We start from the raw sequence: 72,089 nt of genomic DNA on the forward strand, positions 1-72,089 counted from the left end.
TGGTGTTGAAGAATGGAATTGTTGCCATGTTGGTTCCTTTTACCCGGAAAAAGTCTCCAAACTACCGTGCTCTAAAACCACTGCCAAACTCTTAAGCTTCCACCTCCATGTTTAATTGTGGGGGTGAGGGACTCTGCTAACATCATCTCTCCTGTTCATTATCTTACATAATTCCTACTTTTTAAGGCAAAAATTTTTAAATTTCGACTCCACAGAACTTTCTTCTATTTATCCATTACTTGTAAATTGTGTGTTTTTGCTTTTTACCTTGTTTGTTGTTTCTCAAAAACGATGATTGTATGATATAATGATTGTGCTTTTTTTATTATTAGCAAAACAAACTTTTACTTTTTTAGGGTAAAGGCTTTGCGATTGGTGAATTGTTGCACCAGTCTCAGTCTTTGTGCTCTAGAGCAGTGGTCCCCAACCCCCAGGGTCAATTGGTACTGGGCCGCACAGAAAGAATACATAACTTACATTATTTCCGTTTTATTTATTATCTGATTTTGAACGATGTTTTATTGTGGAAAATTACCGGATTCTCTCCGCCACATCTGTATATGACTTACTCTTGATGCATGTCAAGATGCCTCGGTCACCTTCTTAAAGGGGCTCCGGCCGCTAACACAATACATTACCACTAAATTGAAACCCCCTAAGCGAGCAAAATGATCAAAAAACAGCACAGTGGATTCACGTTTATTATTATATTTAGAAAATACCAGTTTTTATGCAGGTCGTATAATTTTTTTTAAAGGCCAGTCCATGAAAATATTGTCCATGGCACAAAAAAGGTTGGGGACCACTGCACTAGAGCACGTTCTTTTCATCCATGTTCCTGTATATATATATATACCATATTGCCAGAAGTATTGGGTCACCTGACCTTTCCTGCTATATGTGGTTCTTTTCCAAACTGTTACCACAAAACTGGAGGTGCTCAATTGTACAGGACATCTTTAGATGGCGCTATGATAAAATTTTGCATTCACTTGAACTTGGAAACCCAAAACCACATACCGTACTAATGACTAGGTGACCCAATACTTTTGGAAATATAGTATACATGTAACTCCAAAAGGTCCTATTGAGTCTTTTAGCCTGATTTACGCAAATATTTGGCCCTTTACACCTACTTTTTAATTTTTTTGTACCAAATGCCAAATTTCTCTGGATGGCAATTTTTTTTAATCTACAAAGTTCATCCATTTCAAAATGATGGAAAAACAATGTGTTTATTGAACACTCAAAGGCTTTTTTTCAAAGGATTGTTTTACGTGAAACCACTTCACCCTGAGCTTTGCCTTGTCCCAATTTGATCGCCGAGGTCTGCAATTTCTGGGACTTTCAAGGTTTATTAAAATTTCTCTTTTTTTCAGCCTGACAATACACTGTTAATTGTGGGCCCTTATAGACCGCGCTGTGTGCCTTCCAACACGACGCTCAATCAATTCAATTCAATGCAACAGATGGGCTCCAACTGAGTTTTAGACCTGTTTCACGGACGATGAAAGCAAACAGAATACGTCTGAGCGCGATTTGAAACTCCACAGCAAAAGGGCCGGATACGTTGATGAATTTGCGTTTTTATTTTTTCATTTTTTTCATGGTTTAATGTAAGTTTTAAACATTTTACTTTGGCGTTATAGCCAATTAGATGTAGATTGACTAGTTAAAAAAAAAAAAAAAAAAAAATGCAAATCTATACATTATCAATCAAATCTGCAACATAATGAAGTGTGCAATAAATATAGAGTACAAGGGTCTGAAAATCCATATCAAAGTCTATATAAAAAATTTTACACGATTTCTAGGTCCCTGTTCAAATGTAATTATTTAATGTATTGACAAAACGACTGGTTCCTCTGTCTTTTCCATCTATATGTGGTTCTTCCCCAAACTGTTACCCCAATTTTGGAGACACACACTTGTAGAGGATGTATTGTCTTTGAAAGTGCTCTCATCAACACTGTATTTTAATTTTAACAACGAAACATAAAATATACAAATGTACACTTAAGAGGTACTTAATACACTGTGTGTTGCTTCTAAGTATAAAATAAATCTAGAATAAAGTTTTAAAGTATACATTTGAAATACGTTTCGTGAAAACGACCAATAAAGGCTTTATAAATAGCTGGTAATGACTTATCATGTACATCTATAACTTATCATATCTTATCATGTAAAGCCAGATCCATGAAAATATGTTTTACATGCATTAAAGCCACAAGAAGCTGCATATAACATACTACCACCACCACCACCATGTTTCACCGTAGACATGGTATTAACCAGATGTACAAGGTGTACATATAAAACATAACATAGCATAACATAACAACATAACCTAACCTAGCTTAACATAACAACATAGCATAACATAACGTAGCATAGTATGACATCAGATAAAATAGCATTGCATAACAAAGCAAAACATAACATAGCAGAACAGATTAGCATAACAACAACATAGAGCATCGCAAAACAGGACATAACATAGCATTGCATAACAACTTAGCATAACATAAATAGCATTGCGTAACAAAGCATAGCATAACATCGGATAAAATAGCATTGCATAACATAGCGTTGCAAAACAAAGCATAACAATATAGCATAAAATAGCATCGCATAACAAAGCATGCACAACGTAGCATAACAGATTAGCATAACAACATAACATAAAGCATCGCATAGCATTACAGTGTTGCATAACATAACTTAGCATAAAATAGCATCACATAAGCCATTAGATTATATAATTACCACCACCATGTTTCACATAAACATGGTAATAAGCAGGTGATGTTCTGAACTACTTGCTTTTTTATCAGACATCATGATGGCGATTCTGCTCAAAAAGTTTACTTTCTAGAGCACAGATTCTTTACCACACGTCACTATGGCATGATGCTACCACCAGCATGTTTTCCCACAGCCATAGTATAAGTCAGATGATGTGCAATGTTAGATTTCTCTTTTCGATTTTTTTCCTCAAGTTCATTTTTCATCTCATCAGAAGACCAGAATTCCCAAATTTTATCTACATATAAATTCAAAGGTGTCAAACTGTTTATTAAAACACATCGGTGCAAAAACTTTGGCACTTTTTACTTCACAGAAGGTCTTTAGGTAAAAAAAAAAAAAAGAATGACAAGGATTTAGATGGATGAGTTTATAGCACGCGCTCCTCCGTGTTTTAGGAAGCCATCGCTCAATTTCTTCCTGGTTTGCGTGCGTGCATTTTCACGGCCCTCTCCAATAAAGCGAGCTGATCCAGCAGGGAAATCAAATGTGAAATGGTACAACTTTTGGTGTGGAGACGAACGAAGCTTATTGTTGTACCTAATTGATTCACACCTCTAAGGATGAGGATGATGGAGATAGGAAAAGAAAAAGGAGACACGGAGACAATAGTACATTATTTCGATTTGATCCGACTGGACCAGGAGGATGGAATTGCCTGCTTTTATTATGTTCATAAGAATCAGTGACCAAAGCTAGTGCTACTTCTTAAGTAAGACTCATTCCGGGTGAAAGGATCCAACCTGGCAACCGTTCCATACTTCATCACCATGCAATTCCATACGGACTGCGGCTTTTTGGAACCGGCTTCACCGTACAACGAGACGATGAGCCGAAGCAGATGTCTGAGATCGGTAAGCGTTCATTTAAAGTGTTTTCTATCACGGAACAGCCTGCCGAGTTCAAACTATTTTATATATACACAAATTAAAAACTATTTATTACTTTATTATTATCGCATGTATATTGTTTATGGGCATCCAGAATTGATAATGCTCAAAAATATTTAAGTTATAGATGGTGAAGTTTATTGAATCAAAAATGTTATGCAATTAAGTTTTAATTTTTTTTTATTTTATTTATTTTTTTATTTTCTACTTTTTTTGCATATATAAATACAAAATACAAAAATACAATTGAGATTTACCATCAAACAAAAAAAGCGTATAAAACAAATTTTTTGCATATTAAACCAATTTTTTTTTTAAATAATAATAATAAAAAAAAACATTTTCAGAAAGAAAGAAAAAAAAAATCCAGGTAATTTTTTTGGAGGCGAAAAACTACAATAATAAGAATAGTAAAAATAATAATAATAAAAATAATAATTTAGTAAATGTGTCTATACTCATGAGTTTGGTAAGATTTGTTTGTATATTTGTTTATATTAAGCCCTAAACAAGTACACATATATTAGATTTTATTTATTATTATTATTATTATTATTATTATTATTATTATTATTATTATTATTATTATTCTTTTTATAAAATCTATAAACCAGAGCAAAATTCTAAATTGAATGCTACACTATCAAATATGCTAATTTAATTATATTTAATATCTTAATATTAAATAAGCCTCGTTGTTAGAAAGGGGTTCACGATCATGTTTGGTTGGAGTAATAGTAATAATCATAATTTAGTATCTTTAGAACATTTAGTAAATGTGTCTATACTCATGAGTTTGGTAAGATTTGTTTGTTTATTTGTTTAAATTAAGCCCTAAACAAGTACACATATTAGATTTTAATTATTATTATTATTTTTTTTTTATAAAATCTTTAAACCAAAGCAAAATTTAAAATTGAATGCTATACTATTAAATATGTTGATTTTGCGATATTTAATAGCTAAATTTTAAATAAGCCTCGCCATATGAAAGGAGGCGGGGCTTCACAATTATGTTTGGTTAGAGGCGGGACTATGTAAAAAAAAAAGAATAATTATAATAATCCTAATAAGTAAAATCGAGTGAAATCGACTACATATTTTTGTAAATGTTAAGATTTATTAAATTTTTTTTGTTTTATATACTCCAAAATCAAAAGCTCATTATTGTCTGCTATGGTTTCATGTTCCACTGTTTTTTTTTCTTGCCTGCTGCCCTTTCAGTGCACGCTGTTTATTTATAAATGCTCTCAGAGGGCAGAAATTGCTCAGGCTATTATTTTATTCATTTCTTTGCCCGGCTCCTGGAGGGGTAATCGCCGTCGCTCCGAGCTCTTTGTGCTTCTCTTCAGCAGGACAGAAGTGAAGTGTTGCTGGTATCAGAGCGGCTGAGAAGCCGAGCACGTGTTGGGGTCTAATGATGCGGCGTGTTGCGGCGAGACCTGATTCCCCCTTGCTGAGTCCTCCACCAAGGTCCTGCTGATGCAAAAAAAACAAAAAAAAAACAGCTGAGCAGCTTTGGACATTACATTTGTGCAATTAAAGGTTCTTCGTTGCATAAAGAGGTTTTAATTGGTGCCCCCCTTTTAATAAGCTTTAAGGCTTCAGGGTTCAATTTTATGTCGGACCACAACAAAGTGCTCGAAATGGTCTTGCACATTCTTCATAGGTTCCCTGCACTTCCTGAGATTTTATTTGTTTGTACCTGATACATTAAAGTGCTAATACATGCTGTTAATTAGCGTTTATGGCATAATTTTAAATGCACAAATTCCAGCTCAATGAAGATGTGCTTAACGTAGCATAACATAACATAAGCCATATAAGGCAATACTACCACCACCATGTTTCACCATAGGCATGGTATTAAGCAGGTGATGTTCTGTACAGTACCTGCTTTTTTTCAGATGCAATGATGGCGATTCTGCCCAAAAAAGTTCACCTTCAGTACTTCTAGAGCACGGAATCCTTTCCACGTCACTACAGCATGGTGCTACCACCACCATGTTTAAATCTTGCATGTTCTTCTAAGGTTCCCTGCACTTCCTTAGACATTTTATTAGTATGCACCTGACACATTAAAGCTCTAACACGTGCTATCAGGTTAGCTTATATGGCATAAATTCATGTGCACAAAATCTAGCTCCATGAAGATATGCTTTCCATCGGCTGATGAATGTATACGCTCAGAATGAATTGGATGAGAGATAAGCAAGAGAAGAAAAAGGATGCACGTGGTGATGAAAGAGGAAGAAGTCTGTAAGAAGGAAAAAAACAAAACAAGAAGGAGAAGAGATGATTGTAGCGATGAGGAGGACCTTCTAGCTAAAAAATCTCTACAAGCGCACTCTAAAAATCTATTTTTTTATTCGTGTAATTTACTTATTCTCTTGAAGAGCCTCCAGAACGGTAGCTGGACATCTGACATCCAGGCTCTTGCGCCGTATTCCTATGCAGTGGTTTGGCTCATGTCCGTGGTCAGAAATCTGTCCTGCTGCACCGTATTTCAATCACCATCCTGCCACGGATCTGTAGAACTTTCTATTCGTAATGTTGCAGCTCCTTCAAGCTGCCAAACTTTTTTTTTTCTGTATACCAGGTTGTGTTTATCCATCACTCAGCACTGATTTCGATCTGTAATTGCTTTTCTGTTATCCCCAGGTCGTGTTCCTCAGTGTTTTAGTGTTTATTTCTTGTTTTCATGTTTTACTTGTTGGCTTTAAACTCTTAGAGGTGTATCACTCCTCTGCTTTCTGGCCTGGAACAGAACCGTAAACCAAATGATAGCTCCTAAGATTTATATATATATATATATATATATATATATATATATATATATATATATATATATATAAAAATCTTGTGTACACTTTTACATATAGAGTAAGACAATTGCATATATAAATATATATTATTATTTATGAAATCAATGTGAAACGAGAGATACAAGTGATTTATTTGAACCTTTATTTATTAATAATAATGAATAAAATATTTCTTTAACACAGATTTTTTTCACATCAAAATCTCAACTATAAATCGAAAGTATGAGTTTTATTTTTTTATTTTTTCCTTTTTTTTTCCTTTCGATTTTATGACCCACCACTTCACCTTCCAAATAAATAAATAAAGAAAGAAAGAAAGAAAGAAAGAAAGAAAGAAAGAAAGAAAGAAAGAAAGAAAGAAAGAAAGATGATATAAAGAACTAATAATAATAAAGAAAAATGTGAACAATTACTGTATTTATATAAACTTTTTTTTAATTACCAACAATGCATGTCTGCTATTATATTTATTTTTCAGTTATTTAATCATTAAATTTCCTATTTTTATATGAAATGAATATGTAAATGTATTAGGTTTAATGTTAAAAAAAAAAAATTAAAACACAGCTTTATAAAGTAAAACTGTATAGTGTTCTTTTTATTTGAAATAAAGAGAATAACATTAATGTAATTAATTATTGATCAAGTTTTTATGATTAAAATCGCACTATTTATTTATTTTGTGATTTATAGATTTTTTTTTTTTTTTGCTTTTAGAAAAGCTAATGTTATCTGATGAATTAAAAAATTAGTTTTTAAGAGTATTAAAACTACCCATAGACAGCAAAAGGTATAGCTAGCTAAGGCATGTCTACGATCTCATGGTTAAGAAATGTTTTGATTGTAACTTCAGCCTTTTTGTCGGAAAAAAAAGTTTGGGATTTTATGTTTGGGATTATCCGTTCTAAAAATGGTCTCATCTTTTTCTGGGAAAAAAGCCAATACAAAAATAATTTCCACTCAGCCATGTATAAATAAGTCACCGCTCATGACTCAACAATAATCAGGGCAAGACTTCAGGCTAAAAAGTTAAACCTTGCCTTTAAAAAAAAGGTTCATGCAGGGTGAAGACGAAAAGCCGCGACTTCAAAGCGATTTGATTTCTGCTGAAGCTATAGAGCGGCGAGGAGAAAAGCGTTAAGAGGATGGATGTGGAGGTAATCTCAGCACGGGAAAAGTCCATGAAAATCCACACACTGTCAGCATCCTCCTGCCGGATCAGGAGAGATGGAATTTGTCCCTGTTTGAGCCAGTCAGGGTGTGTGTGGATGGATGGATGGATGGATGGATGGATGGATGGATGGATGGATGGATGGATGGATGGGATAAATGTTCTTCAGTAGACTGACAGATCTGCATAGATAAATGTATGGATAGAGGGAAATCACAGGATGGATAATTAGATGGATAAAGGGAAATCACAGGATGGATAAATGGATGAATTGATGGATAAACAAAGAAATGGATGGATGGATGAATATATTTATCTTCAGTATACTGAAAGATCTGCATAGATATATAGCTAAAATATTGGACTATCACATGTGGAATGGATGGACGGATGGATGGATTGATGGATGGATGGATGGATAGATAACCAAAAAACTGGTTAGATGGAGGATGGAGGAATGAATATTTATTCATTAGACTGATAGATCTGCATTGATAAATATATGGATAATGGATGATCACAGGATGGATGGATGGATGGATGGATGGATGGATGGATGGACAAAGAAATAGTTGGATGGTTGGATTGATGGATGGATGGATGGATGGATGGATGGATGGATGGATGGAGGGATGGATGGATGGATGGATGGATAACCAAAGAACTGGTAAGATGGAGGAATGAATGAATGAATATTTATTCAGTAGACTGATAGATCTGCATTGATAATGACTATAGATGAATGAAAAATAAATTGATGGATGGATGGATTCATCTTTACAGTCATCTTTCTATTTTTATGAACTCATCACATCAGTCTATCACATATGTCCATCTTTCTATCTATACATCTACCAATTCATCCATTCATCCAGCCAGCCAGCCATATATTTACCCACCAATCTGCCCACCTATCAATCAATCCAAACTCACCCATTCATCTATTCATCAGGATTCATCATGAATCATCCATCTGTCCATTCATCTATATTTAATTCCCCAATCTCTACATCCATCCATCCACTCATTTTTCTTTAAGATAATAGAAACAGTTCTCTCCTCTTCTCCCTAACATCCTGTTGCTTTTCTTTTTTCTTTTTATTGGGGTGTGTATTTTGTTTTTCATGTTTTGTGTCATTTTGTTACGCGTCCGTGTTTAATGACTGCTTTTTCCCTCCTGAAACATTTTTTAATAGTTGGACAGCTCCGTGATGGAGTGCTTCATTAAGCTGAGAGACGATGAGTGAACGCCTTCATTGTATTTGTCCTCGGTGGACAAAGAGAAAAAAAATTGATTGCTCTTTTAAAACAACGCTTTTGTCCCCTCGGGGGAAATGTCACGTCGTCGTCCCGGCGTCTCGTCCTGGCACCGTAACCTGGAGGTTCTCCGTGGTGCCTTCCTGCATCGTTTTGCATCATACTGGCGAGACATTACACCTTTATTTGCATACTTGGATGCGAGGAAAGTCGCGCTTGCCGAATCCCTCGCAGCTTGACCGAGTGTGATTTCAGAGCGCGACAATAATGGCATCGGATTTGGCCCTGAGCTTTCGCTGTGTTTTGTGAACAAATAAACGTCAAATAAATAACAAAACGCTTCTCTTGCTTGGGCCGTGTGTTTGTTTACTCGTTCCTGCCTCCAGGTTCCTCGTCATGCTGCTCCAACTAATTTTGGCCACGCCCCCAAATTGGGGTTTCCTCCTGTTTAGTCTGGATTTGTTTTTCAGGACTCTGGGTTCCCTTCTTTTTTTTATCTGATTATCTATCTGAGCATTTTCAATTGTTCTATCTCTCTCTACATGGTTCCTCAGGGGCTCTATAGATGTTTAACAGCGCCACCTTTATCAAATCGATGCTACTTAAGGAACAAAACAGAGAACCACGATGCCAGATACCTTTACCAAGACGTAGCATTTACATAAGCCATTTATTTGGCAGACGCCTTTATCTAGAGCGACCTGTAGTTATTTCATTCATAAAACTGTTTTGAGTGCTTGTTGGCTGCTTTTCCTTCACTCACCAGTCCCAAACCACCTTAACTGGATTTAGATCGGGTGATTGTGGAGGCCAGGTCATCTGATTGAGCACTCCATCACTCTCCTTTTTGAACATCTAGCTTTTACATAACCCAGAAGTGTGTTTCGGGTGATATTGTGATTTGTGGCTAGAGTACAAGGTGGTGGAGTTCAGGTACCTGGGGTCAACAGTGCAATGTAATGGAGAATGTGTTGGAGAAGTAAAGAAAAAAATGCAGGCAGGGTGGAGTGGGTGGAGAAGAGTGATAGCAGGAGTGATTTGTGATAGAAGGGTATCTGCAAGAGTGAAAGGGAAAGTTTATAGGACTGTGGTGAGACCTGAGATGAGACAGTGGCATGAAGTAAAAGACAGGAGGTGGAGCTGGAGGTAGCAGAGCTGAAGATGTTGAGATTTTTATTGGGAGTGACGACAATGAACAGGATTAGAAATATGTTTATTAAAGGGATGTTTTGGGGACAAAGTGAGGAAGGCGCTAATGAGATTGTTTGGACATGTGCAGAGGAGGGACATGGGGTATATCAGGGAATGGCTGAGGTCCTTTACTATCTTCCTGGCCCTGGACCGGCACCGCTTGCTGTAGATGTCCTGCAGGTTAGGGAACGCACCAGCCTCTAAAGGGCTCTTCTGTCCTGCATGGTGCTGTTCCTGAAGTGTCCGACAGGACGCTCTCAATGGTGCAAGTGTAAAAGGTCCTTAGCACCTGAGTGGGTAGTTTTAAACCCCCAGGCAGTACAGACACTGCCGGGCCTTTTTCACCAGGGTGTTGATGTGACAGGACCAAGACAGGTCCTGTGTGATGTGAACACCTAGGTACCGGAAACTGTCCACTCTCTCCATTGGGGTCGCGTTAATGTTTAGCAGTTGGTACAGTATGACTGCTTCTGCTTTTTGCTGAAGTCCACAATCAACTTCTTAGCCTTGCTGATGTTCAGGAGAAAATTGTTTTCCTAGCAAAATGTCTCCAGGTTTTTAATCTTCTGTAGGTAGTTGGAGATCAGGCCCACAACAACAGTGTGGTCAGCAAACAGGAAGTGGCCACACAGCTTTGTGTGTAGAGTAAGTACAGCAGGGGGTTCAGAACACAACCCTGAGAGAGAGGGTGGATGAGGTGTGTTTGCCCACCTGTACAGTTTGTGGTCTGTCAGAAAGTTGAAGATCCATTGACACAGCGGCAGGCTGAGTACCAGGACCTCCAAATTGGAGGTGAGCGTGGAGTAAATTATGGTGTTGAACACTGAACTGTAGTCCACAAACAGCATTTTTACATAATTCCCTTTGTTTAGTTTTTTTCTTCTTTTTCTGCTACATCTTTGTGTCCTATGTATTTTTGTTTTCATATTTTCTTCTTTTTTCTCATCTTTCTCTTCTTCTTTTTCTTTTTATTATATATGGTGTGCTTTTTCACATTCTTTATCTTTTTCTTTGTCGTCTTCTTCAAATTTTTCGCTTTTTCGTTTTCTTTTTCTTCTTTTCACTGTGTTTAGCTTCTCTTGTATGATTCTTTTTCTTTGTCTTATTTTCCCTCTTCTTCCCTTTTGCGTTCTTGCTTTTTCCTTGTACTTCTCGTTGTTATTGTTGCTGTTTTCTTCTTCTCCTCCTTCTTATAGTATCATCATCATTACCCTCTTTTCCTTTCTTTGTCTTTTTCCCTTCTTTTATTCTTCTTGTGTTTCTTCTTCTTCTTATCATTCTTTTCTTATTTTTGGTTTTCCTCCTTGTGGTCTTGCTTTTATTTTGTTGTGCCTCTCACTCTTGTCCTATATCTTGTTCTTTTTTGTCTTCCACCATCCCCATCTCTTCCTGCTGTTCTTTTTTTTTTTAAATAAACATTTATGAGTATAAGAACATTCATCTTACTCTTCATCACCCATGTTCACATCCCCATGCTCACATTACAACTTCTCACATCACAGCTGTTCACATCACAAATGCTCTCCTTCTTCTTGTTCTTTTTTTAGTTTCTTTTCTCATTTGTCATGTTCTTCTAGCACTCATTTCTCTTGTGGGTTTTTTCTTTATCCGGATATTTAAATTTAATTCCACTTGTTTATTTGAATCGGAGCACCTGCCAGACAAATCAATCTGCTTGCAAAAGAATGAACTGTCCATCCAGAAGCTTTAACATCATTCAGTTTAATTCAGTTCTTTCTGAATACATCAAAAAGCTGCTGAGGGACACAGCGTGCACCTGAGTTAGACCTGGACTACTGGCATGCTTCTGAAGGTCAGAACACACGTCAGAAAAACTTGCAATGTTCATCATTAAAGGCCGTGACATTCTCGCTGCGCCTGTCCGATGAAGCTGGTGCGAAAATAGGAATAAACCTCCGAACGTTGCTGTTGAAACACTACATATTTAGTGGATCTGAGCAAAAAAAAAAGAGAGAAAGAAACAGAGAGAATGAGAGAGAGTGAAGTCAGTGAGCAATTGCAATATATTAACAATATTTTAAACAAGAAAATTGATAATTAATTCGATCTATCTATCTATCTATCTATCTATCTATCTATCTATCTATCTATCTATCTATCTATCTATCTATCTATCTATCTATCATCTATCTATCTATCTATCTAACTAAGTTTGGACACACCTTCTCCAGTGTCTTTTTTTTTTTTATTATTGTTTTTAACATAATACATTAATACTAACATTTAAACTATAAAAGAACATGTGGAATTATGTACTAAACAAAAACGTGTTAAATAACCCAGAATATGTTTTATATCTCAGATTATTTCAAAATAACCCCTTTTTGCACACTTTTAGCATTCTCTCAGTCAGCTTTAGTCACTTGAATTGGTTTTCCAACAATCTTAAGAAATTCTCTGTGGTTTCGAGTGCTTGTTGGCTGCTTTTCCTTCACTCTATGGTCGATCTCATCCCAAATATGACATGCTGGTAAATTGTGCCCCCGATTTTGACTAAATCTCCAACAACATCACTAAAGAAGCATCTCCACACCATCCCAGCTTCTCCTCTATGCTGCACAGTGGGAACCACATTCAGGAACCATTTGTTTACCAGCTTTACATCTAACAAAGACACGGCAGTTAGAAGCAAAAATCTCAAAATTGGACTTATTGTACTAAAAGACAGTTTTTCCGCTGATCTAATGTGTATTCCTTGTGTTTCTTCTCTGCTGCTTGTCGTACTTCTGAAATTTCTTTGGCACAATTCAACCATGTAGAAGAGTGGATACTGAAATCTGTCAGCCACTTGAATTCTGAGAAGCATTTATGTAAATCAAAAGATTCTAAGGCTGGTCATTTTAATAAACGTATCCTCTGCAGCAGAGGTAGCTCTTGGTCTTTCTTTCCTGGGATGGCCTTCATGAGAGCTTGTTTTATCTTAGCGTCGATGGTTTTGGAGCGTTAAGATTTTAATATGACATAAAATATGGATTTGTACAGTAGTTGTAGTAGCACTAATAGAGCTATTGACACTGTACTTTCTCTTTTCTTTGCACAAGATGATCTAAAGTGCATTAAGAAATCAAGAAATATCACAAATAAACTTTTAGCAGCCACACCAGGGAACTGAAAACCAGGGAACTGAAAGCCAAATTGGAAAGTTTTCCAATTTGGCATCAAAGCTAAATATCGCTAGTTTGGAAAATATGAAACATGTTTTGGGTTCTGGGTTACTACATAATTCCATATGTGTTCTTTCATAGTTTGGGTTTCTTTACTATTTGTGTAGAACGTTTTATTAAAATGAAGAAATCTATCAGTCAATACATACATTATTTATTTATTTATTCGACAATAAGAAAAAAATATTCAAAATAGTGAAATGCTAACAGTTTCTCACTGTGGGTCCTCATTGAATGAATTTTTATTTTATTGTTTCTTTCTTTCTTTCTTTCTTTTTTTGTTAATGTGTCACTGCAATTCTTGTGTTTGTTTGTTCTTTTTTTTATTATTATATTTTTTATTTAATTGTATCTGACATTTTATTTCGAGTATATATTGAATTAATATTGAATTAATATTATTATTACTTAAATATATATATATATATATATATATATATATATATATATATATATATATATATATATATATATATAGGGTGAATAATATTAATTTTATTTCTTCTTCTTGTTAATTTTTTAAGCGTAATTCTTTTTTTTTTTCTAAATAATGAACAAGCTACTTTATCTGTTTATTTAGTTTTCGTCACAATCACAATAAAAAAGTGTCATGCAAATTAAAATAATAGTCTCTAAGTGATTCGAGGATCGAGTTTGGGGATCGAGAGTCTTACACCAGTACACTGTGAAGATGCACTATGCAGGTCAGCTACACTTATTTGTGGTTGAGGCCAATTCGTCCTGCATTACATCCTTGTCAAAGATTTATATGCCGCTCGCGCAAATCTTGTCGAGGTTTGCTTCTGATATGATAAGCTCCTGCATCGCGCAAACGCTCCGCCATCTGACGAGATTTGTTTGGTTTCAAACTGAGACTCGCAGACGTCATGGCGTGTGCAAGGAAGCCTACATATTCACCCTGTGTCACATTTCCTGCTGAGAAAGTCTGATGGAGCTCCAAGCTCTGTAAGACAACTTTTTTTTTTGGAAGACTTTGGAAGCAAAAGATCAGGCACACAAGGCAGAAATTTAGACGACAAAACTGCATCTAATAGATAGGCTTTGATTAGTCCTAATACGACTCAAGATTGGAAAGCAATCAACAGGTTTTCTTTTTTTTGCTTTGTTTGTGTGTTTTTTTTTTTAACACAAGCCTCGCTGATTGCCATCAGGACTCAAGAGCGATTGCTTGATTTGACAGACATTCGACGGCATGGGTACATCGCTTTGCAACAAAGCTGATCAAGATGTTGAGAAGTAAAACTTGTACATTCCAAAACAACAAAAAAAAAACGCTGGGTTCTTTTTTTTCCTAATATATCAAAAATGTTTCATCTGACGAATACCAGGTCAATGGGGTTTGATTTGAGCTTTGGATGCACCGCACGCCTTTTACAAGTCAAAACTCATGAGAAACTGGGCTCATGCCTCCTACATGTTCTCTCATGTAGGTTTCTCATGTTTCTACACAGATGCCATGTTTTTTTACTTTATCTACACCATGCTCTCCGTTTTCTGATGAAAAATCCCTCTGACTTGCTGAGGAGTTTTTTGGTTTTGTACTAGACCCATGTGAAATAGAAAATCGCTTCTTCCCCAATTTTATCTCATGTCTTTGGATGCCTTTTAATTTCCCCTTCACTTGAACTAATAGACCCAAAACCGTTAACAGATTCCAAGCTCCATGAAGATATGCTTTATATGGGCTGAAATGGAAAGGCTTGAGTGGCTAAAGAGCTATAATCCCTACTGAACACCTTTGGGATGATTTTTTATCATTTATTTTTTTTCCGCTGACTGCACCCCCAGAATTTCTCACCTTTTCACTGAATCAGCACAAATCTCCACAAAATCTGAACATCTTCGAAGAAGAGTGGAGGTCATTATAACAGCAAACAGGGACTGTTTAAGAAGAAACACATAGGAATCTTATGGTTGGGTGTCTTTTGTGTATATGGGATCATAAAGGATAAATAAATAAATAAATAAATAAATAAATAAATAAATAAATAAATAAATAAATAAAATCTTTTAATTTTGGTTGATAGTTGCAATTGATTTAGATGTGTCTATATTATATATATATATATATATATATATATATATATATATATATATATATATATATATATATATATATACTCAACCAAGCCATTAGGGAGGCACAAGCCAGTGCACTCTTAGTGCCGGTCCCAAGTCCGGGTAAATGGGGAGGGTTGCGTTAGGAAGGGCATCCAGCGTAAAACATGTGCCAAATCAAATATGCAGATCACAAATGAGAATTTCATACCGGATCGGTCGAGCCTGGGTTAACAACGACCGCCACAGGTATCGTTAGCCGACAGGGTACCGGTGGAAATTGGGCTACTGTTGGCCGAAGGAGGAGAAGGAGAGGAGGAAGACGTCTACAGAGACGGCAGGGAAAGGAGAAGTGGAGGAGAGTGGAGGTTCAGGTTGGTACTTTAAATGTTGGTACTATGACGGGTAAAGGGAGAGAGATAGCTGATATGATGGAGAGGAGAAAGGTAGAGATGTTGTGTGTTCAGGAGACCAAGTGGAAAGGGAGTAAGTCCAGGAACATTGGAGGTGGGTTCAAACTGTTCTATCATGGTGTGGATGGAAAGAGAAATGGTGTAGGGGTGATTCTGAAGGAAGAGTACATTAAGAGTGTAGTGGAGGTGAAGAGAGTTTCTGATAGGGTGATGATCGTGAAGGTGGAAGTTGAAGGAATGATGATAAATGTCATCAGTGCCTATGCTCCACAAGAGGAGGAGAAGGAAAGATTCTGGAGTGAATTAGATGAAGTGGTGGATGGGGTACCTAGGAAAGAACGATTGGTGATTGGGGCAGACTTTAATGGGCATGTAGGTGAAGGGAACAGAGGTGATGAGGAGGTGATGGGTAGGTATGGTTTTAAGGAGAGGAATGTGGAAGGGCAGATGGTGGTAGATTTTGCTAAAAGGATGGAAATGGCAGTGGTGAACACTTATTTTAAGAAGAAGGAGGATCATAGGGTGACGATAAGAGTGGAGGAAGGTGCACACAGGTGGACTATGTGCTATGCAGGAGATGCAACCTGAAGAAGATTGGAGACTGTAAGGTGTTGGCAGGGGACAGTGTAGCTAGACAGCATTGGATGGTGGTCTGTAGGATGGTTTTGGAGGCAAAGAAGAAGAGAAGGAGAGTGAGGACTAAAAGAAGAATAAGATGGTGGAAACTGAAGGAGGAGGAGTGTAGTGTGAGGTTCAGGGAAGAGGTCAGACAGAGGCTCAGTGGTGTTGAAGAGGTGTTGGATGATTGGGAAACTACTGCAGGAGTGATGAGGGAGGCAGCTAGAAAAGTACTTGGTGTGACATCTGGGAATAGAAAGGAAGACAATGAGACGTGGTGGTGGAATGAGGAAGTGCAGGAGAGCATAAGGAGAAAGATTTTGGCAAAACAGAAGTGGAATAGACAGAGTGATGAGAAAAGTAGGCAGGAGTACAAGGAGATGCGGCAGCAGGTAAAGAGGGATGTGGCGAAAGCCAAGGAAAAGGCATATGAGGAGCTGTATGAGAGGTTGGACACTAAGGAAGGAGAAAAGGATTTATACCGATTGGCCAGGCAGAGGGACCGAGCTGGGAAGGATGTATTGCAAGTATGTAGAGCAATAAAGGATGGAAAGGGAAATGTGTTGACTAGTGAGGAGAGTGTGTTGAGAAGGTGGAGGGAGTATTTTGAGCAGCTGATGAATGAGGAAAATCAGAGAGAGAGAAGGTTGGATGATGTGGAGTCGGTAAAGCAGGATGTAGATAGGATTAGTAAGGAGGAAGTGAGAGCAGCGATTAAGAGGATGAAGAGTGGAAAGTCGGTTGGACCAGATGACATACCTGTAGAAGCGTGGAGATGTTTAGGTGAGATGGCAGTGGAGTTTTTAACCAGATTGTTTAACAGGATTTTGGAAGGTGAGAGAATGCCTGAGGAATGGAGAAGGAGTGTGCTGGTATCGATCTTTAAGCATAAGGGAGATGTGCAGACCTGCAGTAACTACAGGGGTTTAAAGTTGATCAGTCACACCATGAAGTTAGTAGTGGAAGCCAGGCTGAGAGAAGAGGTGACCATCTGTTAGCAACAGTATGGTTTCATGCCGAGGAAGAGCACCACAGATGCCTTATTTGCTTTGAGGATGTTGATGGAGAAGTATAGAGAAGGACAGAAGGAATTGCATTGTGTATTTGTGGATTTAGAAAAAGCGTACGACAGGGTGCCAAGAGAGGTGTTGTGGTATTGTATGAGGAAGTCAGGTGTGTCAGAGACGTATGTGAGGGTGGTGCAGGACATGTATGAAGACAATGTGACAGCAGTTAAGTGTGCAGTAGGAATGACAGACTGGTTCAGGATGAGGGTTGGTCTACAACAAGGATCGGCCCTGAGCCCGCTCCTGTTTGCAGTGGTGATGGACAGGTTGACGGACGAGGTCAGACAGGAGTCTCCCTGGACTATGATGTTTGCTGATGATATTGTGATTTGTGGTGAGAGTAGTGAGCAGGTTGAGAAGAGCCTGGAGAGGTGGAGATATGCACGGGAGAGAAGGGGAATGAAAGTCAGTAGGAGTAAGACGGAGTACATGTGTGTGAATGAGAGGGAGGGCAGTGGAGTGGTGCGGTTGCAGGGAGAAGAGGTGGAGAAGGTGGAGGAGTTCAGATACCTGGGGGCGGATGATCCGCTGTGGCGACTCCTAATGGGAGCAGCCGAAAGAAGAAGAAGAAGAAGATATATATATATATATATATATATATATATATATATATATATATATATATATATATATATATATATATATAATCAATAAAGAAAAATGTGACTAATAAATGTGAAAAAAAAATACTGATTTATTACATATTTACAACATCACTTTTATTACTAGAATTTTTATTCATAAATATATTTGTCCTCTGAACTGTAATTCGTTGTTTTTTTGTTTTTAATTTGGTAACCTGTAGATTTGTTTTTAATTCAGTTTTTGTAACCTTTTTTTTTTTTATCAAATTTTTTATTATATAATTTTAATTATTATGATTTTTTTTTTTAAATATCCTTTAGTCATCTTCTAATTGCATACTTCATATTACATTATTATCGATACAATGAGTACGTTAACACGTTTTTCAAAAATGTGCATATCTATATGTGTATGCATGATTGAGAACAGAGGCCACGCCTTTTTTTCCGATGAAAAGGGAACATGAAGTATAGAGAAGGAAAGGAAAGGAGAGGGGAAAGCCTAATGTACCCCTAACATACAATGGTTTTATTTTTAAAACCATTCACCTACATTAATAACTTTTACTCACACTCCTGTCTGAATTCTCTACAAAATCTAGTGGAACATCATCCCACAAATCCGGAGTTCATTCTAACAGCAAATGGGAACTAAATGTGGAATGGGATGTTCAAAAAGAAGCACATCCCAATCTTATGGTCAGGTGTCCACAAACTTTTGTCCAACCAAATCCATGTTCAAAGACTACGCTCTTTAAATGGTACTGCAAAAGCTATACATATATTTTCATTTAATCAGGCATGCTTCATATTTAAATTACTGTGCTTATATAATTTATTTTTAAACGATGCTATCATTCTATTCAACAATTTTTGTTCTATTTTTCCCCCTTTTTTTATTCCATAATATAGCACTTATTTAAGCATCAAGCCCGGTGTATGGCTGCTTGTTACTGAGATTTTTTTATTATTATTATTATTATTTATTTATCTATTTATGCATTTATTTGTTGCTCTGTTTCTCATTAGGCTGGTGCAAGAGGAATGATGTTAAAAGATGAGCCGGGGGAAAAAAAAGAAACAAATAAAAAGTCAGCGATGGGCATATGTAATGAAGGGTGATCAAAGGTAAACTCAAGCGGAAACTCGAGTGGATGAAATATTTATTTCTTTCCTCTGACGCATGGTAAATTTTTTTTATGTTTTTTTTTTCCCTAGCTGAGACCTCTCTTGCTGAGAAACCTTATGAGTAAAAAAAATAAAAAATAAGGGAAAAATAATGATAAAAAAAAGAAAAATCTGTTGTCGTACAAAAAGAATTTCCAGGTTATTTATGCACCATTATTTATTTGCTGTTTAATAGTTTTTTGTTTTTTGTTTTAGTTTGTTTACAATAACCTAAAAGGACACTTTTTTTTTTTCCATTTATAAATTCATTTCAATGGACACCTCAGGACAATGTCAGGTAAGGACAGGCTTTATCTGATCCTTTTGTTCACCATTTAGTGCAACTCATGACTGTTTAATGCTCCACAAATGCTTTATCTCTCTAAACTTGGTCAAGGACAAATTTCTATCATAAAAAATTGTATGTATGGACACACATAAATAAAACAGCAGATGTACACTTTAAAATTGTCTCAAAAAGACCATTAGAATGGAAATTGGCTGGGCAAACATAGACTGTCACTTCACTGGTGGAGAAATAGCAAAGAATTGCTATGGGGCAAGACACATATGTGACCTTGCAGCCCCAGACAATTAAGGCGTCAGTACCCCATGTCCTGATTGGGGTTTATCTCTCATCTATACACACAATTTCCACACCAAATTGGCCACGGGTGAAAGTGGGGACACTCGTTAGGTCCAGGCTAAGGGTTTCAAATTTTTTCAAGTAGACAAAAGGACCTCCCATATGATTCTGAATCTCCAAAAGGAACAATTGAATAGTTGTTGCACCAACTAACAGCTCAGTTTTCTTGGACAAGGATTTGAAGAATGTGATTTGAAGGAATCTTCTGAACCTGAAAAAGAATCTGAAGTGAAGGAATGTTATCCTACTTGGGCTGCTTTTAAAAAGGTTGGTTGATATATTTGGTACCAGAGAACCTTGGGTCAAAGGACAATGATGACTAGCTTTGTGATGGTGTCATCAACAGGCAATATATTTCGGACCCTTAGATGAAGAAAGGTGCATCGCTGTTGACCGAGTACCATGTAGCCCACGTCATACATGTACCTACAGATCAGCCATGTTTACCAGGTAAATCCAGGAGAGTCATTCAGTTGCCTAAGAAAGTCTATTTATACATACATTTTGAAAGGACTTCTCCTATGTCCTGAGTCAGAAAGACTTCATCTTCCATGATCAACACCTCAGACATTAGGAAGACCCTGGAAAATGGCACAAAAATGGTCTGGTAAACCATTCAGTGAATCAAAAAAGGTAGAAAAGATTATACACAAGATCTGCTTAGCAAGACTAAGGTAGTGTTTTACTTTAAGGGGATATTGTTGAGTGACAAAGAAGCCACTTGAAGGATCTAGTGAACATGTCATTTTTTCAAGAGTCACTGTCATAAATCTGTAGTGCTTTGAAGTCAATCATTTTTGTGTAGGAGTGAGCAAGACGTATTCAAGGGAGTGGAGATGGTGTTTAGAAACCTTTATAGAAGCAAGACCGCAGGATTGGACAAAACATATTGTGGACATGTAAACCTTCATATTGAATAGTGGACATATTGAAGGGAGTAAACAATGTGGTTAGAAATGTTCATAGGAGCAAGGCTGTAGGAGTGGGCAAGACACATTGAAGGGAGTGGGCATGCCATCTTGCCAAGAATTGGTGCAGTAAATCTGTTGTGGTTTGGAGTCCATAATTCTTTGTGGTTTGAGTTTCTATGTTGGCTAGAAACCCTTAGGTCATAATAGCCTGGCTGTAGGATTGGGCAAGACATATTGAAGGGAGTTGACATGAGGGGGTTAGAATCTTTTCTAATAGCAAGTATGGAGAAGTGGGCAAGACATTAAAATGAGGGGGCATGCCCTCTAATCAAGAGTTGGTGCAGTAACCTGTGGTGGTTTGGAGTCCATAGAAACACAGAGTATATATATGCATTCAACAATTCTTTGTCAAGAAGTCTTTTAAGTATATCAATCCTGTCTTCAAGTGTCTTGCAGAATTAGAAAAAACAACAACATATGATCATGCCCATTAAAATATGATAAGAAAGGTACCTCTGTAGTACATGGATTGCTACTTTGTGTGATGTCTCTGTCTGAGCGACGTTGAAGTGTGTCTGCATTCAAAATTATTTAACGTGGGCATCCTGCCTCCACTCAAGAATCAGCCAATGTTTGAGAGATGTCCAATCTAGGCAGCTATGAGGAATATCCCCATTATTTATGCATGACGGTCTTCTGACAGCAGTCAAGCTGGATGTTTAACATCCATTGATGAGTTTCAGACGAATTGGTGCATCCAAATCTGTGGCCAGATAAGTGTAGGAAGCACCCATTTGGTGAGAGGTGAGACCTGGCCCCTGGCAGAGAAGTCTGAGTGTCTGTGGATCTTATTGATGAGCGGTGGAAAAGCGAGCACAAGTCTGACGACTATATCAGGAAACAATGTGGGAGTAATATCTCATTGTTGCCATTGGAACCGATAGGAGAAGGCGGTGGATTCTGTGGCTGGAAATAAAGAAGTCTGAACTGACTCTTTTCAGCCAGTTGCCACAGTGACCTCCATGAGAGAACCAAAAACAAGAATGTAAAAATAAAGAAGAGTAACAAAAAAGACCATGGGGGAAAATATTTTTATATTGAAATTAAACCAATAAATTGAATCATTAAATATTCTTGAATGCAAAATGAATAAAGTTGTCAATAAATACATTAAAAAAATTATATATTAAATATATATTATTACCTCAAAAAGATGAATAATGACCAACATCTATGTAGCACAATAAGATTGAGTGTGTCACAAATTTCTTTCCCTTCATGTAATGTGCTACTTATTAATTTTGTTCTATCCTGTCATTGTTACCTGACTGTGTTCGCCTGTTTTGTGTCCTTAATGAAGTTTTCTCATCTTATTAAGAAGTGCGTTCACTGCTTATAAATGGCTACAACCACAATCACGTCCATCCCAATCCTGTTTTATAGCATGCCGTAAAGTATATCTGCGACGGGATTAGCAAGGTAACGGAGATGGCACGCGTAAGTGTGTCATTTGTTTATTTCTCGGGACGTGCGGGTCCAAAGAGATTACGAGGGATTATGTTGTAATTAAACAATCTTCTATTATACATGAACGCAGTCAATGGCGAGTTCACAGAGGCCATTGTTCATTATTGAATTCCTGACAGCAGGAAGGCACAAATCTTTCAGTTTACCTGGACAAGCTCGATAAGATTCTGTCAGAATGCACACACGAATACACGGGTTACGCATTTACTCTCAGTCGGTGGGACATTTGCAAAACAAAAATATCAGTTCTGAGTGGTGTGTGGTTTTAAACAGAAAACATTCCTTAACTTTGCATACAACTGAATTGGGCCTATATATACACACACACACACACACACACACACACACACACACACATATATTTTTTATGTTTTCTTGGAGCAAGTCAAATGGAACAGGACCCAGTGTACACCAATGAGGGACACCGCTGACTCGAAGCAGCCTAAAGACCAGAGGCAAAGCTATAATGACTTTGTTACAGCTAGCAAGGAAACAGATGTTGCACTGGTATCCAGCATATATCCTGCATTTTACAAATAGTTTAGATTTTAACAAGAAAAATCTGAATTCAAAATAAGAACAATATGTACACAGCCAGGGGAAATGACGGAAAAATAATTAGCATAAAATAACATTAAGACCAACATCGTTTGAAATGTGAATGCATAATTACATTACATAGACAAAGAAGACGTGTGTTATGTAATCATTTTACAGACACGGCATCTTAGAGACATCAAACATAAATAATTATGTAAGTAATAAACAGATTAAAGAAATGAATGTTTTTTTCTGTCAAACTTTTACCACAAATTTTAACCACAAAGTTGTGCATCATGTCTTTGGATGCAGAGCATGAAATTTCCCTTCACTTCAACTAGGAGACCCAAACCTGTTTCAGCAACCTTTTCTGACAATGCCCCTGTATACCAAGTAATCTCAATGAAGATATGCTTTACATGGGTTGGAGTAGAAGATCTCCTGCTATAGAGCTCTGACCTCTACCCTATTGAATGCCTTAAGGATTAATTGGTATGCTCTTCACACTTTTGTGACTGAATGGATCTCCAAAAATCTCCACAAGCGAATTCAAAAATTTAGTGAAACATCTGCACAGATGAGTGTGAGGTTACTACAGTAGCAAATGGGGAATAATTGTGTTATGACATGTTTAAAAAGAAGCATCTACCAATCTTCCAGGAACATGTATATTTTGATAATTAGAAAGTAACAAATCTATCTATCTATCTATCTATCTATCTATCTATCTATCTATCTATCTATCTATCTATCTATCTGTCTATCTGTCTGTCTGTCTGTCTGTCTGTCTGTCTGTAAATCTGTCACTTCCTATTTTCCTTTATTTTCTTTCTTCCTGTTTTTCTTTCTTTGTCTTTTTTTCTGCCCATCCTTCATTCATTCCTTCCCCCCATCCTGTCTTGCCATTTTATTTTAAATATATTTATTCCTCTTTTCTCTATCCATCTTTTCACTTGATCTCTCTCTCTCTCTCTCTCTCTCTCTCTCTCTCTCTATCTATCTGTTTCTATTTCCTTCATTTTCTTTCTGCCTCTTTTTATTTCTATCATTTTTTTTCCTGTCCAAATATATTCCATTTCCATAATTTTTATAATTTCTTCCCCCTTTTTTTTCTATTCTTTAATAATCTCTATTCATTGCTCTTCTACACATCGTTCCAAACCCTGACTGTTATATAATTGATTTCTTTTATTATACTGTGCATAATAAAAAAGAAAAAAAAAAGAAAATTATATACTGTTATTAGGAAGGAATTATAAAGCCAGAAATAAAGGAAAAAAAAACATATGGCGAACATGAAGAACATGTAGATCTATAAAGCTAGAGATCGCTTTATAGATCACTGTCCAGTAAGATCGTAAAAAATATATAAAGGATTTGATGTATATTATTGATTGTAAATGAAACGATCAAACAAAGCAGGCTGAATGTAGATTTTTTTTTGGTTTAGCTATGAAGGTGTAAAGAAGCTGAAATTGATGGATCGGATGTTCCCCTTGGGACACGGTTTGCGGATAAATTAGCATACGTTTTAAACCCTAAATGGATAGTGGCTAGTTGTTTGCTGAGATTAGCAAGTTAACAAAGACGTCGGGTTGTTTATCGTTGACCGGGACGTGGCGTTCCGGGGAGATTACGCCAGATTACGTTTGTTGATAAACATTCTTCTATTATACATGAAGGCAGTCAATGGGAGGTTCGCTGAGGCCAAACGAGCACTCTGAAGTTGAGACTTATTGAATTATTGACTGCAGGAAGGCTTCCTTTGAGCCATAGTTCTCTCATCAGGCAGGCTGTTAGGTATCTGCCAAGGCTACACACACACACACACACACACACACACACACACACACACACACACACACACACACACTGGTTTGCAAAACAAGCGCCTGAGAGGTTGTACCAAAGGCACGTCTGCCATTCCGCACTTTCCTTGTCTTTTCCAGTCTGGCGCCATCCCCTCTCTCTCTTTCTCTCTTTCTCTCTCTCTCCAGCTCTCCATCATTTCGAACGATTTCCCACTTCATCCCGTCAGCCGAGGCCCCGTAATGCCTCGCTTCCCGCCGTCTTTTCTGCGCTCTGACGATGAATAAAAAGACGTGAGACGTTGCCGTACAGCGGTTATTTACTGCATCTTTTCCAATGTGTCATCTATTTCTCTCTCTCTCTCTCTCTCTCTCTCTCTCTCCTTCTCTCTCTCACTCACTCTTTCACTCTCTCCATCCTCTGCTCAAAATGTCACCCACGAGCCATCTGCTCTCACAGCTCTGTAAGTCATTCATAGAGGAAAGAGGGGAAAAACACAGGCCTACACAATCACAGCTTATCCACTGTGTGTGTGTGTGTGTGTGTGTGTGTGTGTGTGTGTGTGATTCATTCGTGTAGGTCTTCTCACTAAGAATTTGTATGGAGATGTATTCAGGAATGTTCGTTAAACTGCATGAGACACATTTGATGGAGGACAATTAAAAATTCACAGCCTAATCGAAGAAACTAATGTTTTTAGCTTAAACATATGTTTTGTTGGATTTGTTTCAAAAAAACAAATAACTTAATAAATAAATAAATACATTATATATATATATATATATATATATATATATATATATATATATATATATATATATACGATACATTGTCGACATCTGACCAGGGCTTCTTTATGAATATCACATTCACCATTTAGTGCCAATTGACTCTTATATTAGCTTCCACTCTTCTGGGAAGATGTTCCACCAGATTTGTGTGAGATGTATTCAGCTACATGGGTGTTAGTAAAATCAGGTACTGAAGTAGCTGAGGAGGACTGGGGTGCAGCGGGTCTGTGTTCCAGTTCATCCCAAAGATGTTCAATAGGGTTTGAAAGAAAGAAAGAAAGAAAGAAAGAAAGAAAGAAAGAAAGAAAGAAAGAAAGAAAGAAAGAAAGAAAGAAAGAGGTATAACTTGGAAAAAAATAAAATAAAATTCAAATAAAAATAAGTCAAGGTGAAAGGAAATGTATTTAATGTATTGTTTTGAAAAAATGGGAACACTAAAGAATACAAAAGAAAATAAAGAAAATTGAAATTGAAAAAAAAAATTAATTTAAAATTAAATTTAAAATAAGTAAAGGTGAATGGAAAGGTCACTTAATATTTTAATGTATTGTTTTGCTGGAAGAAAAACAGCTGAAAGAAAGAAAGAAAGAAAGAAAGAAAGAAAGAAAGAAAGAAAGAAAGAAAGAAAGAAAGAAAGAAAGAAAGAAAGAGAAAGAAAGGAGTTATAAATTAGACATAAAAAACAAGAATTAAAATTAAAATAAGTCAAGTTAAAAGGAAATGTCACTTTGTTTTTTAATTTATTGTTTTGCTAAAAGAAAAACAGAAAGCTAAAAAGTGAAAAAAGAGAAAGAAATTTTGAAAAAATAGATTTAAATTAGAAAAAATTCCGAAATTATAATAAACATATATAAAGGTGAAAGGAAAAGTTTATTTTATTGTTTTGCTGGAAGTAAAAGGGGCCGTGAAAGAAAGAAAGAAAGAAAGAAAGAAAGAAAGAAAGAAAGAAAGAAAGAAAGAAAGAAAGAAAGAAAGAAATTAGGTATAAATTAGAAAAGAAAATTAAGAATTAAAATAAAAAAGGTGAATTTACGGTCCATGTATTTTCTGGTCATTTAATTTTCATTTTAGGCAGAGAATTATGAAAGAATTATTTTTTATACTTCAGAACAGCAGAAGCGCTTCACAGCAATTATAGACCAGAAGTGGGCGGAGCTTATGCACTTATACAGAGGTGGTATATAATACGCACCTAATCATTTCTTGGGGTTTTAATTAGGTATGAGCTATTTTACATTTTTATTTTTATTGCATCAATATCTACAGTTTTTAATGAAAATTGCTCTTATGCTTTTGATTTCTTTAATAATTCTAGTGCTGTATAGCAGATCTTCCTTCTGTAGATGAACCCATGTTAAGTATATGTTCATAAAGCTGACTTTGTATACAGGGGCTTTTGTCTCACTGGAACAGGTTTGTGTGTCCTAAAAGGGAATAATTCATGCTACCACATCCAAATTCTGTTGCTACGATTGTGTGCCTTGAACTTTGTGGTAAAAGTTTTAAAAGGAACCACATATATGGCTGAAAAAGTCCCATAATGCATATATTGTATATTGTACACATATCTCCACCTCTCTATGCTCTTCTCAACCTGCCCCCTACTCTCACCACAAATCACAATATCATCCGCAAACATCAAAGTCGCAACCTGTTCATCACCACTGCAAAAAAGAAAAGGGCTCAGAGTCGATCCTTGATGCAGTCCAACCTCCACCTTGAACCAGTCTGACGGTGCTATCGCAAGAAATCATAATACATCAAAAAAGAAAAAATACTACTACTACGATGTCATAATAATATCATACTCTTGTTGGGGTGGGGGCGAGGGGGTACACTCTCTGGCGCCCCCCCAGCTGGTTGCGCTTTAGGTGACAGCCTACTTTGTCTATGCCTAGAAATGGTGCTGTTGTAAAGTATCATATAACAGACATGAACAAAAACAAATAGATATAATAACTGGATGTTTTCTGGCGTAAACAGTTAAGGGTACACTAGTCTGCCATTTTGAAACCGAGAGAACGAGGGAACCATAAAACAGTCAGTCTCTACATTCTGAGAGAGAGATAAACATGCTGACTGCTGTTTACTGGGATTTTTTTTAGTATTTCTTACTCATTGGGATATATCTAGCCACTGAAAGCTAGCTAGCAAATGGTAGGCACAGCAGTCATGACTGAAAATATTGACAATAAGTGGATGCCATTATCCAGAACAAGGACAGAGGTTTTCTAAAGTGTGCACTTGAGTGTTAAGGGCCGTTGTTTAAGGGCCCTGTAGCTTGGTGATCCTGGGATTTGACGTCATGACCAAGTCCAACATTGAGCTACTATGACTAATATTGAGAAGACAAGACATCTTGGATCCTTGAATCAGACAAAAACAGGCTCCGCCCTTAAAATTATATAACTGTTTTCCAGAAAATGGAACTCATCTATGTTCTGAACTGTCTGATACGAGCAGAACATCTGGAAAGCACTGCTTTTTCCCCCTGGTCTAACATTATACACTATTATATATCTATTATCTTATAATTACCATATTCATCATTCGATCAGAAATCTACTGCAAATGGTTGATATGCAAAAGTTTTGGCACTTTAGCAGGGGTGGTAAAGGTGCTACCCAACACCCATGACTGGAAATCGCACAGTTAGCATATGGAAAGAGGAGCCTAGCACTTAGCTGATGCTCTTCCTCCCTTGCTGTTACATTAATATGATAAATCTAGCCTCTATTACACTATGTATAATGTATGAAGGGATATTTCCTGCATACTGCGCCATGTTTCAGCAACTTCCCTCCAACTCCCTCTCAACTCACGCTCAATATACTCCTCTCATACACTCAATATCGTCCCACTCTTTCTTTCCTTTCTTCCTTTTTTTGCTTCTCTTTCTTTCTTCTAACGGTATTTTTTTTTTGTTGTTGTTACACTTTCAAATATCTTCATCATAGCTGTAAGTTTTAAACATAAAAAATTATTAGTTGATAAATAGCAAAGATTAAAAAAGGGAAGTAAAAAAAGAAAAAGGGGGAAAAAAGGGAAAAGTGTCTGAAAATATGACAATTGAAAGAATTGTAGAGATAGATAGATAGATAGATAGATAGATAGATAGATAGATAGATAGATAGATAGATAGATAGATAGATAGATAGATAGATAGATAGATAGATAGATAGATAGATAGATAGGAATAAAAAAAATGTTAGAAAAAAAGAAATAAAAATTGTATCATAAATAGCAAAGAATAAAAAAGGCAAGTAAAAAAGAAAAAGAGTGAAAAAAAAGGAAAATGTCCAAGTGACTGAAAATATGACAATTGAAAGAATTGTAGTTTAGATTTAAATTTATAAAAAATGTGCAATAATTAAAAAGCAAGGAAAAATATTAGGGAAAAAAAAGAAATTAAATAATTATAAAATTTGATAAATTAGAAACAAATATTTTTTATCAAGAATTAAAATAAGAAAATGTTAAAGAAAATCTTTTTTTATTGTTTTTTTTAGTTTTGCTGGATGAAAAACTGAATGCTAAAGAAAGAAAGAAAGAAAGAAAGAAAGAAAGAAAGAAAGAAAGAAAGAAAGAAAGAAAGAAAAGTTGAGGAGGAAGGGTAAAACAAACTATTTAATAATTAAATAATTTAAAAAATAAATAAATAAACCTTAAACTGGGAAGCAAAAAGGGAAGGGGAAAAAAAGAATCTGGGTGGGAGGTGTTTTTTGACATCATGTTCTAAATCCAGGTTGTAAATGCCCTTCTTTAGTCTGGTTTATTTGTAATGTTTGTCATGTCAATTTATTTATTTTTCCTGAATGTTCTCATCTATAAATACTTTCTTAATCCTTTTTTTAAATAAAATTGAAAGTAAAAATGTGTGTAATACAAGGTGTGAATATTAACGCCGATGTCACGCTGTATGTTTTTATTTATTTCTTTTTTTTGAGACGTGGAGACATTTATATCATGATGTTTGAAGAAACAACATGAGCGTTGACGATAAACGGATGATTCAGAGGAAAATTCGCCCACACTAATGATTCAAGATCCAACTCACTCTCTAACTGTCACACATAAACATCATCTTCACCTTTATACTCCATTGTTCTTCATCATCATTGTATTCTTTTTCTTCTTCTTCTTTATTTTCTTGTTTCTGTGCTGATGTGAGTCACACCTGTGAAGCTTCCTCTGTAAAAACACTGATGATTCCAATGGCAAATGACATCACAGTGGCCAACCAATCAGTGACTTCTATCTTTCTTTCTTTCTTTCTTTCTTTCTTTCTTTCTTTCTTTCTTTCTTTCTTGCTTTCTTGCTTTTTTGCAGTTCCTACATTCCTTCTTTTCTTTTGTCCTATCTTCATTTTTTGCCTTTTTAAACTGGTCTGTCTGTCTGTCTATCTATCTGTCTGTCTGTCTGTCTGTCTGTCTGTCTGTCTGTCTATCATTGTTTCTCTTTATGTAATCTCTAACCTTTTCTTTCTGTATTATAATCATTAAGAAAGCAATCTTTTATTTAAATGATCAGAATTTCAAAATAACGAGAAAAAAAAAACAAAATAAACAAAATAAAGCAAATAACATTGCCATTGCCGCTTATTTTCTTGTTCTCCTCTCTTTCTTTCTTTCTTTCTTTCTTTCTTTCTTTCTTTCTTTCTTTCTTTCTTTCTTTCAATCTTTCTTTGTTTTTTTTCTTGTTTTTTTTTTTGATCTTCTGCCAGATAAAAAAAAAGGCAAAAAAGAAAAGAAAGTGCTTTTGGTTTGGACACTTTCATTCCTATTTTTTTTTCATTTTCAATTTTTTTTTTCCCTCCCTTCATCCACAATGACACATCAGCACAGTATAGCTCAACACACACATACAGGAAGTGAACAAACTTTTCTCTTTGACTTTGTCCTCTGATCTGTGTGTGTGTGTGTGTGTGTGTGTGTGTGTGTGTGTGTGTGTGTGTGTGTGTGTGTGTGTGTGTGTGTGTGTGTGTGTGTTTGTTATCTTGGATAAAGGCTGTATGGAATACAGAATCACACACTCCCTTTCCCCTTGGCCGATAAGTCCACTTTCACTCTCGTATAAACAACACCAAACACACACACACACACACACACACACACAAAATATGCTGTGCTTTCACTTATCTTCTGTAGAGAAATGTGAAAGAAAGTTTCGGACCCCCCGCTTCCCCCCAACCTCCTGTGTTTATCATCGTTTTTCGTCTGAAAATATTCTGATGCAATTTGTTTCTCGGGTATGAAATAAATTAAAATAAATACATCTCTCAGGCAGGAAACTTGGGTCAATTTACTTTTCCGCACAGACGGCCGGATCGATTATCGTTTTATATAATACATCGCAATATTTAACACGCAATATGCCATATACATTTACTGTGGAAAAGTCACTAGAACTTAAAAGAAGGTTGCACTTTTATTACATTTTTTTTTGCTCTCATAGAAAAATAGATGGAGCTTGGGTAGTTTAATCCCATGGCATCACCAAAACTCTCTAACTAACACTATTCAGCTTGCTTGCGAACGTAAATAATCACTTCCCAGCTAAATGTTAGCATTAGAAAAACAAATTCTAGTTGTCTGGATGTCTACATGTCCCTACAATGTTGAGGCAAACTTTTAGGCTGAAGCCTGAATGAACATTATGTTGTAATAATTAACACTTTTATTCTGAAGAATGGTGTCCCAGCTGTGAACCATGGTGGTGGCAGTATTATGTTGTGAGTAATCCTGGAAAAGAAAGCGGTGCACATTAGAAAACTCTGAAGCATGGTGGTGGCAGTATTATGCTGCGAGGAATCCTGGAAAAGAGAACGGTGCACATTCGAAAACTCTGAAGCATGGTGGTGGCAGTATTATGTTGCGAGGAATCCTGGAAAAGAGAACGGTGCACATTAGAAAACTCTGAAGCATGGTGATGGCAGTATTATGCTGCAAGGAACCCTGGGAAAAAAAAAAGAAGGGTGCATGTCAGAAAATTCACAGCATTATGGCCTTGACTACACAAGGGGAGGAAATGTGTATATCTGGGATGTTTGTAAGCATTTGGCAGAAACTTTACCTAAAACTGTTGACCGTCAATAAATTAAATAAATACATCTCTCAGGCAGGAAACTTGGGTCAATTTACTTTTCCGCACAGACGGCCGGATCGATTATCGTTTATATAATACATCGCAATATTTAACACGCAATATGCCATATACATTTACTGTGGAAAAGTCACTAGAACTTAAAAGAAGGTTGCACTTTTATTACATTTTTTTTTGCTCTCATAGAAAAATAGATGGAGCTTGGGTAGTTTAATCCCATGGCATCACCAAAACTCTCTAACTAACACTATTCAGCTTGCTTGCGAACGTAAATAATCACTTCCCAGCTAAATGTTAGCATTAGAAAAACAAATTCTAGTTGTCTGGATGTCTACATGTCCCTACAATGTTGAGGCAAACTTTTAGGCTGAAGCCTGAATGAACATTATGTTGTAATAATTAACACTTTTATTCTGAAGAATGGTGTCCCAGCTGTGAACCATGGTGGTGGCAGTATTATGTTGTGAGTAATCCTGGAAAAGAAAGCGGTGCACATTAGAAAACTCTGAAGCATGGTGGTGGCAGTATTATGCTGCGAGGAATCCTGGAAAAGAGAACGGTGCACATTCGAAAACTCTGAAGCATGGTGGTGGCAGTATTATGTTGCGAGGAATCCTGGAAAAGAGAACGGTGCACATTAGAAAACTCTGAAGCATGGTGGTGGCAGTATTATGCTGCAAGGAACCCTGGGAAAAAAAAAGAAGGGTGCATGTCAGAAAATTCACAGCATTATGGCCTTGACTACACAAGGGGGAGGAAATGTGTATATCTGGGATGTTTGTAAGCATTTGGCAGAAACTTTACCTAAAACTGTTGACCGTCAATAAATTAAATAAATAAATTGCTCATAATACATTGTCTATGGGATATACTGTACTAGCAAAAGCGGAGGCTTGGAGCAATCCAAGCGCGATCAAAATGTTTAGCTCTGATTGCTCGGGTTCTCTCTCTGGCAAGGTCTCCAACAAATGAAGGCTTCGAGACATTTTTTTTCTCCACCTAGTGAGCACAGATGAAAGTTCAGGCCACCCAGGAGTAAAATCTCCACCATTACCATCTGGAAACAAGGCCTTGAACCATGAAGCAAGGGATTCTGGGAGTTTAATTTGAGCAATGCAGAGAGCGAGAAAAAGAAAGAGGGGGGGATTAAACGAACAGGTCTGACACGGTGACAAGATCCAGCCTTTGATGCCAAATCTAAGTAAAATGCAGGAAAAAAGTGTCAGACGACTGATTCGAGATCAGATCAGTCTGTGATCCGATACACAGCCGAGGTGGAGGTGACTGCATGCAAAACCCAGGACAAACATACAATATATAAAAATTCAAAAGAAAATAGATAAATGGTACAGAATAAATAATGAAACAATTATATGAAATGAAAATGAGATTATATCACTGGTGGACACAAAAGCATTGTGTCTTGTGTCCAACAGTCTTTCCATTTTTTTTACTTCTTTCTTTTTTTTTTCAGAATACAGAATACAGGAGAAAGAAAGAAAGAAAGAAAGAAAGAAAGAAAGAAAGAAAGAAAGAAAGAAAGAAAGACTGGAAAAGAATTGAAGAAAGGACAGGTAAAAGAAGGTAAAAAATTAGGAAGGAAGAAAGGAAGGAAGGAAGAAAGGAAGGGTGAAGGAAATAGATTCAATTTCAGTTGGATTTGTTTCAAAAAATGAATAACTATATAAATAAATTTTAAACGATACATTGTCAACACCTGACCTGGGCTTCTTGTCAGGCTTTCTTCTATGAACATCCCATTCCCTATTTAGTGCCAATTTGCTCTTATAATAGCCTCCACTCTTCTGGGAAGATGTTCTACTAGATTTTGCGTGAGATTTGTGTGAGATGTATTCAGCTACAAGGGGGTTAGTAAAGTCAGGTACTGAAGTAGGTGAGGAGGACTGGGGTGCAGCGGGTCTGTGTTCCAGTTCATCCCAAAGGTGTTCAATAGGGTTTGAGGTCTGTCGAAAGAAAGAAAAAAGCAAGAAAGAAAGCAAGAAAGAAAGAAAGAAAGAAAGAAAGAAAGAAAGAAAGAAAGAAAGAAAGAAAGAAAGAAAGAAAAGCTTAAATTGCTAAATAAAACTAAAATTCAAATAAAAATATTGAAAGGTGAAAGGAAATGTTTTTAATTTATTGTTTTGCTGAAAAGGAATAGCGAAAGAAAGACAAAGAAAGAAAGAAAGAAAGAAAGAAAGAAAGAAAGAAAGAAAGAAAGAAAGAAAGAAAGAAAGAAAGACTGGAAAAATAATTAAAGAAAGGACAAGTGAAAGAATGTAAAAAATTAGGAAGGAAGGAAGGAAATAGATTCAATTTCAATTCAATTCAATACAATTTTATTTGAATTGCGCTTTTAATAATGAACATTGTCTCAAAGAAGCTTTACACAGATAATGTGGTGATAAAAATCCATAACTGTGTAAAGGAAAAACTCCTCGAGATGTAAGAAACCTTGAGAGCAACCATACTCAAGAGGATGCTCAGATGAATAGTACAGAAGAAATAAAGAAAATTCAAGATTCAATGAGAAAAGCAAATAATTCACTGGTAGAAATAATAGCATCATATCAATTTATTTCGTTTCTAAAGAATAGAGGACAAAAAATCTCAAAGAAATGTTGATGGGCATTAAACAAAAAGAGAGAGAAGCTAAGTGGGTTTGAACATGAAATAGAAAATAAACTACGTACAAATAATTTATTTAATTAAAGAAATAAACAGAAAGGAAAAAATGGAGAAAAGAGCAAACAGAAAGAAAGCTGAATGAAATAAAGAAAATAAAAACAGCATAAAAAGGTTGGAAGAAAAGCAGGAAAAAAGACGATAAGAAATGAAGCAGGAATGGAAAGAGGCTGTCAGTCCCAGTGAAGGAGGTCAACCAGGTGCTAATGATCTTTGGTAGTCATTAACTGATTTCACTGATAGTCATTATGTGAAACAGAAACAGCTGTGTAGGAGCTTCGAACTGGGAGAGAAACCGCCAGACTCTGCTACTAAGGAGAGATTGTGGAAGCCAGTTTCATGTTACGGGTCAAACAACATGGCAAGACTAAACACAGCAACAAGAAACAAGGTTGTTCTACTGCATCAAGGTCTCACCCAGGCAAAGATTTCAAACCAGGCTGGGAAAAACACAAAGAAACACCAAGAAAGTCAAGGAGATTTAGCAATTCAGCAAATGAAAGACTGACTTACACCAGAACATTTTAGTAGTACCATCAGAAGAACTGGAGAAGTCTGGCCAGAAATGACTTCATGAAAGAATCGGGGTCAAAAATCCAAACCACAATCGTTAAAAACGAGGCTAAGTGACTTGAACAAAACATAGGAACTTGGAGAGCAGAAAAATAGCAGCAGGAGCATTGAATTGATGATGTAACTATTTGGCTGTAGTAAAAAAAAACAAGGGCTGGAGAACATCACAATAATGAGTGTCTACAGGTGACAGTGAAGCATGGTGGTGGTTGCAAGTTTGGGGCTACATTTCTGCAAAATGCTCACATTGATGCAGATTTTGTTCTGCATCAGGAACACGCCCCAGACATACCGCCAGTGTCATTTAATTTCATTAAAAAATCTTCATTGTCGACAAGAACGAGGAGTGATGGTTTGGCCTTCAATGGAGTCCTGATCTCAGCTGCCTCAGACTACATCCGCGGTGACACCCCCAGTGTTGAGACCCCAGTGACAACAGTTGTAAATACGCTGTGTCTATTCTGTTTTTCTTTAATTCTCATTGCCACTGTATTTTGGTTGCCACCCGTAAACCCACCCAGTGCCACCCCACCACACTCCACCCCACCCTTGCACAGGCCACACCCCTTTCTGTCAACTTACAGAGCAATACGAACTCAAAAGAGAATACCGTGCCATTGCTTTTTGTTTGTTTTAATTGACACAGCACAAAATAGATTGGATCTATCAGTACGAGAAGAACCGAGCAGCACGATGAAGAGATCCGAACCCCGTGATTGTTCATTTTTATTTATATTTATCGATCTGGTCTCAAGCACGGCCGGGGGAGTGTGTATTTATTGACTTGCTGTCCTATTTGTAATAAGAGATGTTTTTTTTTTTTTTTTTCTGGAATCGTAGACGTGTGGCAGATCGTTCGGTTTTCGGTTTTCTGAACTTCAGAACAAGCTTTTGCGATCACATGGCAACGCGTAGGTCGAGCAAAACTATACACGCCCCTATACGTGTCCTTTTCAACAGTTCATGTCAAGTAGAGTCTTCCTCTTGTCGAGTAGAGACTTCCTAGTCTTCTTCTTTATCTTCCTTTAAAACACAGCAACGACGAGCGTCTTTGTTTTCCACGGCGGCTTGAAATCAGACGGCGCTAATAATACCTCGGACTTCCTCGGCGGATTTTAGATCTTTCACTTTCTGTCGCGCGTTCTTTCTTTTCTCTCCCACGAACAAAACATCGCAGGTGGAGTGGTAATGAGATCCATTTTCTCTCCTGGAGAGGAGTGAGATGTAATTCGTTATTGAGCTCACCCAGGAGGCCCGGAGAAGAGGATGGAGCTGATAACCCACACACACACACACACACACAGGAAGGCAGAGAATGAAGAGTGTGTTCTACTCGTTCTCCAACCACCCATTTTTTTCCCCCATCAGTTCCTGGAATGTTAAAAAGTGACTTGTAATTTCAGGAGAAAGCCAGTATTACAAGCTGGAATTGCATCATTGCAGACCTAAATATATATCATTCTCTCAGGAAAACCGTTACTGTGTGTCACGTAGACAAGGAATAATCAGGAAGCAGGATCCAAGTGCAAATGAGTTCAATCTTGTGCAAATGTATGAAAGACAAAAGAAAAAAAAAAAACCTTTCGACCAGCGACAACCAGAGGTGGGAAGTAACGAAGTACAAATACTTAGTTAATGTACTTAAGTAGATTTTTTTGGTATCAGTACTTTACTCCACTATTTATTTTTAGACAACCTTTTACTTTTACTCATTACATTTTTACACAAATATCTGTACTTTCTACTTCCTACATTTTCAAAACAGACCCGTTACTTAAGTACCGTAATTTCCGGACTATTAAGCGCACCCAAATATAAGCCACACCCACTGAATTTGACAAAGATTTTTATTTTAAACATAAATAAACCTATCTACACTGAAACTAATGAACTTTACCCAGGCTTTACCGAAAGACAGTGTCTGTTACACGGCTTGTATCTAAACAGTAGCCTACCAAGAAAGTCATTGTTCACTGTCTTCCTCCTTCCTTTCACTACAATTTCTCTCGGGAGTTTATCTTTTGGCATCGTCGTGCGTTTAAAAATCACCATCGGTGAAGCTTTTCTCCCGATGCCGTGCAGCTCAGAACACAGGTGAAGTGTGTTTTTTCATGCCCGGTTGTTTTCAGTGTGACAAATGATTTACCTTTCCTGTAGACAGTCCGAGTGAGCGGCAGGTCAAACGTCAGAGGAACCTCATCCATATTTATGATGATGCTCCGATTTCTTGTCGTTGTGCGTCTTTTTCAATCCACTGGTGTATAAAGTCCTGTCTCCCACTCACCACCGATGTAGACTAGTTTACAAAGCTAAGAATAATCAGGCTACAAGAAGTAAAGCTAAAGTGGATGAGACAAAGGGAGTCAGTGATGTAAACATGACTGAGAACAGAGACTTTCCTGATCATCATCATCTTTTCTCTGCTTGTGTTCTATATGTGGATGTTCAGCCTGGACACATTTATTAGGTAACATTTTTTATTAGTTTTGTGTGTGTGTATATATATATATATATATATATATATATATATATATACATATTTGGCTGTCAAAAAAATATATATATTTTAAACAGCACTACATTTTATTAAAGCGCTATCAATATCAGCGCTCATTTTAGTGTATGTTTGTACCATTTTAATAAAAAATATAAATACATAACTAAATAACTAAATATAAAAGAGGCTAAATAAAACCTTCAGCAAAACATACACTTATTCACGACGTCCTTTCTTTACTTAGATATAAAATAAATAAATAACTCCACTGAAAAATATTTTTAATCAGTAAGCTTTTGTTTTATTTCTGCGCCAAGTCTCAAATCAAACACCAAATCCGCCATGTTTTACACAATTTACCCTCTGGGTGGCGCTTTGTGGGTTTTCCCTCATAATGGCAAAACAAACTTAAATTACTGTCTTTATTAATCGTACAGATAAAAACAATACATCATTCAAATCTGTAAAATGTCTATGATACAGTTCCGTACAAATAGATCGTGCTGGTGGCGTTTTATTCGCCGATGCGACGAATAGCCTACGATTTAATAGGTCTCCTTGCGCTACATACTGTACATGCCGTCCCCATGTTTTGGAACTGTAAATATAATATAAAAGCAGAAAACAAAAAAATCGAATAGCGAATCATTTTCGAATGAGCTGTTACCATAGAAACGATGATGGGTTCACATCACGAGCGTGTTATTAGAATTACGATTTGCATCATGCCCCGCTCTAATACCCTCTATATAACAGGTCCATTTCAGTCCATTAACCATCATTAGATATGATGGAAGTGTTCTTTTTTTTCCCTAATTTTTTTTTTTTTTCAAAATTCGAACACGGATAGAGACCTGAGCGGTCGCATGCTAATCACGGTGCCGCACTTCAGGAAAGCGGCGAATCCGATCCGGTCGCTCAAAGAGGCCTTTTTTTTCCGTCACCTCAAGTTCACTTCCTAGGGACGCTACAAACCAGAGCAACAATTACGGATTTTTTTTTTTTTTTGTGAAGAGCGCAGGAAGAACGGCCAAGCCTCAGGAGGGAAGTTACACAAAAGGTTCGGAGAAGCTGGTCGGGTTGAGGGCGTGAAATTTATACACCCGGCGGTAAATGCAGGAATCAAAGGCCGGGGATATAAACAAGGCTATAAGCTTCAAAAAAAAAAAAAAAGAAAAGGAAATATTCTAAAAGAGGCACTTAAAATGTCAGGTCCTATTACAGGCAAAGCAGCAATGGTAAAAGCTTCTGGATTTAATGCACGAGCGAAAGCTTTTAAGCCTTTTACCAAAATGTCCAATATGATGACAAATAATAAGAAGGGGAAGAAATAAATGATGGAGGTCTTCAGCGACAAAATCTAGAAAAGTGAAAGGAAACGAGAGACTTTTCCCTCTTTATTCTCATCAACACTATCAGACATCAAAATCTACACTAATAAAGGAACAACACGTTTTTTTATTTGTGTGTGTGTGTGTGTTGTAGCTCTCACCTGTTTAGGTTTATATTCATGTGACTGTTTCAACTGTTTTACATGATTAGGTGTGTGTGTATGTGTTGTGTAACTTTTACTTGTTCATGTGTGTTTGTGTGTGTTGTGTTTGTTCTGACGTGCTCAGGTGTGTGTGTATATATATACTATGTGTATCTGTATACTGTATGTATTTGTGTGCATGTGTGTGTGTGTGTGTAGGTGTATACTGTATGTATGTATGTGTGTGTGTGTGTGTGTGTGTGTGTGTAGCTGTATACTGTATGTATTTGTGTGTGTGTGTATGTGTGTGTGTGTGTGTGTGTGTGTGTGTGTAGGTGTATACTGTATGTGTGTGTGTGTGTGTGTGTGTGTGTACTGTAAGTGTATACTGTATGTATTTGTGTGTGTGTGTGTGTGTGTGTGTACTGTAGGTGTATACTGTATGTATTTGTGTGTGTGTGTGTGTGTGTGTGTGTGTGTGTGTGTGTGTGTGTGTGTACTGTAGGTGTATACTGTATGTAACAGTGTGTGTGTGTGTGTGTGTGTGTGTGTGTAGGTGTATACTGTATCTATTTGCCTGTGTGTGTGTGTGTGTGTGTGTGTGTGTGTGTGTGTGTGTGTGTGTGTGTGTGTGTGTGTGTGTGTGTATACTGTTATAAAGCTCCTGAGTTGCAGCTGTTTACTGCAGTAAGTCAGCAGTTTATCGTAATTCTGGGTAATAATTAGGAAACAAAGCTGGAATATTGAACAAAAGAGAAATTTTGTTGTACACATTGTGGATACTAAGTGTTGCTTTGAATTAAATGTGTACCGAGAGTCAATTGAAAAACTTGACTATCTAATCACGTACGTGTGTGTGTGTGTGTGTGTGTGTGTGTGTGTGTGTGTGTGTGTGTGTGTGTTACAGAGAGGGAGAGAGAGGGACTTTATGGAAAGTCTTTCCTTGGCAGTACTTAATATAAGCATGGAAATATCAAAGGGCTCAAGGTGCTTTTTAATTTGCTTTGAGGATGGAGCAGCAATAAAGCGTGGCTCCTGTTGATAAGCCCGAACTGTGCAGGCTCCTCAATCCACTTAGGAAAAAAAAAAAAAAAAAAAAAATGCACAGCAACTTCGAATATTTCATTATTTCATAGTGTTTTCATTTCCCCATCTTCACTAATATGACTGTGAAATAGGCCGTGCCAATCACCCATGTTTATTTTTTTCCGGCATGCAGATCTTACTTGATTTCTGTAATTAACATGATTACATTTTTTTTAAATTATTATTATTAGATCCGTATTTCACAGATGATGTTCTGTGTTTGCTTATTAGAAGATGTGTAAAGGAACTCTCATCGAAGGCCTTCCAAACCGATATTTAAAAAAAAAATTCAATCATATCAGCTATTGTAGCTTTAATAATTCCTAATTTCATAATATTTTTTTATTTAATATTATTTATTAATGCATGATATAGGAAAAAAAACACCACTTAGATTTGAGTCCAGCAATCAGAAGCATAAAAAATTTAGCAAAAGGCACTAATTAAATACAAGTCCACCAATAAAAAGCGTGTAAAAAAAATAAAAAATAAAATAATAATTAAACACGAGTCCATCAATACAAAACATTATAGTAAAAAAAATTATAATAGATTTGAGTCCACCAAAAAAAAAGGCATAACAGAATAATAAAAACAATTATTTAATAAGTTATTAAAAATAATAAATTAATTAATAAATATATATTTTAAAAAATGTTCTATTTTAACAGGACTTTTGTAATAAAATAATTATAATTAAAAAGCTAACATGCATTAACCTTAAAAGAAAAAAGAAATCCTGCTAACCTCACAAACATTCTCAGAAGAGAAGCTAACCTATAGTAACCTGTCAGGACTTCAGAAAAGATCATCAAAAAGCTACAATTGCTAACCTAACAAAATATTAGTTTGAAAAGAAGCTAATGTGCTAACAAAAAAAAGAAAAAAGTGCAAGCCTGACAAAATTTCAAAGAAGTTTTCAGGCTTACTTTTTGCTACAAATTACTATGTGCACTTCTAAGCACATACTGCACTTTTGGACCTGCTTGATTTTTCCTCTTTTTCTGATCTTGTTTCATTGTCTTGCTGTTTTGCCCTCATTAGCATTGTTGATCGTTTAACCGTTGCCTGATTTCTGTGACTGATTTTGGATCTTTGGTACAATGGTAGAGCACTATTGAACTCTTCACTGATAAACAATGGAAGAGCACTGTTGAACTGTTAACTGCTGAACAATGGTAGAACGTGGTTGGAATTTAAAATTGATCAGTCAGTGAAGAAACATGCTCAAGGGGAAAACTTCTCTTTTTCCTTCATAAAAACATATATGAAAAAAGGAAAGTAAAACCATCATGTGCCAGTTTGCTCCTGGTTTGTGTGAGGGATTATATTTCGTTAGCTTGGTTTGAGTACAATTTGTTTTTATGAATGTCACAAAACAGAAATCGTGTCGATAGCAGTCTGTTCAGTATTAATAAATCAATTTAATATTATTTGTATAGAACTTTTAACAATGGTATGGTAAGAAAGAATGAAAGAAACTTTGAGAAGAACCAAATTTGAAAGAATCATCCTGGTTAACACCTTTCGATATAGTTCTACAATACAATAGATTAAAGCTAAACAATGGTTGCTAGAATGCTAGAAGCTAGAACACTGTTGAACTGTTCATTGATTAACAATGGTAGAGCACTGTTGAACTGTTCACAGATGATCAATGGTAGATCATTGTTGAACTGTTTACTGATGGACAATGGTAGAGCAATGTTGAGCTGTTCACTGATAAACAATGGTAGACCACTGTTAAACTCTTTACAGATGAACAATGGTAGATGTTGTTGAACTTTTTATTGATAAACAATGGTAGAACATTGTTCAACTGTTCACTGATAAACAAAGGTAGAGCATTGCTGAACTTTTCCACTGATGAACAATAATAGAGCACTGTTGAACTGTTCACTGATGAACAATAGTTAAACACTGTTGAACTGTTCACTGATGAACAATGGTAGAGCACTGTTGAACTGTTCACTGACAGACAATGATAGAGCACTGTTAAACTTTTCACTAATGAACAATGGTAGAACACTGTTGAACTGTTCACTGATCAACAGTGGTAGAACATTGTTTAACTGTTCACTGATAAACGATTTTAGTAAAAAAACGTTCCTCATGGTTCTTGAGTTTAACCTTCTACAGTAACCTCACAGATCATGTGAAACCATCCTCAGATACGACAACGGATCTCCAGTTGAAGAGAACTTCATCCTGAGGTCAACGATAGGATGAATCAAGCAGGTCCAGAACAAAAATAAGAGGTAATAATAAAGGCTTTCAACAATACCGATATCGGTATTGGTATCGATCTCAAGAATATCGGTCTAATCGGTATCATTTCGGAAAGAAAAGATATTGTATCGAAAGTCCCTGGTGCTCATCGGTCGCTTTAAACAAGTTTGGAATCTTCTCGTAAGTAGGTGGGTTTTATTATCTATGCAAAATAATATAATATATAGAAAACGTTCACTGAGAGACAGATGTTTGGGAAGGCAACTTTTATTTTTATTTATTTATTTATTTATTTATTCTCCGCCCCACGATGATGGTTTAGAGGTGCTTTGCGATTTTTTGCGATCCTATCTGGATTCTGGACAGATTACCTCTTCACACGCTTCACACACACACACACATACACACACACACACACACACACACACACACACACACACACACACACCCCTCCTTCTGCAAGCAACGCTGATAGATTTTTTTCATTTTTTTTCCTTTGATGGTCCACCGTGGCTGAAGGGGTTTCTGGGTAAATAGGAGTCCGGGCCCCTTTTTACCCTGCTGTTATGTGGAAGGTCAAAAGGATGAGATTGGAATTTTAAGCATTACGGTGTTAAAGAAAAAAAAAAAAGAAAACGGGGGTGTTATACTGCAATATTTCAAAATATTTGTAATATTTTATCACCCTGTGGAGATGAAGTCTACACCAGTCAGCTAAGGACAGACTTTTTTTTTTTTTTATTATTTTTTTTTTCAATCCCATAATTCTGAGCGAGGGACGAGGATTTTTAGGTTGTAGCATGTACCGCCACCGGGAGGTCAGCCCTGTATCCAGTATATCATCCATCCTTAGCACTTTTATGGAGAAATAAATAAGGGCAGGCTCACGTGATTTGTGCACGGTGTCATATCGACCGTGTAACATGCAAATGGAAATTATAATGTAATGCCCTTTCGCCCGAACTCTCCTCGTCTCCGTTCAGGTTGTGCAAAGCGGCCAGGGGCCGGAACGACTGCGTTTTTATAAACGTGAATGAGTACACGGTAACACATCGGAGAAAATAGATACAGTGAAGATGATGGTGTTCGTGCTTCAGCACATCCCGTTCAGACTGACGTTATGGTAGATGCCAAATCCAGAGCGACAGTTAAAGATCCATTTCTTTCTTTCTCTTGAGCTATACATGCTCCTGAGATACCACTGCTCCCCTTCTCCTTAGACCTGCTTAATACTTCCTGACAATCCAGGATGGAGTTCTCTTCAAATGCCTACAGATGGCTCCTCATGAACAAATGTAAGTGAATAAATGCTAGCTAGCACAACAACAACAAAAAACAGATTGACTGATTTGTCCTCGGAACATCCCCTTGTGTATGCACATCTTCTCAATGTACAAAAAAATCGATCTTTCTGCCTTCTCCCAATTTTCTGTCATTTACATTATTTTTGTGTGTCAATTAGCGTCGGGTTTTGGCCTTGATGGCCTTTAACAACAGTAGCTACGTCAAAGCCGCGTCGCTTTTAGATGTTGTCTTTCTCGCTGACCGGATTTGTCGAATCGGAGCCTGCGATTGGAAGCCGATAGGAAGTAATGAGTGTTGAGAGGCGACTCCGAGCGCCAAGGTCGCGTCCGGATGAACGCGAGCGAACAGCGCTAATGGCTAATTGATTATGAGTGGTGAAGCAGTTAAACTTTTGCTTGGCATCTAATGTGTGTGTGTGTGTGTTGGAACGCTGTTTGGAATGAGTTTTTTTATCAAAAGTATTTGGACACCCAAATTTCCAGGCGTAAGTTACCACAAAGTTGGAAGCACTCAATTGGATACAAAGCATACAATTGAGTGCTTCCAACTCAGTTGCTCTGGCATGACAATGCAGATGGGCACAAAGCCAGCGCCATGAAGATATGTTTCCATGGGTTTGGAGTGGAAGATCAGCTTCTTTAGAGCTTCAAAACCTTTTAGGATGAATGTGAACGGCACCCCAGGCCTCCTCAGACCTTAGGTTACCTCAGGTTACCTCAGGATACCTCAGGATACCTCAGGTTACCTCAGGTTACCCCAGGATACCTCAGGTTACCGCAGGTTACAACAGCAAATGGGGACTTAAAGTGGGGAGAAACAGGAGATATTCATTTTATATACAAAACTAAACTCTCATCAGCTGCATTTGAGGAAAATAGGACGCTTTTTTTCTTTTTTTTGCCTTTTTTATTTATTATTAAACCGATGCTGAATTTTTTATCTTTCCGAATTGAATTTAGGACAGAACTCTGTGTGAGGGAGAAGATTTGCTGCTCTGTTCGTGATCAAATTCCCAGACTTTAAGGAGACAGGCAGGTGGTGGGGGTGGTGGGGTGATAGTTGGCGACAACGGCATAGGGGGCGGGGCAAGTTTGAGCTTTTGTTTAAAAAAATAGTAGACTTGATAATAAAAATAATAATAAAAAGAATGCAGGTGTGTTTTTAAATGATAATGGCGTTCACTTTGGATTCCGTTTTTGCATCCCATTTGAGTGCGTGGTGAGGAAAAGGAACTGTTCCTGAAGGAACTGTTCCTTCGCTCGGAGTGTTTCAATCCCCGAAGAAAGCCACATCGAGTTCGAGTCATTATTAATGGATTTAGGACGAAACGCAGTGTGCGTGAAGCAGCATGACGTTACCCAGTTTACACTTCCATGATACACACTCATCTCACACTTGCGCTCAAACACACACTCAAAAGTCATCACGACAACAGCGATGACGATCCTAAGTCATTTTTTGTTTCGTTTCTGATTCATTTTATCATCTAGTTATTAATCCACATACAGTAGTATCTATTGTTTTTCTACAAATACACTAAAGAAGCGTGTGGACACCTGAGCAGAAGATCCACATCTTTAAATTAGGTTAGAATGAAACCTCCACTCTTCTGGAAAGAGATGTTCTACTAGAGTTTTTTTGGAGAGTCGTGCTCATTCAGATACAATAGAATTAGTAAAAATAAGGTGAGGTAAAGAGGAAGATCTTCCACTCCAAAACATGTAACGCAGATCTCCATGGAGCTCACTTTGAGGTTTGGATCTCCCAGTTAAAGTGAAGGGAAAATTTCATGTTACTGCATCCAAATAAAAATTAAAAATTAATCATAAACAACCAACTTTGTGGTAACAGTTTGTGTAAGCACCACATATTTCATTAAGTGGGGTGTCCTAATACTTTTGGCCAGATTCTAAGCGTTTTATTGGATGGTTCGATAATGATTCATTTAATAATAATTAATAATTTATAGTTTTTAATTTTCTAATCTAATTTCAGGTGTAAATCCAGTGATAGTTCCTTCATTATGTTTAAAAACAAATATATATTTATTTTATTTTATAAACTTATGGTAATATTTATATCACTCTGGATTTTATTGTGCATTTTTTCCATTTCTGATTTAAAAAAAAAATTAATTTCTCCTGTAATATAATTTCTTTTAATACTGTTTGTTCAAAATGGTATTTATTTTAATGTTTTATTATTCCTGTAATGAATATGCATTTTATTTTTACATATAATTTCAATATTTCTCATTTATTTATTACTCTTTTATTCAAGTTTATTTCTATTACTATATAAAAAAATTGTATAACGTTTAACTTGTATACAAAGTATAAATATTTACATTTTATTCATTTACTAAATAATTTGTTGTGCTTTTTTTGTTGTTGTTGCCCCTCACTGTTCACTTGAAGTGGCTTTTTCACAAGTCGCTTTTCCTGTGAGATTTTACACTTTTTATTTCATTCCCTCGGGTGAATCTCCTTCACTCAACACCCACACACACACACACACACACACACACACACCCACACACACTCCCACACACACACACAGGAAACAGATGGAGTGTTCTGACAATAGCTCCGTGATCGAGCAGCTGTGTTCCTGTGTACACAAGCGAATAATGAATAATCAGGGCCTCATCTCCAACCAGCTCCCATTAATACCGAAGTGTTCTAATTAGTCCTCCAAACTGCTCGTCTCCCTCCAGTTATCCGAATCTCACCTGATTTTCACTTTTCCGCTCTTCCAGTGGAACTGAGAGACAGGAGTGTTCTCATAATAGTGTGATATTCATTCATATTACTGCTTCCATGGTGTGTATCAATAACAACAACTCCAGTTTCTTGTGTGTGTGTCCTGAGGCAGAAACTCACTTTTCAGAACCTGAGAAACGATGAATGACCTAAAAAAATTCTTGAGGAACTGCCTTTTTCTTCTCAAATGTGTATAAAAATACTCTCCAGGATATTTTCCTTTTTTCCTCTTTTATCCTTTTGGATAAAATGTTGTGTGACCACTCTTTTGGGAAGATGTTCCACTAGATTTTGTGGAGATTTGTTCAGCCACAAAGGTGTTAGTAAAGTCAGGTACTGATGGAGGTGAGGTGAGGAAGCATGGGGTGCGTTCACATTCCTCCCAAAAGGTGTCCGATAGCTTTCGAGCTCTAAAGCGGGAGATCTTCCACATACATCTAACCTATGGAAGCCATTTCTACATGGAGCTGGCTTTGTGCACAGGGAAGGTTGGATCTCTAAGTTCAACTGCAACGAGTATCCATTTTGATGTATATTCATGGTGCCTGTTCCCAATGGAGGAACCAGACTTTTAAAGGTCCATGAGCTTTTTTCTGATGTCTAAAAGAGTTGTGTTCCTAACCAACTAGGAGTTATAACAGTAAGCCGATCAGAAGCCCCAACAATCTTGGCTCTTCTAGAATGTTTACACAGACAGCGTTTTCTGAGGTTTTTAAACCCAACTGTGAAGCATGGGGGTGGTAGCATCATTAAGGAAAATTGAACATGAACCAACAGCTCAAGACAAGGCATTTGGTCACAAATGAATAGGTGAACAGGTGTTGGATGCACCAGGAACATCACTTTATTCGCACGTACACACACACACTGTGCTCTGAACACCTTTAGAGTTTGCGATCTGTTTGCGTTTACTCGCTGTTGTAGTTTTCTCTATCAATTAAAAGACAAAGTGTGAGTTGCGATGCCTACATACTGTATGCAAATGAGGGCAGCAATGTGTGTGTGTCTTTACAATAATTAAAGGGGTGTGGATGTGTCTTTGATGATGTGTATATTTGAAAAAATTAGGGCTGTGGGCGTGTCTCTAAGACCCTTATGAGGGTTGGCTTCTCTTTGATTTTGTGTGTATACACAAACTACGGTTAAGTGAGTGTGGTCAGATGATTAAATATGCAAATAAAGCCAGCTAAGTGGGTGTGTCTTTACAATCATTGTGCGAGAAAGGCGTGTCTTTGATTATATCAATATATGCAAATGAGAGCTTCTGAGTGGGTGTATCTAAGAACATAGAGGGAAGTGGGTGTGTCTTTCTGTGTATGTACTGTATGCAAATGAGATCTGCTGAGTGGGTGTGTCTTTGGGGGTGTAGATTGGAATATCATTGTGTTTAATCCTGCACATGCAAATAAGAGTAGTGAAGTGGGTGTGTCTTAATGATCATTAAGGCGGTCATGTGGGCGCATCTATGTAAATGAGAACTGGTGAGTAGGTGTGTCTAAAAACAGAGAGAGGGGATGTGGGTGTGTCTTTGTGTACATATGCAAATGAAAACTAGTGGGTGAGTATTAAAACATTTAGGTTGGGGATGTGGGTTTGTCAGTTTGTATATAAATGCAAATTTGAGCTGCTGAGTGGGTGTGTCTTAAAAACATTAAATGAGGGTGTGTGTAAATACGTAAATAAGAACTGCTTACTGAGAACTGCTGGGTGGGTGTGTCTTAATGAGCATCGATAAATAATATGGGTGTGTCTTAATGGGTATATTTGCAAATGAGAACTGCTGAGTGGGTGTGTCTTCAGGAGTGTAGCCTGGAGTATAATTGTGCAAATTAGGGCAGCCAAGTGGAGGTGTCATTAAGGTCATTTATGTAAACGAGGGCAAAATTGTGAGGGGCTCCTTCCTGTTGATTGCGTCCGATGGTACTAATCCATTGCCCTCTATGAAGAACTATTAAAGGTTTCGCTGTTGGAGATGTTCTGCTCAGGAACCCATGAAAGGTGCCACAAAATAAACAATTATTTCAAAGTCTCAGGACAGCGCAGCTGCACATCTAATTATTCTTTTTGTAAAAAAAAGGTCCACAGTGACACCGGAGTTAGATATCAGCCGGAGTGTGTGTGTGTGTGTGTGTGTGTGTGTGTGTATATGAACAGGTGTTAGATGCATCAGGAATGTCAATGCCATTTAACTGTCTGCATATTCATGCAGCCCCTGAAACACACACACACACACACACACACACACACACACATTCCCACCCTACTTAATCCCCTTTCAAAATCTACTCAATCTTACATTTTTCAAACATTTATTTTCCCTTCTTCCCTTTTTTCACTTCCCTCCTTTCTTTTTCTTTTTTGCTTTCTGTATACATTTTCTTTTTTGCTTTTTTTATCTTTACCTTTCCTTTTCTTTTCCTTTTTCCTTTTTTTTTTCCCACACCATTTTTTCTATACCTTCCTAAATTTTGTTCTCATGCCAGGTTACTAGCTTTTCTTTTTTTCACAAATTTTCTTTTTATTCTTTCTTTCTTTCTTTTTTTTGTCTTTTCCTTACATATCAAATTAATTTTTACTTTGGACAAAACACAAATAGTCAAAATCAATAAATCTCCATAGATGATGTGGGTGTGTCATTCAGTCTGAATGAGGGCAGCTAAGTGGGTGTGTCTTAACAATCATTGTGGGAGGGTGCAGACATGTATTTGATCACATGTGTATATGCAAATGAAAGCTGCTAAGTGGGTGTGTATTTATAATCATTTAGGTGATATGGGCATGTCTATGAGTTGTGTATATACAGTATGCAAATGAGACCTGCTGGCATGCAAACGATGAACATCTTCCCAGAAGAGTGGCGGTTATTCAGGGACTGGAGGTTGAATGGGATGTTTAAAAAAGCCAGTGTAAATATTTGTAATTGCATTTGCCTTAGCTTTATAATATGACAGAAATTATGTGTAGATGCAGAAGAAAAAGAAGGAAAATAAATAAATTAATTAAAAAAGTACAATACCAATTGGATGCAAATTCACAGAAGTGCTTGGTTTGAAAAAAAAAAGAGAAAAAAAAAACAAATCTGTATCATTTCAGCAATCCTGCGAAATTTACTGTGTTTTACCAGCAATTGCATCATCTTGCCATAATAAAAAAAAATAATTATACAAAAAAGGAAGAAGATAAATTGTAAAAAATTAAACGGGAGACAAAATCGAACCCAGAGGCACCCCACATTCATTCCTTATTAGACAATGGGGAAAAAAAGCAGTTAAGCGCAATCTCTAAAATGCCAACGAACATAATCGAATCAATCAAAATGCCGTGATCAATAGTATCAAAGGTCGAACGATATCAGGATGTCAGCATGTGAGAAAATGCCGCTTTATACCCACCACGCCGGGATTCGGCCCAAACCCGGACCTTTCAAAGACATCGCGTTAGTCGCGTTACGGGTTTGAAATACTCACATCGCGATAAAGAAATATCATGGTGCACGAGCCTGTGGTGAAAAATGAGATTCTTTCAGGCACGTTCAGGAAAAAAGAAATCCTGTAATTATTTTTCTGTTCAGGTGAATAACTGCAAACGAGAAACAAATAATAATAATGCAGCAATAGTTTATTTAAAATGTGGGCGGGTCTGGGATTGTGTATATATTCAAAAGTGATCTGCTTACTCGGAGGGTGGACCAAAGACAAGGATGTGGGAGTGTTTTTTAATCTGAATATGCAAATGGAGAAGCTAAATGGGTACGGCCATTGAGACAGGGTGTAAACATATTTTAAATTCTGTGTGTATATATATATATATATATATATATATATATATATATATATATATATATATATATATATATATATATATATATAATGCAAATGAGAGCTGCTGAGTGGGTGTGTCTAAAAACATTGAGAGATGGGACGTGGCTGTGTCTTCTCTGATTATATGCAAATGTAGAGTGGGTGTGCCTAAGAATGGTGAGGAATAAGGAAGTGGGTGTGTCTTCTGTGGGTATATGCAAATGAGTGAGTGTCTGTGTATATATACGGTATAGTTAATTATGTCAGCTAAATGCAAATTAGGGCAGATTAGTGGGTGTGTCTTTATTTTTTGGGAGGTGAAATGGGCGTGTCTAGCATTGTGTGTGTGTGTGTGTGTGTGTGTGTGTGTATGCAAATGAGATCTGCTGAGTGGGTGTGTCTAATAACATTGAGTGAAGGGTATTGGAGGTGTCCTTTTGTCTATATACTGTATGCAAATGAGAGCTGTTAATCGGTTGTCTTTGTGAGTATAGATTGGAATATAACTTTGCCTGTAATACTGCATATGCAAATTAGGGTAGCTATGTGGGTGTGTCTTTATGATAATTATGTGTTTGATGGGGTGTTTCTTTAAGTCTGAATATGCAAACGAGTGCAGCTTTTGGAGTGTAAATTGGAATATAATTTTTTTTTTTGTCTAAATATTCAAATGAGGGCAACTAAGTGGGTGGGGTTGACTTTTTTTTATTCTGTGCATGTATACAAATAAGAGCTGCTGAGTGGGTGTGTCTTTAGGAATATTGTTTTGTCTTTGAGCCTACATATGCAAATTTGACCAACCCAGTGGGTGTGTCATTTGGGTAATTAATGCAAATGAGAGCTGTTAGTTAACTAAAGATCATATTCCAAGGTGTTACTTCCTGTTGATTTCATCTTGACAGTGGACCGTATCGTAACGTAGAGGTGATTTTGGGAATGATTGGGAATGATTCTCATTAAAAGAAATTCTTACAGTGTAATTTTTTTCTCAGTCTGAGCCAAAAATTCTGAACTATAATATATAAATTCTAAATATATGTTAAAAAAGAGAATGGCTTTTAGTCAGCATATCATATTTTTTTTCCAACCAGGCAGACAGTGGCACTTCTTCCCAGGTGCACAAATGAAGGCATATGAGCTGCTGTCACCTTCCTGATTAAGTGTGAGATTAGCGCTGTCGCTAAGATACGGTAGCTAATTTCAGCTCCGGGTTGAGGTGTAAGAGTGTCAGTGAAATTATGTCCAAAATGTCCTAAAGACTCAGATTCGTGCTACATCGCATGCACAGGGAAGAAATAAGTGGGACATTTTTGCTTCTTCAGGATTACTCACCTGATCCTTAAGTAAAGGGGCGTGGCCTAAAGTCAGTAACATTGTACTCTAGAACTAATATAGAAAGAATTTTTTTTTTTGCATATATTTATATATATATAGTTTATTGAATTCTTTCTTTCTTTCTTTCTTTCTTTCTTTCTTTCTTTCTTTCTTTCTTTCTTTCTTTCTTTCTCCTCTTCTGTTATTCCACATTTCTGCCAGTATCTTTCCTTCTTTTCTTTGTTTCTTTGTTTCTTTGTTTCTTTGTTTCTTTCTTTCTTTCTTTCTTTCTTTCTTTCTTTCTTTCTCCTGTTATTCCACATTTCTGCCAGTATCTTTCCTTCTTTTCTTTGTTTGTTTGTTTGTTTCTTTCTTTCTTTGTTTCTTTGTTTCTTTCTTTCTTTCTTTCTTTCTCACTTTCATTTTTTTATCCAGCTTCACCTGCAGTGTATAGGTTTACAATGCACGATTTATGAAACAGCGGTAAGATATCATCCGCGGTGTCCTCCTTCATTTCCTTTGCCGTGGAGTCGATCTGATCGTCATGTCATAACACGGTCCGATTTGTGTCTGTGGAAGCTGATAAAAAAAAGAAAAAAAAAACGCTGTCTCGCTTTAAGCAGTAGTTTAGCACAGCGAGAGAGCCGAGTGTTTGCGCGTAACACGATCGATACTCTGTCATGGAACATTACATACTGGTGGAGAACAGAAAAGCCAGGGATATTTACTGCCTTGTACTTGATTTCATAGAAGGAGTAGAGAAATAAAAGCTAGCAAAGAAACCAAAATATTTACTGATATTTATATGTATTTATTTATTTTTTGGCAACCACATTTAGGTTTTTAAAGCTAGCATGTTGTAACATCAAGCTAACAGTGTTAAGCGTTTGACTTAGCTATTCGTAACTTTATAGAACTACTAGCTATACTAGCTTGCTAGTAATTTGTGGGAACACTAGCGAGCTAGACTACTAGTATTGACGTTTAGCAATTAAAAATAATTTATGTTATATATATATATATATATGCTGTTATGCTAATATGCTAGTTTTTTTGTATTTCAAGTGTTTGTGTACGAGATCAACGAAACGTGAATGTGTATGAACTTCCATACTGCAGCGCTAGTGAAACATTAGTGTCCTAGCATGCCAATTTAGCTAACTAGCTTATTTAGCATCTGCTATCTTTCAAACCAGAATTGTATTTACAGTATAAACATCCCATAATGTCCTAGATCAGGTGATTACCCTTTAATCTTCTGGTTTAACCAAAAAAACGTGCTCTCATTGATCTCAAATAATGTGTCAAGTGAAGCAGGACAGTATTAGGCCTTTGTTTTTTTTGCCGATCTTGTCAAGGCTTTTGCTCTCCTCCGAAGCAATTACTGTTAATTAATTCAGTCTATTCCTGTCTGCTCGGCGCTAATCCGAACGGACGTCGTCCTCAGGTGGAGAGAAATTCCTCGAGACAACTTGCCGATACCTGGCAGGAGCGCGCTGACATGTTGACCAACTCGCACGCCTCGCAGTTCCGCCCGTTACGCGCTGATAATTAGACACGTTATCGGTGGCTGGAATTAGTCACGACGTTATTGAGATCTCCGAAGCTGCACAGCAGAAGAAGAAAAAGGTGAAGTAAGCACTACAGCCCAGGGTGTAACCGACACTCTTTCACTGCAGGATCATCACATAAAGCGGAAAACATGAGATTTGCAGCTTGTCCTCTATCTATCTATCTATCTATCTATCTATCTATCTATCTATCTATCTATCTATCTATCTATCTATCTATCTATCTATCTATCTAATCTAATCTAATCTAATCTAATCGCACAACTGTCCTGAGTTGACTCACGATTAATAGCACATTAAATGTACCTTGAATAATTACGTTTTTAATACTCTAATCGACATGGCAATCAATAAATATGGATGCTTTATGCTAATTTATGTTTATTATTAGTGAAACCAAACTCAACATAGAGTCAAAGTCAAAATATTTTTGTGAATGTTTTAAAGTAATTTTTGTGTTTCAAATTATGTAAATCAACCGGACCCCAAACTGAACTTTTGCTGTTTCCACACGGACTGTTTTAATCGCCGTAACAGTAAAAAAAATGCTTAGTGATTGAAAAAAGATTTATCGTTTTATATATTTATTTAATATCCGAGTAAAGAAAGGGGCTTTGTGACAGTGTGTTGCGTTAAAGGTTCAATCTCTCATCTTTAGTTTTTATTTTTTTATTTATGTATATTAGTAAGAAATATGGTAGAACAGGAATGCGCGCTGCATTATTGGCGCGTTAATAAAATTTGTGCAGTCAAAACGAATTTGCGTTTTTAGATTTCGGAGGGCGCTTGTGGACATTTCTGTTCATCAGCCACAAGGGTGTTCTCTGTTCATCTTTACAAACCATATGTTCATGAAGCTCGATTTTTGCATCGTCATGCTGGAACAGATTTGGGTTTCCAAGTTCAAGTGAACGCCAAATTCTATTAAACCGCATCCAAAGACGTCCGATACAATTGTGTGCCTCGAGCTTTGTGGTGACGGTTTGGAGGAGAACCACATAAAGCAGGAAAAGTCAGGTGTCCCAATACTTTTACTGGGACACCTAATACTATATATAGTATCTCACAAAAGTAAGTACACCCCTCACATTTCAGCAACAATTTCAGTATATTTTCAAAGAAAAAAAAATGTAAAATTTGAACTGCTATAATACAAGATACAGAATTTTGTCTGGTCTCATTAAGCAGACTAAAACATGAACATGATGAATAGGACACCATCACCATCATCATATAGGGTGTACTCACTTTTGTTGATGGCTATTTAGACAATATTAATGTATGTTGAGCTAATTTCATATATTTCTATATCCAAGTTTCATTTCTATAATATTGTCTGTTGGGAAGATTTTTCTAAAATCGTTGCTGAAATGTGAAATACTGTAGATTTTTATTTCTTTTTTGAAACACTTGAAAATAAAATTGGTTACAAAAATGTACAAAAAGCAAAAATATTTTTCAGAATTGTAATTTATGTGGAGCGAAATATTTTTCAAAAATGCTGTTCATTTGTAAATTTGTTACTTTTTAAAATTATTTGGTCACCGATTCTTTTTAAAAAATGTTGGACAGGAAGGTTATTTATTTACTTTTTTATTGGTGTTTGTGGATGAAAATCAATTTATAATAAAAGGTTTATATATGTTTCTAAAAATGTTATATACTTTAAAAAATATATTAAATGTTTATTTGATTGATAAGTTTTTACAAAAATGGTGGTCATATGAATTGGTATATTTTCTTAACACTGTTAATGAGAATAATTAATATTTCCCAAAATGCTATTAAGAAAGTTTCATTTCATTTTTTTCCCAAAAAAAAAGTCAAAAAAAAAAAAAAAAAAAAATCAACAAACACCATTAAAAAAAAAAAATAAATAAATTAATTAAAAATCCATCCACGTAAGTAATTTTTAAAAATTAAAACAGATTGTTTTATGTATTATTTATTTATTTATTTATTTATTTATTTATTTATTTATTTTAATGCTTTTCATATGAACAAAGATATTGGATTGGAAGCACATACACACCAGGGTTACACACGATTGTTTCCATGTGCTTCTAATTACGCACATTTGAACCTCAACTTTCAATTCTTTGCCTATTTTTTTTTGTTACTTTCTCACTAAGTGTGTATAAACAACACCGAAAGTATTAGAAATAGTTCAGAACTCGACATAGGAAAAAAAAAAAAATTCTTTCGGGAAAAACTTTCCCCCACTTGTGCAAGCTTGAAAAAGTGCGACGTTCATTAATTATGCTGATGAAATTTGTGAGACGATGGTTTTGAAACGTGATTAACCGCAGGAGGAGGTGACGACCCGCCGTCTTCATCGGCAGGAATCGCTGTGCTGATCGAGCTCGAGCTCCGCATCTGCCACGTGATGACTCATTTCGTTAATGGGACGACTGTGTGGATCGCTGCCGAACGCGTCGCGCTGCGGAGCGACCCGAAATGGAATAATGTTTCATCTCCAGAGATCTGAATGCTCCAAACATCCTGTTCGCCTCTGTTTTTACACCAGCTGTCTCGGTGAAAGCAACAGTGTCATCTCATTCCTGCTCACTTGAACGGCCTTCATTGGGATGCGGCATGAACAGTGGCTCAGAACAAGCATTTTGTATAGCAGTATTGGAAACTGGAAAAAAAATCTGAAAACCAAAAAAGCTGAAATTTAATGTAAACAATTAAAAAAGGCTACATTTTGGAAAAAAAAATCTGAAATTAGACATTATTTCTACAATTATATAAATATATAAAAAGTTTATAATTGTTTTTAAATATAAAAACCTTAATTTCAATTTGTATTTTTAAGCATTATTATTATTATTCATAATGTATTTATTTATTTATTTTTAATATAGGCTCCTTAATCACCTATTTAAAAAAAAACTTCTACTCTTTTTTTTTTCCACTGAAGTGCACAAAAATCTGTTCCCATGGACCACATATATTACCCATAATGCAATTTTTCCTACATGTTAATTCTTATTTAATTATTTTTTAATTTTACACCTTCCGAAACCGAACCTTTCATGCTACATGACGAGATGGTAAAATCCTGCAATGGGCAGCTGAAGTGCAAACCTTAGACTTTTTTTTTCTCAAGATGTTTCCTCTGAATTAAACTTTTTGCTTTTCAAACTATTTTTTCTCTTTGATTGAAGGCCACTCTGTTCAGCTGGGGACGGTTTCTCATCAGCGCCTTGGGTGGTTCCGTGAATTCCGGAGTAAGAATGGGAGCTTTGAGAATGGATTGGACTGTAGTTAATGTCAACAGTCTGCTACATTGATTTAGGACTTCTTTTCGTTTCTGATCATCATCACTGCACCCCGCAACATCGTATATCTGCTATAAATGGACATTCGGTGCAACCCAGATGAGGATGGGTTCCCTCTTGAGTCTGGTTCCTCTCAAGGTTTCTTCCTAATACCATCTCGGGGAGTTTTTCCTTGCCACAGTCACCACTGGCTTGTTCATCAGGGACAAGCTTACTTATAAAGAACATATTCACTTTTAATCACCACATTATCTGTGTAAAGCTGCTTTGATACAATGTTTATTGTTGAAAGCGCTATACAAATAAAAATGAATTGAATTAAATTGAATAAAAAACAGTCTTCAAGGAAAATGAGACTCAGAAGGGAACTCGTCCTCATTTGGGTAATAATGACTGTCCAATCAACAGAGTTCCATCATTGTGAAGGTAAACTGATGGGTACTTCATGCAAATTGCAGTCCTGAACCATTGTAGCAAACTGTTAATATTAATTACAGTCCAGATCCATCCTCAAAGTTTTTGAGTTGCTCAGTAACTTCATGGATCTTTAGGCTGGTCATGTAGAATGATCTTCAGCTGCACAAAGTAGTCCAGAGGTAGAGCATCGGTATGAATCAGGCAGATCTGAAAAGAAGAAAGGGCCAGGATTTGGGGTCACTGGTACCTCGGGAATATGTTGAACTCAGCATGCTCAAAATGGCCACCTTTGAGCTGGATCTTCATGGCCCCCTCAGAAAGAAGGAGAACTCCATGGAGATAAATCTGGACAGTATAGTGGGTGCGGAAGTGAGATCATTTGCATCATTCTCTGACGATCGTCATGCACGAGTTGCTGAATGATTTCGAAATTTTTGGGGTTTGAACTCGTTGAAGGCCTTCCTGATCTCTCGTCATCTTCCAGTGACGTTCTTCACTCTTGATGCGTGCGTGCCGTTCGAAACACCACAAATGGTCTTGTCTCCAATGGTATGTCATGTCAATTTCTTCCTCATTCCTGCTCAGCGAGGTTTTCCTTGGCAGGGTTTCCATGGAAAACCTCGCTGAGCAGGAATGAGGAAGAAACCTTGAGAGGAACCAAAGGGAAACCACTCTCGTTTGGGTGGCACCTGATGTCAATTCATTACAAACTAATCAAACTTTGGTCCTGAGTCATTGTAGTAGACTGTTATTAATTACAGCCCAAATCCATCCTCAAAGTTCTTGAGGTGCTCAGTAACTTTATGGATCTTTAGGCTGTGTGGAATTCTCATCAGCTGCAAAGAGTGGTCTCAAATTGAATGAAAGAGAACTCCATCCAGAGGTGAAGCAGGAAGATCTGAAGAGGTAAGTTAAAGTTTTAAACGCCGGGTGTATTCCTATGAACACCACCCTTAATGGTTTTCTAATCTTGAACTTTGCTCTTGTTCGAGGTTTTTTCTTTAGAAATAAGTGAACTTTTGTCGAACATTCTGTTCCAACATTACAGCGCATAATCTCGTTTCCAATTTAGATAGTCATCTCATTCTGCCGTAATTACAGTGAATCCAATTAAGAAGCAAAATTGCGTCGGGGAAGTGCCTCGAGTTGATGAAACAATAATCACCTTCTGCTCCTTAGATAACCCCTTACTTCTTTTTTTTTTTTTTGCTTTCTTGAAAAACTTGTGTTGCGCGACCATCTGCGTGACGCCTCTTTATCTCCGGAGAGAACCCGAGAGCCCCCCGAGCTGTCTCGATTGTGTAACAGTAAAAAAAAAAAACGAGTTATGAGTCTTAAAACTTGCTTTGACCCCCAGCAGGAACCCTGCCCTGGAGCGTCCTCGTAGTGACACACCACAGACCTGTGGCTGGTGCATATCCGTGAGTGACAGGCAGCAGGAAGTGTGCGTGATTCGATTTCGGGGTAAATACACCGACTTAGCCGGACGCGTGCCGTGCGCCGTCTGTCACTTTCCATTCGCTCACTTCTCCATCTCCGGTGTACCTCGGGTTTCTGCTCTGACGCCGAGGCGAAACGATTACGCCGCGATCTGATTACGGTGCTCCAACTCCTCTATGCTACGCTGAGCGGTGATTGGCTGAGAGCAGCAGGACAATCATTCATACCTGAGGACAAGTGTCATGAGTGACTCAATAGCAGGTGCCGTTTAGAGACCGGAACACTGGTTTAGGGGCGACTGTCAATCAAATACACCATAATGGACTCTTATCAGTCTCGTTTCATGTCTCTATGTATGTCTCTGTCTCTCATTAATAGTCATGTCTTTCTACATGTCTCAATGCAAATCTCTGTCTCTTTTACTTTTCATGTCTGCCTGCATGTCTGTGTCTCTCTCTCTCTTCATGTCTGTCTGCATGTCTCGAATTATCTATCTTCGTCTGTCTACGTGTCTGCCTCGGTCTCTTCATGCTTGTCTATATGTCAGTCTCTACCTCTTTATGTCCATCTCAATTGTAGACTGTCTCTTTCTTCGTGTCTGTCTGCATGTCTCCGTCTCTCTCTTCATGTCTGTCTGCATTGCTCCGTCTCTCTCTTCATGTCTGTCTGCAATGTCTCTGTCTCTCTTGCTTTTCATATCTGTCTTTGTCTCTATTTCTTTTCGTTTTTCATGTCTGTCTGCATGTCTCTATTTATTCTTGTCTGTCTGCATGTCTGTGTCCATATCTTCATGTGTCTTTTTATCTATCTCTTTATGCTTTATGCTACATGTCTCTAACCATCTCTGTGTCATGTCTGTCTAAATGTCTTTTGCTTTCTTCATATCTGTCTGCATGTCTGTCTCTATCTTTTCATGATTCTCTTCATGGCTCTGTCTCTATCTCTTTGTCTGCTTGTCTGTTTATATTTCGTCATGCTTGTCTGCATGTCTCTATCTATCTCATGTCTGCCTACATGTCTCTTTTTTCTCCCTGTGTCTGTTTGTCCATTATCAATTTGGAGACTCAATCCTCATGCCTGTCTCCCTCTCTTTTTTATATCTATCTACCTGCATGTTTCCTTCTTACTTCTGTTTACAAGCATTTTCGTCCTTGCTCATCTGTCTACAGACAGACTGGATGATTCGTCTGGATGCCTGTATCTATATATGTGCATTTCTCCCTCACTCTTTCTTTACATCCCTCTTTGCTGGTTGTGTGCCAATATATGTGTCTGTCTTTCAGTCCATCTGTTTGTCTGTTCATCATTCTGCCTGTCTATCTATCAGTCTGTCTTGCTATCTATCTATCTATCCACCTACCTGTCTGTCTTTTTGTCTATGAAGGCATCTCCCTCCCTTATTTAGGCTACTGTATATTTTTAGCATTCAAAACTGTGTGTGTGTGTTTGTGTGTGTTAATGTGCTGCTAGGAAAAAAAAAGAGAGCAAGAAATGAAATGATGACAACAGACTCTGTGTTTCTGTTTGCCAGCGAAAACCCTGTTCCAGCTGACTTCACCGCAAGTGTTTGTTTTGCCATCATGAGACAGAAAATCCACACTAAACCCAGCAGGATTGACATCTTAGCTAAATCCTTAACCAAACGCACACTGAGGACCTGCAGCTCGTCCACGGCGGCCATCTTTTTTTCTTTTTTTTTTTGCTGTTGTTTTCCCTTGTTGTTGTGTCAAAGTTTTTGATCGTAAAGAGAATATATATATGTCTCTTTATTTCATGCTAGAAGGCTTGTGTTTGTTTTCTCTGACTAGCATGGCATGATAAACACCAAACAGAAAGTCAAGGGAAAAATGTTCGCGGCCGTCCTTATTGTATGCAAACGTAGCTAGATTAGGCTAACTAGTCATGGTTGTGTCCCCTCCTTTCTTTCTTAATGTACACAAACTTATTTAGCTAAATATGATAGATGTTTAAAAGAGCGTGTTGTCAAAAAGAAACAAATGATTCTTAAAAAAATTAGGTGGCTAGCTGCTAGCTAACGCCTTTAAATATATTGTGTAGTTCAAATAATTAAGTGAATATAAGTACAATTTTGTACTGAATGCTGTATATTCTGTAAATTCTGCACATGAACCTACTGCTAAGATGCGTCAGCTGCTAGCTAGCATGGCTTTGGACTGATTTAGCTAATCCTCAGTAGCTAGCCAGTTTTACTCTTTAATTGTGAGATTACAAGCAAACTAGCGAGATTTGATTTGAAATGCTGACAGAACACGGAAGATCTTTTGAACCGAAGGAAAAGAGCACCACAAAGTGATCGATGAGAAAAATCCAGCACGCAAAACGAATCCCGCTAGCATACACGTCAGTTGCATCAGAACGGTGTGATACGCCAGACTGCTTTATATTTCCACCTGGAATAATGTTTCCAAACGTACATCTAATAACAGATTTAACTGATTTAACGTGATGGATCTGAGAGATGATTAAAGAAAGCCTTCCCCGAGTGGCAGCAATGATTATAATTTGAAACATATTAATTTCTTCTTCTATTTTTTTTTTTTTTTTTTTTTGACAGGTACTCCCACTCACGGAGCAACTCGGAGTACAAATTCATTCTTCCTGAACTACAGAGGAAGGACTGAAGGAAGCTGCAGTGCGTGATTTCTCCGAGTCTGACAAGCAGGCGGATTGAAGTGGGCTTTGAAGGGGCAGAAAGAAGAAGAAAGGCAAGAAGAAATGTTTACCTTTTTTTTTTGTTGTTTTTTGCATAATTTGGAAATCTGTTTGATGTTATATTTATATATTAGGTTTTATAATAAAATTGTTCTATGAATAGATAAATATATGGACGAAAGCATTGGGATGCCTGAACTTTTCCAGTCACACATGGCTCTCCCCCGAACTCTTACGCCAACGTTGGAGGCACACAATTGTACAGGATGCCTTTGGAAATCTCTCCACAGAATAATGTTGATTATTATACCAGCAAATGGGAACGAAAAGAATAAAAAGAAACACACAAATATTATTGTCAGGTGTCCACAAACCTTTTTCCCAAATAGTGCATATAGATTAGATTTAGTTAACAAGTTAACACTTATGAGCTAATTCTCGTTTGGTAACACGTAAATAATTCTCGATGGCTAACATTTGAGATATTTGCTATGGCTAACACTCACAAGCTAATTCTAGAACACTCATAAGCTAACTTTAGATGGCTAACGCTCAGGAGCTCACTCTTGTTTGGTAACAATTGTTAAATAAGTCTCGATGGCTAACATTTGAGCTATTTGCTATGGCTAACACTCACAAGCTAATTCTGGAACACTTGTAAGATAACTCTAGATGGCTAATGCTCAGAAGCAAATTTTTGTTTGGTAACACTTGTTAAATAATTCTCAATGGCTAACATTTGAGCTATTTGTTATGGCTAACACTCACAAGCTAATTCTGGAACAATCATAAGCTTATTTTTGATGGAAACACTTATGAGCTTATTCCTGAAGACTCACAAGGTAATTCTTCACAGTAAACACATTAATGAACAAGTTCTGGAACACTCCTAAGATAACTCCTGCACAATGGCTAATTCACACCTAAACCCACTTCATGTTTTTCGAAAGGTTTGTTCTCCCCCAGAAAGAAAATACTTTGGGACATAGTGCTGTAGAAGCATGCGCATCACACCACCTTGTTACTCATCATTTCCCACTCACGGCACGTCCCAAAGTGTTCACTCCTTCCTTTAATTTTGCTCTCTCTTTGAAAGAACCAGCGGCTGCATTTGAAACACGTCCCTCGAGTTCTTTCATATTGCGTTTAATCTTCGGTGATGGAAGCAAACTCATTAATTACTTGAGTTAATGAAGATGGATAAGTGAGTGCGAGAGGCTCCGATGACCCTCAAGGTCGTGGCGAAACTTCTTGGTCGTGGTCCTTATCATCCTAGCTTGTCTGTACACATCAGTGTCCGGTGTATAATAACGCCTGACAGGTGATGTATCGCTTCTCATTAGTGGGTTTCTGCTTCATGCCTTGTCCTTAAGTGAAGACGATCATTTAGATATTTCTTCACGTTTTAATCTGATATGTTCGGGCCGTAATGGGAGGATGGGCAACAACATGAGAGAGAAAGCTGAGCATAAATACCCGGCAGTGCAGTGAATTACCCTAACCCTAGCACTAATGAAATGTAATTAGGAAATTTCCACCTGAACTAACCTACAGGTAAATCCATACCTGGACTAACCTATAGTGAAAGTCTACAACTAGACATTATTTTTGGGTAAATCTACACATGGACATTTTAGAGATATATGCAAGGTGGTATCAGAAAGTTTCAAGACTAGCTCTGTTGACAAGAACGTATTTTTATTTACGGTATCTACGTTTACACACTCTTGTTTTCAAAATAGTCCCCTTGCACAGTAATACAGCGCTCCCAGTATTCCTGCCACTTGAGCCGAAGCGTACATCCGAAATCTATAAGCGTCAGCAAAAACTGGAATGTTATCTATCATGGAATGACCTGCCCAGGAACTGCACCTAAATCCTATTGAACTTCTATGGGATGAACTAGATCACAAGGTCAGAAAGGAATCTTCAACAAGTGAAGAACATATTTGACAAGTTTTACAAGGGGGGAAGGCAAAGTATTTCAGCTAAAGGTTTGAAGAAACGAGCTATCCGGATGCCGAGAGTGTGTAAAGAGTGTTTTATATATTTGTTTGCTCAAATAAATCTTCATACTATTAAATTACCTAGAACATGCTCAAGTCTTTCAAAAACATAAAGGACTAGATGCTCCTTAAAGACGGGACAGTGGTAGCTGCGAAATGAAGACATTCCTACTTTCACATGAAATTGATGCACTTGCCCAAGACTAAGATAATTGAGGTTTTCCTCTCATCCCAACCAGCGTACACGTCTCCTCACAACGACCATTGGACGAACTAATTATTATTGATTGAGCTCTTAAAGAATCGATACGAATCGGGAACGTCTAAAAAAAAAAAAGCACCTGCAAAGCGCAGAGCGGCGAAAGCACCTGATGATGATGCGGAGGACAGAAAAGAAAGGAAAAAGAAAAAAGAGAAAAACGCCAATAAAAAAGCGCCATTGTTTACTAGCCGGAGGACTTGAAAGAAGCCGTGGCTCTGAGTGATGGAGACTGAAACGTAATTCATGTGTGAAATCCTTCGGTGAACAAAAGCCTTACTTCGGATTCCGCCTTCACACTAAGCAACTTCAGGATATTCGGTGACAGTACTAGTTATTCAGCGGCTCAGGACAGATAGCACCTTTCAGAAACTGGATAGAGATATTGAAATAATTGTGCAGTCACTCTGATTCGTGAGAAGGCAAGTTAGAAATCTCTTAGGCTTTCCAGAAAAAAAGAAAAAAGTTCTAAACCTCTGTCAGTTGCTCTCGATTTAATTTGGGGTCTAGAGCCTACAAGGTGAATTCCCAAAACACTTGAACAACTTGTTGACTCCTGTAAGCATGACTACAGTTACAATTCAACCATCATCTCTAATCGTTACCAGAGGTAATGCTAGTTTCGTGATGGCTCACGAACGTTGTCATCTTGTGGCTAGTTTTGATGTTCCCTTAAAAAAAAAATAAAAAAAAGAGCAAAATCTAATGTTTAACTTTTATGATCCAACATTTATGATTTCACTTCCTGTCAGGAGAAGCTACATTCAAAATACGTAAAATGCGCTAAAAAAGTAAAGCTACGCTGCTACGATTTGCAATTATGACGAGGAAAAAATAGGATAAAGGAAAAGGAGGATATTGTCTCTAGCCCATTGAAAGTTGGTAAAAATAACCAGGTTGCTAGGTTAGAAAACTCTAGCTATTATTAGCATTGGTGTAAATAGCTTGAGAGCTTGTTAGCGAGTCATAATTCGTTACGAAAACAAAAAAATCGGCTGTTTTTTCCTCAGGTTGCTAGTTCTAATCATCGTACTTAGCATTTCCGCCAATGTAAATTATGACACGGTTTTCCTGTGTGTGTGTGTGTGTGTGTGTGTGTGTGTGTGTGCGTGTATAAACACAGACAAATTCTCTTTTATTTAGCGAATCACATGGTGTCATGTCCAGTTGAGTATCCCATCCATCAGTGTATCAATTAAAGCTAGCGCAGCCCCATCGGCGTCCAACCTCCGGCGACTCTCTCGGGATTTTTCCCCCCAACTCATTTCGGGCTGCTAAATAATTCACCCGATGTCCCTGACCTCGTATTAAAAGGTGCGGAGATAAATAATTAGCCGACTTATAGCCTAAGCGAGTCGATGATAAACGGGTCAATATAGGGTGGAGTTCGAAATTCCTGCAAAGGAGATAGCAGATGATACTAGAAGGTCAGATAACTTTTTGGTCTGACAGAACCAGTGCAGATGTTTACCTTAAAGTTAGTTAACCTTAATAGTTTAGGTGATAGTTCAGGTTTAAGCTAATCATATTAGTATTTATATAATGATTTTTTGGGAGAACAATTACAAATATCTAAATAATTTCAAGCTAAAAAATAGCTAGTAAGTTGTAGCTATTTTCACGATATCTACTGCTAACTTTTACCAACCATATAGTCAAAGTGTCCTCACATAAAACTTAATTGTTATTAGCCAGCTAGCTAATTAAACACCTAGATAACATGAGTAACGTGACAAAAACATAAAATTTTCGTCAGCTACTTTTCTTTTAAACCTTGAACTAGCTTGACATTTTTTCTTTGCTAATGTCTTCATGGTTAGCATTACCCAGCCTATTTACTTATTTTCTTAATTATTATTAGTGATTAGTTAATGTTAGCAAGCTGAAAGTAAAGATGAACACTTTATTCTTTAAATAGAGTGCTAAACTAAGTAAATATATATATGCTAATTCTCACATATTAGCTAGCTTGCATACATTAGCCTGTTAGGAAAAAAATAAAAGACAGGATTTGTACTAGTATTTTTTTTAACGTTTATTAATATTCACTGTCCTTGCTAATATCTAGTAGTTAGTTAACAATAATTTAATATTTTCTTGGTTTGTTTTAGGTCACTGCTTACACTGTAGCATACAATTAGCTTCAGTGCCCCCGAATCTACAGATCGATACGGAACTACAAGATAAAAATAGATTTATTGATCTTTCAAAATGAGCCACGGCTCGAGCCACATTGTTTACTCTCGACCGGCGCCCCTCACTTAACCCTCCTGTAGTGTGCACTACTCAGTGCCTGAGCTAGGTTTAGATTTATTACGAAATCTCTCGGCCTTTTCATCTGATTAATGTTAAGTGCGCTACTAATCCAAAGAAAAGATTGAGAGACTTTCACTATCACTACATAGGTTATCGTTATCAATTTACTACGGGCGTGTCCCAATTCACCCTATAGGCCACATAACACCACACCACCATAAGCACTGTTTGCTAATATGGTAATGGTTGTGTCCCAATTGAATGCAGCAAGCCAATATTTATAATTTCACAAATACTGAGATCAGCCATTAAAGATCTGGAACCAAGATTTACCTCTGCCAAAGTGATCGACAAGCCAACTTAGGGAGAAGGCAAAGATCTGCCCATGACTCAAAGGGAGTACTATGGATTGAGCTTGCATGGCTACTTCTTGGATGACTTCCCCAAACCTTGTTGATGATGTAACCCATTAGGAAGTCTTCAGAAACACCTACAAAGGGCCAAGATTTGAGGAGCACCCAATCACCACACCTACTCCCAAATGAGCAGCATTTCAACACCTTGAAGAGGAGACTAAAGAAACAGAACAAACACCAACCGGAGGTAGCTGCAGTCCATGCCTGGAAGAGCATCACAGAGGAAGACCTTTTTGGTGACGTCTGAGGGTGAGATATTAAAAAGATATTCACTTTCATTTGCTATAGACTGTTTGTTCCAATACTTTTGCTCACCCAAATTTCGAACGGAACACTCCGAGATTCCTTGTATCGATTCGAATCAATCAAACTTTTTTTTTTTATCCCAAACCCAAATGTCATTATCTTACATGTTCAAATATTTTGGAGGCAACTGTATTAATAATGAGTGAATCTGCACAAAGTAATATAACACTTTTATTCAGTTGTTAGTGCTTTATTGCTGCATGCTTTTTTATATATCTGTGTGTGTGTGTGTGTGTGTGTGTGTGTGTGTGTGTGTGTGTGTGTGTGTGTGCAATTTCATTTTGCCAAGTAGGTGCTAACTCCCTTTGTCTGGATAGGACCAGGGCTAATGTGTGCGCACACACACACACACACACACACACACACACACACACACATGCATAAAACTTTGGCTATTTATATGCTGCCTGTTGGAAAGCTCTATTAATCACACACACAGAATGAAAGCTGTGTGTGTGTATGTATGTATGTATATATATATATATATATATATATATATATATATATCTCTGTCTGTGTGTGTGTGTGTGTGTGTGTGTGTGTTTTTGGTGGGGGGGATTATCACCCTGTTTAATTCTATATTTTCACTTCCTGTTTCCCGTCTCTCCAGAGGCGGAGCCAATTTATGGCTGTTTTGCTGCATTTTGCAGAGGTCTTCAGGGCGATTGATTACATTTGCCTCAGGGAAAATACTGACGGCTCTGAAATGACCTTGATTGACCGATGTGCTTTCTCCATCTCTCTCTCTCTCTCTGTCTCTCTCTCTCTCTCTCTCTCTCACACACACAGTAATTTCGGGCCTGTCTGATTTTCAGGGCTGTTGGGGAACATATGCCCAGTAATGGGTTTCGTTTGATTGGCAGGAGAGTATTTAAAGTCCCGCGACTGGAATTTTAATCACCCTGTGTCGGATAAACATAAAGAAATGCGCACAGGCCATCACTCAGAGGCCACTAGTGTGCACTTCTAATGTTGAGGAGTAGTCCAGGACAATCTCCATAAACTAAATCTGTAATTTATCATTGCTGACATTTTTTCTTTACTTCCCATTTTACAGTTGTGTATGTGAACTATGTAGTACACTAAACCAGGAGACACATTTATTACGTCACACATTTATTCATGGCTCTGTCCTAAATTCAGTCTCAGTTCCTGTTCGTACAAGAGAGTTTGCCTTTTTATGGCTGTGTCCTAAATTCAACTGCAGTTTGTGCCTCTTAATGCATCAGCTGTTTATTTTTAAGGTTCCATCCTAAACACCTACATTTATGACATTTATGACAGGATATTGTGCTCCCAGAATCTAGGCCAATTCAAGGCTCTGTCCCAAATCCTAGTTAGTGGTCTGACAAGAGCATGAGGCAATATACGGCTCAGTCCTGAATGCCAGAGTTCTTGCCTCGTCCATTTTCTTATTAAAACTGCCATCCATTTTACGAAATTATTTTCTTGACGAAATCGTTCTTCTCTGTCTTTCGCCCATTTTAAGGCTTTGTCCCAAACGGTAGACCTCTTGCATAATTAGTTTCCTGACTAGATTGTTTTTTTTCTCTGTCTTCCAGTAAGTTTATGGCTCTGTCCCAAACAGTAAACTCCTTGCCTGGTTATTTTCCTCACTAGATTGTTTTTCTCTGTCTTTCAGCCATTTTACTGCTCCGTCCCAAACCGTCGAACGCCTACCTAGTTTCTTGACTAAATTGTTATGTCTTTCAGGCATTTTATGGATCTGTCCCAAACCACAGAATGCTTGCGTCGTTAGTTTCCTGACTAGATTGTTCTTCTCTAACATTTAGCCAGTTCATGGCTCCATCCCAACAGTAGAACTCTTAGAACAACAATTGAGTCAATTGTTAGCTGTCTTTTGAAAATTGTAAGGCTTTTTTTTTTTTTAAAGTAGACCTTTTACCTAGTTAGACTCTAGACCAGATTGTCTCTATTTTAGCATTTTTAATTCTCTGTCCCAAACAGAATACCTCTTGCTTAATTATTTTCTAGACTGGATTTTTGTTCTTTGTCTTTCAGCCATTTTATGGCTCCATCCCAAACTGCAGAACGCTTGCCTGGTTAGTTATTTGACTAAATTTCATTCTCTGTCTTTCAAGCATTTTAAGGCTCTGTCCCAAACAGTAGATTTATTGCCTACTTAATTTCTTGACTAGATTGTTGTTTTCTGTCTTTTAGCCATTTTATTGCTCCGTTCTAAACTGTAGAACACTTGCCTGGTTAGTTGCCTCACTAGATTCCTCTTATCATTCTTTCAGCCATTTTAAAACTCTGTTCTAAACTTTGGACCTCTTGCCTAATTGGTTTCCTGACCAGATTGTTCTTCTGTCGTTCAGCCGGTTCTTGGCTTCGTTTCAAACAGTTGACCTCTTGCCTAGTTATTTTCCTCACTAGTTTGTTTCTTAAAGGCATTTTATGGCTCTGTCCTAAACAGTAAATATCTTACCATGCGTGTTTTCTGAATGGTTCTTCTGTTGTAAGTCTTGGGTTAGGGTTAGGGTTAGAACTAGTCATAAATAAAAGATAATTGGCACAGGACCTTGTAGAAGCCACCGATTAACTGATTAGCCAGCAACATATTTGCTAGCAAGTAAGAAAAACAAAAAGGCTTTAGTAATACTTATTAGTGTGAAAAACTAAGGACTAATCTGTTGAATGTTCGACTTGAGACACAGCCCAGAGCAAAGTTTAAGTCAGGGCAAAAGCGAGAGAATAGAAGAAGACAAAGAGAAGAAAACAAGAAAGGTGTGTGTTTGGCGGCATGGAAAAAAAAAAGAAAAAAAAGAGCCACTAGAAGAGATTAGTGTTGACAGGAAATGAAAATGTCCTCTTTTGTTCCACTCGTTTGCTCTCTTCTCCATCGCCTGGTTTGTTGGAGAATGGACAGAAAAACAAAAGGTTGTAAAATAGAGCGGTGAGAAGCGTAAAGTGGAAGTCAAAGAAATAAACTACGGTGGAAGTCCTGTCCGATGGCTCTCAATACCTGCTTCTCTTCATCACTTCCATCGTAAATGACTCTGGTGATTATTCTCTCGATTGATTCTGCAATACAATTGGAGATCTTTTTTTTTTTTAATGCAGCACATGGACCATAAAACAGGTTTTAAAAATGGCTAGAAATACAAATATTACTATACATTTTCTGGCGCTTTTATTATTAAACCTGTTTATCAAAAAAAAATTAAAATAAATAAATCATAAAATCTTTGCTCTTTCATTTTTATTGGGTCTTAGAAGTGAGATTAGCAAATTAAAAAATAAAAAAATTAATACAAAACAAGTTTCCTCAATTTATATCCTGGCTTTTGCCTACATTTTTTATATTATTTATATATAATTTTTATATTATCTAATAAATCTTGTCTGAAGGTCATTGGTTGATGGCTACCAGTATCGCCAAGCTGCCACTTTTGGGCCCCTTAAGCCTCTGTGCTCCAGGGGTCACTCTATCATGGCTGTATCATGGCTGACCCTGTGCTCTGATCCCAGCTTTCAAACATCACTGGGATTTCACTGTAAAAAGTAAAAAGCACCTTTAACTTTTACTAAATCATTAAATTTTCATCTTTTGGCCACCATTTAATCGCACAACACTCCTGTCCATTCTTTCGCATCAGTTATATTCAATGAAAATGTGGTAATCCACGTGTGCTCCCTGCAGAATTTCCACTGGTATTCCTCAAGGCTCAGTACTCAGCCCTGTTCTGTTTGTTTTATGTCAAAAAACATACTGTCCACATAACTGGATCATAGGATAGCAAAGATTGGGACCCACCATACACCTGATCTCGATTTTACAAGTAAAAGAAAGTACTTTATTTTTAAAAATCTTTTCACAAAATAGTCCCCTTGCACAGCAATACAGCTCTCCCAGCGTTTCTGGAATTTCTGAAACGTGTCCTCGAAGTCTTCTTTTTTAAGCACCTTCTGCGATATCTAGCCGGATCTCCTCAATGGTGTCATAACGGCGATGCAAAATGCCACTAATGTCAAAAAAGTCGATGAGGATGAATTTGATCGAGCCATGGCCTCGCTTTTTTCTGTCATGAAGACGATGGGCTCCTCCACTGTGAAGACTGTTGCTTTGTCCATGATGAAATCGGATACGTGGTAATGCAAGTGGTCGGAATAGCACCAGCTCCCGATGTACGATGTCTTTTGGCACACTGACTTATGAAGGTCGGTGCCCCCACTCACTGGGTGCGGGCAGCCTTGTCCTGCCATTTGTTGGCATGTTACAAAATTATTATTTTTTATACCACCTCGTCGGTCATGTAAAATGTACACTGTACACACAATTAGAGGTTGGAAGTCTAGAAGATTAAAGAGGTGCTGTATGACTTGCTACTATGAGCAGGTACCAGGTTGGCATTGTGGGTAAAGTAGGAAGCCTTTTAACCCAAATGAAAAACAGAACGGCATGTTTGATGAGACATGCATACAAGGTCGTCGGTGCTAAAATATCCAGTGCCAGCGCTGTTATTGTTGGCGAATAGAAAAGACACGCGAAAGCCATCAAGTCTTTTTCCAAGGTCCTGGATGAACAAACAAGTTTTACGACTGGCTCGTTGAATGACGTTACGTTGATTGGATTCTTTTCAACGTTCGGTACAAGTGTTCTAATATACCAATGCAGCATCTCATCAGTATCCAGTCTTTATAATAAAAAAAAAATAAATAAATAAATACATATATATATATATATATATATATATATATATATATATATATATATATATATATATATATATATATATATCGTGAATTGTAAAAAAACCTGGCTAGGTTTAGTAGGCACTGGAATGGCACCTACTTCATTAAGCATTACACTCATACCCAGCTGTGAAATTTAATTAGGCAAACATAGGAATAATTAGAGCTTGGGAATACTGGGTTGTTAACACGTACTAGGATTTATTATTTAGCATGGCTCACAAAGCTCATGACGTCATCACTGGCATAATGGCCAGGCGAATATGACGGTGAAAAATTGTTCACAACCTGGTGCTTTTTTAACAAAGCCTGTCCAAGTAAAACTACCTTAAAATGTGTCTCCTGAAAAAAAAAACAAGTTACTACAGCAATTTTGTCTAGCAATTTGGGTATTATCTGGACGTGCAGCAAATACGTTCCGGCTGTTTGAAATGTCAACCCTAATTTTGCGATATTTTCAGAGCACATCAGCTGAAGAAAGAGAAAAGATTCTCTACTGAAATATTTCCATTTTTAAAATCGTCAATTGAAAAATAATGAAAGAAATTTTAAAAAGATATATTTTTTCTTTTTGGCTAATCACTCTAGCGAAGAATTCACAAGGAAAATTAAACTATCTATAAAAACGGACTAAATAGTGGCTAAGAAATTCTATCAGGTTAGCTTGTTTTAGCTAATTATCAAGGTAAAATATTATAAACATGACCTAAATATTATAAAGATATGAAAAATCTTGTCAGGTTAGCTTGTCTTAGCTAGTTATCTCCCATTAGATTGTTTTTTGCTGGTAAGCTCACATTAGTGAGGAAAAATATAAATATTTTCTGAAAAATCCTGTCAGGTTTTTGCTATTTACTCTACATAGTTAGCAAAGACAATAATACTAAAACATAAAAAATATGACATAAAAATGTGTAATTAAGGATTAACTGGAACACATTAGCAAGGAAAATGAAAATATGTCTAGCTTGTCTTAGCTAGGTAGATCACATTGTCAAGTAATCTTAAATTATTAAAATCTATTAATATGACTTAAAAGTTTGAGAAATGCCTCTCAAAAAATACAGCCAATGAAAAATACATCTAAAATTACTTAAATATTATTTGATAAATCGTGTCAGATTAGCTTGTGTTATCTAGTTAGCTCACATTAGCAAGGAAAATGAAAGTAATTAAAAATACCACATAGATATATTTAAAAAAAAAAATTCAACTAGCTAACACAAGCTAGCCTGTCAGAAAAATTACCAGATACTATTTAGATCATATTCATATGTTTTAATATTCCTTGCGGTGGGAAGTGGTAGCTAAATGGTTATGCTTTGGGTTGCTGATAAAGTCAGTACTTTAAGCTCCAGCACTGCAAAGTTGCCACCGTTGGGTCCTTGAGCAAGGCCCTTGACCCTCTCTGCTCTAAGGGTGCAGTATTATGCCTTCTATCT

This window comes from Silurus meridionalis, chromosome 24, assembly GCF_014805685.1.
Source record: "Silurus meridionalis isolate SWU-2019-XX chromosome 24, ASM1480568v1, whole genome shotgun sequence".
Lineage (NCBI taxonomy): Eukaryota > Metazoa > Chordata > Actinopteri > Siluriformes > Siluridae > Silurus > Silurus meridionalis.